Source organism: Glycine max, chromosome 17 (assembly GCF_000004515.6).
Source record: "Glycine max cultivar Williams 82 chromosome 17, Glycine_max_v4.0, whole genome shotgun sequence".
NCBI lineage: Eukaryota > Viridiplantae > Streptophyta > Magnoliopsida > Fabales > Fabaceae > Glycine > Glycine max.
Window position 1 is genome coordinate 5,824,914 of NC_038253.2, and position 72,089 is coordinate 5,897,002.

At 31.9% G+C, this 72,089-nt stretch overlaps 6 protein-coding genes, 1 long non-coding RNA gene, 1 other non-coding gene and 1 pseudogene across 14 annotated transcripts; 6 read left to right on the forward strand and 3 right to left on the reverse strand.

Moving 5' to 3' along the window:
* The first annotated feature begins 264 nt into the window (after positions 1-264).
* LOC100787503 (BTB/POZ domain-containing protein At2g24240) lies at positions 265-3,119 on the forward strand. The gene has a single exon (XM_003549499.5). It carries the CDS (start codon positions 812-814, stop codon positions 2,147-2,149), a length of 1,338 nt encoding a protein of 445 aa, XP_003549547.1. The 5' UTR covers positions 265-811; the 3' UTR covers positions 2,150-3,119.
* Positions 3,120-3,257: 138 nt separating this feature from the next.
* FAD6.2 (delta-12 desaturase, chloroplastic) lies at positions 3,258-4,337 on the reverse strand. Its single transcript, XM_041011035.1, has 4 exons — positions 4,329-4,337; positions 4,044-4,247; positions 3,539-3,682; positions 3,258-3,413 (listed from the first exon to the last, which is right to left on the reverse strand). Exons 1-4 carry the CDS (start codon positions 4,335-4,337, stop codon positions 3,258-3,260), a joined length of 513 nt encoding a protein of 170 aa, XP_040866969.1.
* Positions 4,338-12,002: 7,665 nt separating this feature from the next.
* On the forward strand, positions 12,003-22,855 carry LOC100799319 (formin-like protein 13). 2 transcript variants are annotated; one of them, XM_006600482.4, is made up of 18 exons: positions 12,003-12,331; positions 12,547-13,244; positions 14,142-14,363; positions 14,464-15,971; positions 16,070-16,190; positions 16,748-16,819; positions 18,173-18,271; positions 18,378-18,419; positions 18,627-18,707; positions 18,797-18,847; positions 18,956-19,037; positions 20,045-20,139; positions 20,324-20,395; positions 20,476-20,592; positions 21,492-21,560; positions 21,638-21,704; positions 22,219-22,551; positions 22,641-22,855. In XM_006600482.4, exons 1-17 carry the CDS (start codon positions 12,265-12,267, stop codon positions 22,380-22,382), a joined length of 3,627 nt encoding a protein of 1,208 aa, XP_006600545.1. In that variant the 5' UTR covers positions 12,003-12,264; the 3' UTR covers positions 22,383-22,551; positions 22,641-22,855. The 2 variants fall into 2 exon arrangements, with proteins under 2 accessions (XP_006600545.1, XP_003550689.1); XM_003550641.5 differs by having other exon boundaries at positions 22,644-22,855.
* Positions 22,856-26,971: 4,116 nt separating this feature from the next.
* LOC100799847 (reticulon-like protein B21) lies at positions 26,972-31,119 on the forward strand. Of its 2 annotated transcripts, none has more exons than XM_006600484.4 (9): positions 26,972-28,396; positions 28,490-28,549; positions 28,659-28,761; positions 28,869-28,943; positions 29,050-29,194; positions 29,304-29,373; positions 29,549-29,614; positions 30,457-30,579; positions 30,780-31,119. In XM_006600484.4, exons 1-9 carry the CDS (start codon positions 27,394-27,396, stop codon positions 30,803-30,805), a joined length of 1,671 nt encoding a protein of 556 aa, XP_006600547.1. In that variant the 5' UTR covers positions 26,972-27,393; the 3' UTR covers positions 30,806-31,119. The 2 variants fall into 2 exon arrangements, with proteins under 2 accessions (XP_006600547.1, XP_006600546.1); XM_006600483.4 differs by having other exon boundaries at positions 26,974-28,396; positions 30,755-31,119.
* A 1,768-nt stretch (positions 31,120-32,887) lies between these two features.
* Positions 32,888-37,722, forward strand: LOC100800381 (RNA polymerase II C-terminal domain phosphatase-like 4). 3 transcript variants are annotated; one of them, XM_006600485.3, is made up of 9 exons: positions 32,888-33,036; positions 33,299-33,444; positions 34,177-34,253; positions 34,687-34,805; positions 35,191-35,371; positions 36,332-36,627; positions 36,822-37,007; positions 37,096-37,131; positions 37,261-37,722. In XM_006600485.3, the coding sequence occupies exons 2-9, from the start codon at positions 33,299-33,301 to the stop codon at positions 37,552-37,554; spliced, it is 1,335 nt and encodes a 444-aa protein (XP_006600548.1). In that variant the 5' UTR covers positions 32,888-33,036; the 3' UTR covers positions 37,555-37,722. The 3 variants fall into 3 exon arrangements, with proteins under 3 accessions (XP_006600548.1, XP_003550691.1, XP_006600549.1); XM_003550643.4 differs by having other exon boundaries at positions 32,897-33,036; positions 36,338-36,627; XM_006600486.3 differs by having other exon boundaries at positions 32,897-33,036; positions 33,299-33,439.
* Positions 37,723-49,058: 11,336 nt separating this feature from the next.
* On the forward strand, positions 49,059-51,075 carry LOC100788568 (CBL-interacting serine/threonine-protein kinase 6). The gene has a single exon (XM_006600487.4). It carries the CDS (start codon positions 49,527-49,529, stop codon positions 50,793-50,795), a length of 1,269 nt encoding a protein of 422 aa, XP_006600550.1. The 5' UTR covers positions 49,059-49,526; the 3' UTR covers positions 50,796-51,075.
* A 5,294-nt stretch (positions 51,076-56,369) lies between these two features.
* LOC121173818 (uncharacterized) lies at positions 56,370-63,355 on the reverse strand. Of its 3 annotated transcripts, XR_005889279.1 has the most exons (6): positions 63,140-63,354; positions 62,555-63,027; positions 61,568-61,714; positions 61,386-61,483; positions 60,454-60,653; positions 56,370-57,089 (listed from the first exon to the last, which is right to left on the reverse strand). It is a non-coding gene; the product is annotated as an uncharacterized lncRNA (long non-coding RNA). The 3 variants fall into 3 exon arrangements; XR_005889278.1 differs by having other exon boundaries at positions 61,568-63,027; positions 63,140-63,355; XR_005889280.1 differs by lacking the exon at positions 62,555-63,027 and having other exon boundaries at positions 63,140-63,340.
* On the reverse strand, positions 62,614-62,735 carry MIR156A (microRNA MIR156a). Its single transcript, NR_048594.1, has one exon. It is a non-coding gene; the product is annotated as a microRNA MIR156a (primary transcript).
* Positions 63,356-71,264: 7,909 nt separating the features above from the next.
* LOC100800921 (uncharacterized) overlaps positions 71,265-72,089 on the forward strand; it is a 1,240-nt pseudogene continuing 415 nt past the window's right edge.

Here is a 72,089-nt window from a genome sequence, read left to right on the forward strand (position 1 = left end):
CAAAATAAATATATAAAAGACTAAAACATAAAAATTAGAATATAGAGATTAAATAATTAATTAACTAGATTATTTTTAGAGTTTAATATTTATACAATAAATTCTTTACATAATTAACTAATAAAAAATACTACGATTTTCAAAATAATCATTGTTAAAGTTCTATAAATTAAAATTTCTAATTAGATTGTTCATAAAGTCATTTACGTTTTAAATACATACTATGTTTACTATTATTTTTTTATAAGGAGAGACACAAATATGGGTGGCGCAGCCAATTGAAGAACAAGGAGGGGACAAAGAAAACAGAGAGAGAACAAAAACAAAAGCAGAGTGACTTATAGGGAGAGATCAAACTGAGTCAATTCAGTTTTGAATTCCGACCGTTCCACCCATCTTGATTCCTTTTTCCTTCACCAAATCCCACAGTTTTAAAAAAAATTAAACTTTTTTAAAAGCCGTCTCTTACAAATACAATACAATAACCATCCCCATGTCTTGTTTTCCCACAATCTCATCATTTTTGCGTTGCTTTATCTCTGTACTCTGATCCTATCCTTCCAAAGTTCCATCCTTACTTCCTTCCCCTTTGCTTCAATTCCAATCCTTCCTTCATCCGTAATCATTCACTCACCTCTCTTCACCAAATAAACAAAAGGAACATCCCTATTTATTCGCCACCCATTTTGTGGCAGTTACACCTCTGCTTCTTCGTTCATTCATCCAATTCAATTCAACCCAGAGGCGTTGAATTGAACGAACCCCATCTCCGGGTTTCTTTAAAAGTCACAAACTTCAGAGGAATCAAACCATGGGGGTTCAGAAAGACAGGGTGAAATTCAACGTGGGTGGCAGGGTGATGGAAACGACATCCACAACCCTTGCCAATGCAGGGCGCAATTCAATGTTCGGGGCAATGTTCGACGACAATTGGAACCTCATACCAAACAACGACAACAACAAGAACGAAAGATTCATCGATCGCAACCCGGATTGCTTCGCGATCCTCCTCGATCTGCTCCGAACCGGCGAGCTCCACGTCCCACCCAACATCCCGGAGAAGCTCCTCTACAGGGAGGCCCTCTACTACGGCCTATTGGACCACGTGCGCGCCGCCAAGTGGGGCCCATTCGACGGCAACAGATTAAGGTTGTCGCGGTCCCTGCAGGGCCAGGCACCGGGCGACGGAACCGCCGTCCGGGCGGGCCCGGATGGCGGCTGCTGCGTTGCGCACGGCAGCATGGTTCACGTCTATGACTGGATGTTGGAAGAACACCGTCCTCTGAACCTCGATTACCAGAGGGTCAACGATGTTGGTTGGGTTGACTCCGACAACGTGGTTATCGGAGTCAGCGAGCGCCTCGGGCGAGGTGACGGCGGGATGGGGCTGTTCAGCTCCCACACAGGGGAGCTGAGATACAAGTTTCACGTCTGTCATGACAATCAGGTGAAAAGTTACACTGCTGGAGCTCTGAGTTTCAGTTCGGATTATAAGATATTTTCTAGCTGCAAAGGGAGGAGTAATGAGTATGGTGTTGGGGTTTGGGATCAGGTTACTGGGAAGCAGATTGATTTCTTCTACGAGCCTTTGGGGTGGTCCCTTGGGGATGCTGATAAGCTTCAGTGGATGGAAGGGAGCAATTGTTTGTTGGTGGCTACTATGTTTCCTAGGAAGGACAACTGTTACATTAGTCTTTTGGATTTCAGGGACAAGAAGATGGTGTGGTGTTGGTCTGATGTGGGGGCTCCTTTTGCCGTCGATGAGAAACGGGTCAGGGATGCTATTGCCATGGAAGATAATAACTCCATTTGTGTGGTAAATGAGTTTGAGGATTTGGGGTTCATGGATTTGAGAAGTTCTGCTGCCAATAGCATTAGGTGGAGCTCCAGGAGTAGGTTGATGAAGGGGAAGATGCCTGAGGAACCATGTTATCCTAAACTGGCATTGCATGGGGGACAGCTTTTTTCGTCCATGAATGATTGCATTTCGGTGTTCTGTGGTCCTGAATGGGTTTTGACGTCTAGGCTCAGACGAAGCTATGGTGGTTCAATTTGTGATTTTTCCATTGGAGGGGATAGGCTTTTCGCGCTTCATAGTGAGGAGAATGTGGTTGATATTTGGGAGACTCCAACACCACCAATTATATGATTTTAGTTTTAGTTTCAAGTTAATTTTTCTTTGGTTTGTGCTATGAACCAGACTGCTTCTGGTTTTTTTCTAGATAGTGTTGAGTTTAAAAACTTAGTCTAAAAACTTGTTTATACGAGATTGAGTAGTTTATAGCTTGGCATACATGTAGGTTTACCTGTACAGAGAAAAATGACTTACAGTTGAATGAAAGTAATGAAACAGTGAAGCTACTGATTCTGTGAAAGAGAGACTGTTAAACTCAGAAATTAGCTTACTGATTTATGCATTTATTACTGGAAACATTCTAGTTTTCAGGACAGAATTACTGCACAAGACATAGACAACACAAGGTATTCCTCTTAAAAGGAGTCTCCTCCTTCAAAATATAGCAATTAGTAAAACTATGAAAATAATATAACCACCCCTAGCCCCACACATATAATGCATCGCTGCCATCGCACACTAACTAGCAAACCATTCTATAACTGCCTAGATAACTGCATAAAGACAGACATACTACACAACAAATAATAATTCAGATCCATAGCTACCTAAATAACTACCTAAATAGCTGACCAAATTCACGATTACTACACAAACACTAATAATTCAGGCCTACTGAATCTCAGTTTGCTTCTTATCCTTTCACATAAATTTTCCAAGGTCTATCTCTATCAGAGACTAAGGAGTTTCATGTATACGTTTGTTTGCTTCGTGTAAATAAACCATGGTACAGGAATAACAGGATTTTATCCATAACATGGATGTTACCATTATGTCTCGTACAATGCATTATGCATGTTGTCTTTAGCCTGCATTTTATCCCTTCAGTATTAGTGCCATCTGACTTTGAGTACATGTGGGACAGAGAGTGTGAATGCATATTGGAAAAATAACTATATTGTACAACAGAATGACGCATTATCCCACTATCAATTTTAACAAGCAAATCTTTTCTTCCTTGACCAATCTGCTCAAATATAAATTTACAAGTGTGGATTTGAGGACAAAAAAAACAAGTTTTGCACTTCATATTCAATAGAAATATAAGCTAGTCCCTCTACAGCATACACTCAAGATGCACCTAGAAAAACGAAAATACAAAATAGAAGGAAACACAAACTGCTTACATGTTTGTTTTTGCATGATGCCTGTCATGCTTAAATCGCCAAGGCTCATATGGATAAATCAGGGGCATAAAGGCCAAAGTTCCAACAATGTCCTCTACCAATTTGTTAGACGAAAATGATTTGTGAGCACAATCATGTCCTATAACAAAGAACTGTATGGCAAAAAAGGAAAGAGGATTATAAAACTTAAAACAAAAAAAGTTGGCCTAGATCTTTAAGAAGAAAAGTGTCGTCACTAAGAAATAATGATAAGGAAAAATGTGTGTATTGAACTAACCCCAGTTATTGCAGTCCCTGTCCATGCCCAAACCAGAGGAAGAAGATACCAGGGAGCTTTGGAAATCAAGAAGATCCCCAGTGCACAAGAAGTGACAGATATCAAAACAGATTTCCATGCTTTCACATCATCAATCTCAAAGACCTTCAAAAAAAAAATCCAAAAGGAAAAATATGCATGATGATCAATGATTATGCATAAATAAAAACTGTATACATGCATTGGCGCTTTAAATTTCTCATAATGTGCAGGGAATATTACTGTCATCATTGATGTTTTATTATAAACTTATATGCCATAATGATATTAGGAACATTTTGTCAACACTTTATGCAAGCAAACAAAAACTAAAGAATGTTATTTTAAGCACGCAAAAGTATTTGATAGTAAAACATAGAGTATCTAAGAGGTGACTCTGCATACTTCAATTTAACAGAAACGTCCTGTTCAGTGATGATGCTATAAAACATGACACCGACGTAAAGAATAATTAAAAATAAAGCACCTCCTTAGGAAGGGAATTGATGACATCCTTTAAAGTAACATCATCAGGAAGCGACTCTCCAATTTGCCTGAAACCGTAGTCTTCAGCTAGTTGTTTTCTATACTCCGCACTTTCCACCGGAGCTGGTTGTACTGGAATTGCCACGGCACGTATGACAGTAACCTTATTCCTAGTAACGAAATTCCTTTGACGCCTGAACCCTTTCTGGATAAGCCCATTACTGTTTAGGCTAAATATTCCTGTGGCAGCAGAATGACAAATAATTATTTAAAATTCATCCATTACCCGCACCATTTATGTTCATGCCTATTAAAAGTTAAGCATGACGGCACCATTACTATATATGTTCAGGCCAACATAACGACATTGATCAGTGATGCCACCAGGTAATCGTAGCTAGTTTTTTTTTTTTTTTCTTAACACGTCATTGAAAAAAGAAGAATTATAGAAAGCAAAACTCTCGTTCAAGTATTTAAAGTGTCTAAATATTTAACGCAACTATATAGTAGGACTCGAACATAATTGTTCTTAATATGTTGTGATAGAGGACCATTTCCAATCTCTTGAGCTTAATTGCGATAAGGAAGTAAAAGAAAAACAGCAAATTGAGGTAATGCAAAAATAACGTGCATATATACCCGGGGAGTACTGGGCAGCAATGTGTCTCGGAAGAACTGGGTTCTGCAAAATGAAAGCATAGTAAAACTAAAACTTGCTTGAAAGTTGAAAGGCGCTTAGGAATTGAGAAGGAAGAAAGGAAGAAAACCTTGAATAGGAGTAATGAATAAGTGAGCAGAAATTAAATTAAGCGGCTTTGGGCTCTAAAGGATAGAATTGAAAGAGATCAGATAACGCCTTTTTTCTCCCTTTCAGAAAAGCCTCTAAATGTGGACTGGCTTTAAGAGACACTTTTGGCGCCCTGAGTAATACTACAATCATTTCCATCTTTTTCTTTTACCACAACATTAGTGTGAAACTACGGAATATCCAAACCAAATTTAGATGACTAATATTTGCCAAAAATTTCCTTAAACTTTGCTTAGAGGTTTGAGCCCAATATTACTTGTTTGTACCAACTTATTCGTCCTATCATTTTCTCTTCTAGTTATTAACTAGTCAATATTTAAATATATAATAAAGAGTTTAATTTCCATTTATTATCAATTTAAAAAATTTACGCTAATAATCAATAAAAAATAATTCTCAATATAAATTTTTAATTAATTATTATAAAAATTAATAATTTTATTGCATGTGGTAATTTATGAATGGATATGAGTATAAACAATATTTATAATATTGTTACTTCAGTTTAATTAAATTTATATAATAAAATATGAATTATTAATTTTAACAGTTAACTTTTAATTTACAGTTATGTATTGTTCTTTATCTTTTTTATTGGTTAAAACTATATTTGTATTAATAAAAAGCATCCAATGGAGAATTAAAATCGAATAATAATAAAAACATTTATATTGTTTGAAATATGGTAGGCTACATTAAACATAAAAGACTATTTTTTACAATATAGAAAATTTTATAGTATCTTTTAACTGATGATAAAGTGTGTTTGTAACATTTTTCTTTATAATGTATAGCATGTTTGGATACACACTGAAACCATGGTGGAAGGTTAAAATTGTAGTGAAGGGCCAAAAAATTAAAATCAATTATGAGTTGCTTCACGGTCATTGTAGTTTTGACCATGATTGTAATTCACCACATCATCACTCTAAACTCGCACATATAGTGGGAGGGATAATGACAATTATAATAATAAGTAAAAAGATTACCTGCACCATATTATACTCAAAATCGATTGTCAACTTGATTCTGGTACTATGTCAATTAATCATGGGCTGATTTAGTAAAAAAAAATTGACAAGAACAACTAATATATAAAATCCGTGAATTATTATTATTATTATTAAAGTGAATAACAATGATGATAATGACAATAATAATCATGAGAGTATTAGTAATGATGTGTTGGGATTAATGATAATCGGTTGTGATAATGGCCATGATAATCATTAGGGTAATAATTATATTGATTGTCATGACAATATGATTATACAAATATGATGATTATCTTAGATAATGTTAATAGTAAAGATAATAATGATCAATTATAATGATGGTAGAGATAATAATATAAAAAAATGTTTTATAAAGTTATCTTATAAAATATCTCTCTCTATATATTTATGTCTCACTCTATCTCTCTCTATATATATTAATCTTATAATACTGATTTTTAAAAAATCCTGTAAGTCAATTTCAGCTGCTAAAATTACCCTCAGGGATAAATAGTCAATTACAACAAATAATTGACTCGATAGAAAATGCCATGAGTTTTAAAAAGTGCTATCAATTGATAAATATAACAAGATCATTACTTTTTGAGGGTTTTTTTTACCTATTACTTAATTAGAAGGTACTAAAATCAATAATGTAACGAATATCTTTTTTTATAATAAAATTACTTTCAACTTTTAATATGACCTTAAATAATATTTCTCTCGTATATGATAAGTATATAAAATATTTAAGAATTAGACAGAGATAAGAACATAATTTAAGATAACCATTAATATTGTTTTAAATTTTTAAGTAGATATGTAAATAAAAACACTTTTTTTATCAATAAATAGATTAAAAGAAAGAAAATGAGAAATATCAATGAAATTTAAAACCTTTTACTCCACTTCTTGCTTATAAATCCTCTAGTTTTTATCTGTAGTTTTTAATTAAATAGATATCGTTTGCCACGTTTATAAATGTGCGATGCTCCACGTTTTTATTGGCTTCCCTGATGCAAATCAAATTATAGGGGATAAGTATAACGCAGCGCGTTGACTTGAAAGTTGAAAGGTGATGACTAGTTTATGCGTGTACATGTTTCACATGGCCATGGGTGCTGCACTTGTGTTGGAGACTTAGAGTTTCAAAATATTTATTTACGGTTTTAATTTCAACAATGACAATTGGAATTTTTTTAGTACTTAACTTAGATTTCTCCCTTTAAAATAATAACATGAGTTTAATTTTTATATTATCAATCAATAAAAAAATATTTTAGATATGAATTTTAAAATAACTATTAAGAAAATTGCATTTATAAAGTTTTTTTAAATGACACTTACACAATTAATAATTTTTCAAACACACTTATTTTCTTGAGATAACATCAAAGATAATTCTTTAAAATTATGTTATTCTCTTTCCATTCATATATATATATATATATATATATATATATATATATGACCCAAATATTGTTAAAATGAAAGGCGTATGAACGATCATATCCCATTATATGTTTTGATGATAACAAAAACTATTAAAGAAAAATTATCCTCACCATATAAGCTCAAGTCAACCACTTTAAATTTATGTCATATTCTTTGATATTTTAAAAATTTTGTTGTATTGTTTCAAATTTAAATATTTTGTTTTGTTGTTGGTAATTTTAAAATATTTTATAATTTAGATATTTTACTTCAATTCAACTTGTTATACTTTTTTATCTTCTTTTGCTAATTTAATTTTCTAACTATAACAAAATAAAATTAAAATTTTTAAATAAAATATATTTTTTCATTGTTGGAGGTTCGAATGTTATCTTAAATCTACTAGGTTAGGATGCTGGTGTTATTTGACAACACATGATATAAATTGTATTATGCGCACGCGGATAAGTTCATTTTATTACCGAGGATAAGGAGAATGAGAACAAAAAATATGATCACTTAAAAATATATACATTTTTCTTTGAAAAAATATATTTATTAAGTAACAAAATTAATAAAAATATGATGTAAGAAAGATTAAAATGGCTATTTTTTAAATATTTTTTCATATGATAGTTATAAATAGGAAAATATTTAACTAAATTTAAATACAATATAAATCATATGAAATTATATTTTTTTTTATAAATATTTAACTAAATTATATTTATATTCAGTATTTAAATATATGTATTTTTTCTTAAACACTATCCTACATAAATTATATTTTTATAAATTAACATATATAAATAAAAAAATTAAATTTTTTTAAAAAAACTGCAAAAAATAGAAAAAATGAAAAGAAATAAAAAATAAAAAACCAAATAATAATAAAAAACTCAGTTCATTTTCTGAATCGAGTATTTTTTTTTTCGTTTTTTAAAATGAGTGTTTTTTTTAAAACCTAGTTTAGGAATCGATTTCTCGCAAACTAATTTTTAATTTAGGCAAAAAAAAACATATTTTAGAAATTTGGAGGGATTGATTTGTGGCTTGAATAATATTTTGTATTATTTGGATAAATATTTAATTTATTTATATTATTTAGGTGGAAAAATCTCAAGGTGACATTTCACACACAAATTTTTAGTCCTCGGAACAAGATTCATCCGTTGACACAAATTTCTTGAAAAAAATCTCAAGGTGACATTTCACACCCAAAAACATTGATAAGGGTCTAACAAGAAAAATTAATGTGCTCTAAAATTGTCGGTGGTATGGATAGCCATAGAACTATAGAAGTTTTAATCACACGTAGGTGTGTTAGTGAAGATTGTTGGTCAATTCTTGTACGAATCCCCAATTATAACAAACTCAGATTTCCCCACTTTCAAAAAATACTTAATTATCACGTTGGATTGTTTGGTGGTCCAAATTAGTGTCTTACAGGACTCTATAATGCCTTAACCGAACGAACCCATTTATGTAACTTTCTCCGCATTTTCTGACAGCACAATATATACCAGTTTCCCCTCCTCCCCTCTTTCCTTTATTTATTAATTAATTTATTTTATTTTTTTTAACTTTAACCCTTGATAAAGCTTCAAGAAGAAGAAATAGTTCTAACCATAGTAAATTTAGAATCCCGTTTCCCATTTTGCTCACAAATTCAGCTAAATAACTCTTACCTGTTGAGAATTTCAAAAAGGAAATTTGAAATGCCTAAAATTTAAATTGTTTTGATTTTAATTTCTCTGATTTTTCAAATGTTTTGTTTGGATAAATTAATTCAAATTTTTTCAATTTTAAATTCTTTATTTGAATAGGACAATTTAATTTTCTTCATATACAAAATTTTAATTTTATATTTATTAGATGAAATTTTAATATTAAATTTTATAGAAAACAAATACAATCTAATTTTGAAATATTAATAAAAAAATATTTTTCAATTTTTAATAATTTAAAAATATAAAATTTTGATAATTTTAACTAGGGTTGTTTTGCCTTACCACAATCAATGATGTTTTTAAACCAACATCGAAGTTGGCTAAAAAATAGTCCTGACCAATGTTGGATAAAAAATCCTACCCAACATCGGCTATAAAATAGCCTTGACTTATGTTGGCTAAAAAATAGATTTGACCGATGTCGATCGAAAAAACTATAGTGGATGTCGACTGTAAGAACCTAGTCGATGTCGAATAAAAATAGTCATACCCGATGTCGGTCAAAAATACCTCGCTAATGTTAGCAGAAAAAATCCTACCCAACATCAACCAAAAAACCTAGTTAATGTGATTAAGAAATAGCTCTAGTTGATGTCAGCCAGAAAACCCTAGTCGATGTCGGCAAAAAAAAACCTAACTGATGTCGACTAAGAAAATCTAGTTGACATAAACCAAAACACCTTAGCTAACATCGGTTGAAAAATAACACTAGTCGATATTGGCTAAAAAAATAGTTTTGGATGATGTTAGCTGGAAAAACCTAGTTGACGTCGGCTGAAAAATCCTAACAAGTGTCTACTCAAAAGTTAGACATGACTGATGCCAATAGAAAAAATCTAGCCAACGTCGGCTAAAAAAATCATTGGTCAACATCAATTGAAAAAACCTGGATGACAACGGTAAAAAAAAACCTTAGCCGACGTCAACAAAAAATTCCCATGACTGACGTCAGTGAGAAAATAACCCTAACCAACATCATCTAAAAAAAATCTTAGCCGATATCAACAAAAAATAGCTTTAGTTGACATCATACAAAAAAATTTTGACCGAAAAAACATTGGCCACTATTAGTGAAAAATAACTTATGTCGATGTTGGCTGTAAAAACTTTGGTCACTCATAGTTGCGAGTGTTGAGCGAAAAAGAGTCGCGAACAAGAACGTGTGCATCTCTAGAAAAAAAAATCAAATTCTATATTTTTTGAGAGAATTTGAAATCTTACTATTTTAATCAATCAAAATAATTAATAAAAATACAAAAAATTAATTTTTTTAAAAATATTCTACCAAAACAAACTATTTTATCATGAATAATTTTAAATTCTTGAAAAGAATGAATTCCCCTACTGAATTGTTACATCCAAATACACTATTACAGTCTTATATTCTCAATTCTCCCGTTTTAGGACACTTTAGTTTATTATTATTATTATTTGCATTTAAAAGTAAGAGTATAACTAAAAAAAAAAGTAAGAGTAGAACAGTTGCTCAAGAGAGAAGTGGTGCTTACCCTTCCTTTAGATGCAGGGAAAGAAAACACGATGAAGAATAGAAATAAAATGCATTCGGTTGATATTTTAATTTTGCTTATCAATTAATGACGCATTACTTATAATTAATAACCGTGCCCTTTTTTTTTAATCAGCAAAAATCAATTAATATTAATTGGTACAAGGAGTACCATAACCCATATACAAAATTTGTGAAGCCACCCACCCAACTGTCCGCTTCTCTGGTTAATTAATATTTTGCTCTAGATAGAGTGAACAAATATTTGGTAACGAGTGATATAAATGTATATTTCTAAAAGATAGAGTGTTGACCAATTAGGTAACTCTACTCCCCTCTATTATCTATCCCAGACATTTCCCGTTCTTTTAATTGCCCAAGTTATGATGTAACTTGTATTTTAAGGCCACTTACTAAAAATAATAAAAATATCAAATAAAAAATAATATTAATAACTTGAAAATACATATATGTTTTTATTTAATATTTCTTTTTAAAATCTCAAACAAGTATCGTATTGTTACTCGATAGTATTTCTTAAAAATACGAATGTTTATTTATTTTTCAATATATTACAACATTATTTTAGAGTATATTATTATTATTATTATTATATGTGTACATTTTCTATTTCAATTGCTAACTTGTCATATTTTTTCCGGAACGGAATTTTGTTAGGAATATGATTAATTAATGTTTGTTGAGCAAATTAGTTAGAAATTAAGTTAAAAAAAAAGTACAAATAAAATTTAGAGGGCCAAAATAGATCATGAGTTAAAATGACTGGAGAATCCGAGGGAATAAGAACGGAAGTGGTTTTTCTTCCATGCACCTAGTATCTTTATAATAAAAGGTGGGTTGAAATGCAAACCAATAGATCTTATGAAATAAATCTGAGTTTTTTGTATAATAAAATGAGAATAAATATGCATTCATAATATAAAGATTTTTAATATTAATATTTAATTTTACAAACCATTCTATATAGTAAATTTATTATTATTTATAATAACCACTTAATGCAAATTTAAATATTTTTATACTAAATGCGGGTACTTTTTTTTTTAAAAGAAGAAAATAAATGTGGATTCCTATTACTAACTCATAAAAGAAATGCAACAAATTTTAAAAGTTATAAAAAGGTAATATATAGTATAATAATGGAATCAAGAATTTGTTTTTTTATGTTATAGTCTTGGTCTTGGGTCGAGACAAAAAAAACGAAACCCCACGTGACAGTGGTAACAACTAACAAACACTTATCTTGCAATGATGGAAACACGTGTTTCTCAATCGTACGGAACTCGACATAAGACTGTTACATACCAGGAAAAATTCCGAAAATGGAAAATCACAGTGATTAAAATTACCCGCCATGGATATCCACGATACACGTGTCCCGCGAAATGGCGTCCACGTCACTGTTATTCAGCTACGAAAAAGAAAAAAATAAACAAGGGACCCATGACCCATCTCATCTTCCCCACACACTTTTCCTTTTCTTTTCACTGAGAAACAAAAAAAGAGAGAAACAGAAGCAACGATAAATCCAAACTCTCTTTTCGTTCATTCTAGCATTTTTCCTCGAAATCGCTGCTTCGCGATTTTTCTCTTTTCCGCCGTGAAGCTCAAGGCAAATCGTTACTCACGTTGCGTTAACCTTCGCCGAATGAGAATTTGTGGTTCTCAAATCCATCGCGTTCGATAGGCTTCCTGAAGCCTGAATCTGAAGCTTCGCGGTCGTGGCAATGCTCCGCAAATTGTTCTTCCGCAAGCCTCCTGATGGACTCCTCGAGATCTGCGAGAGAGTTTACGGTACTTTCTCTCTTTTTCTCTCGTTCTCAATTTGCGAATAATGATTCAAGGAACATTAGGTATCTGTTTGATTGCTTGGAAATGCGGCAATGACACGTGAATTGAATTTGAAAGGGATTTTGTTCAATTTGAAATGAATTTAACTTATTATTGTTAGGACTTAGGAGTTAGAGATTGTTGTTGGAATTAACAAGTAGCGTTAACCGTGAATGTAGTTTTTGATTGCTGCTTCACCACGGATGCTTGGAATGAAGAGAATTACAGAGTGTACATGGATGGGATAGTTGGTCAACTAAGGGAGAACTTGCCTGATGCTTCGATTCTGATTTTCAATTTTCGGGAGGAGGATACGAAGAGTCAGATGGCGAATATCATGTCTGAGTATGACATTACTATCATGGACTATCCTCGGCACTACGAGGGTGTTCCCGTGCTCAAAATGGAGCTCATTCACCACTTTTTGAGGTCTGGTGAAAGCTGGCTCTCGCTTAGCCAGCATAATGTGTTGCTGATGCATTGTGAACGTGGTGGTTGGCCTGTTTTGGCTTTCATGTTGGCTGCATTGTTGATTTATAGAAAGGTTTATACTGGGGAGCAGAGGACTCTGGATATGGTTTACAGGCAGGCTCCGCACGAGCTTTTGCATTTGTTGTCCCCGTTGAATCCGATCCCTTCCCAACTGAGGTATCTTCTGTATGTTTCCAGGAGGAATGTGGCCCTAGATTGGCCTCCCCTGGACAGGGCACTCATGTTGGACTGCATCATTATCAGATTCTTCCCAAACTTTGAGGGGGAAGGTGGTTGTCATCCCATTTTTAGAATATATGGACAGGATCCCTTTAGTGCTGATAAAAATCCAAAAATGTTGTACTCAACGCCAAAGAGAAGCAAAAATGTCCGGGCCTATAAGCAGGTATGTGTATTTACCTCGCTGTAAAATGGATTGCTCTGAGTTCTCGAGCCTCTTCTTTTAGGATTTTCAGTTTTGTTGTTGATGTTTTTTTGGAGCCTGTACTTTATACAAGGCATGCACTTATTGCATTTAGCATGAAAACCATTATCCTGACATTTTGGCAGGCAAGATAATTGCTTTTAGGAGATAAAAGGCTATGGTGTTACTGTTATTTTGCTCAAAATTGTTGAAATCTCTCAGTAGCTATGTGCTTGAGATAACTTGCAACCTCATAAATTTTGGCAAACAGGCTATTAGATGTAATAGGAGAAAAATCTCTATTTTTATTTTCGTCCTTCAATGCTGGTTCCATTTAAGGCCATTTTGACTTGTAGAATACTTTATATTAATTGTCATGTGCATTTTCAGATTGTTTAAACTTTAAATAGTTATAAACCATTCAATTGCAGCTCAAACTTGTGTTTCTTGTTATTGAGTCAAGCTTGAATAATTATATTTTGGCAGCTTGAACCTTGTAGTGATACTGATGAACCAGCATGTGGTTATTTATTTCTCCTTGACAAATACGGGAGCTTCATTTTAGATGAGTTTTAATTTTGATCCAAGAGGCTGCACTTGGCACCAATATCCCAAAAAATGCTTAACAAAAGAAAGGGGAAATAAGTTTGTATAATATAATCTATATTCGGCATATAGGAGATCCCAACCAAATTTCAATACACCTTATGCATTTAGGCCTTACAATATATCCCAGCAGCTGAAATCAGATTGAGCCCATGCTCTTTAAATTTTAATACATGTTTTTGTATGATGAAATGTTTTCTGTTCTAAAAGATGCATCTGGAATCTGATCTAATTTGTTTAATTATTAAGCACTTTCTTGCTATTGTATTGCAGGGAGAGTGTGAACTTATCAAAATCGATATCAATTGCCATATTCAAGGTGATGTTGTCATTGAGAGCATTAACTTGAATGGTAACATGGATCGTGAAAAGATGATGTTCCGAGTCATGTTCAACACAGCTTTTGTTAGATCTAATATTTTGATGCTTAACCGGGATGAAATTGACATTTTATGGGATGCTAAAGATCACTTTCCAAAAGATTTTAGAGCCGAGGTACAAGTTGTTTTCAACTATAATAGTATAATAATAATTTTTTTTTATTGTATATTCCTAAAATTTAATTTATTTATTTTTGGTTTATGTTTGTATTAAGATCCTTTTCTCAGAGATGGATGCTGCTGCAGCAGTTATTGCGGATGGTACCTCATGCTTTGAGAAGGAAGGACTTCCAATTGAAGCATTTGCCAAGGTTCAAGAGATCTTTAGCCATGTAGACTGGATGAACCCCAAGGATGATGCTGCACTAAATGTGCTCCAACAGATGCGTGCTTCAGCTATGAATGACAGGTTGGATACAGTTTCTGATCAGTATGTGGAAAATGGCACTTTATTGCATGAAAAAAGTCCTAGAACGCCTCAGGGGAATTTGAGTGAAGCAAGACAGGGTTTATCCTCTACCAAGAGATCACCAGATAATGACAAGAGTAGAAAAGATGATAAGACCAACAAGGTTGAGGGTATTCCCCAACAACCTAATACATCTAACATCATGTATCAAGAGACAGCCAGATCTTCAGAAAGAACCATGGAATCCAATAAATGTCCAACAGGACCAACAAATCTTGACATAAAACTGCAGGCACCTCATCCTGCCTTATCTTCTTCTGTTGATACTGCTTTTCCCCCTAGAACACCTCCTTTGCGGCCTCGATCCACTAGTGCTAAAGAAGTTCATGATTCTCCTCGCCAAACAGAATCGCCCCCTTCTTATCTTTTGCCTTTGCAATCAAAACACCAATCACAAGACAGAAGTTCTAACCCTACTCCTGGGACCCAATTGTCATCTACTGTTCATAGTAAGTCACCAGAAGACACCATTTCTCATCCTTCATCTTCAGCAATTACTTCACCTCAGCTATCTCCTTCACTTTCTTCCAAAAATGTGAATGAGATTCCTCCTATTAGAACAAGACTAGAGTCTTCCCCTTCACAACCTCCAACTCCACCACCTCCTCCTACCCCTCCACTAAAGGATCATAGACTAGTTCGAGCTAAACCACCTCCACCACCACCTCCTCCTCCTAAGAAAGAAGTACATGTTAAAGCCGGACCCCTTCCTTCTCCTCTATCTCCTATGAATGTGGAGTCACAGGTTAGAGGTGGACCCTCTCCTCCCCCTCCCCCTCTTCCAAAAGAGGAGCGACCTGTTACATTTAATGCTCCTCCACCTCCACCACCTCCTTGTCTCTCGGGGAAAGTTGCAGGTTCTACTATAGCACCTCCACCACCACCACCACCAGCACCTCCACCACCACTTTCCAGAGCATCACTTCCCTCAGATCACATTAATTCTTCGTTGCAAGAGTCTGCACCTCCTCCTGCAGCACCTGCTCCTCCACCTCCTCCTGGGGCACCTGCTGTTCCACCTCCTCCTGGTAAAGGAGGTCTAAAATCAGGCAGTCCGTTTCCATTGTCTCTTTCTGTGAGTGGTGATGGGAATAATGTGTCCGGACCAACTAGCTCAAAGGGACGAATTCTATCACGTACGATCAACTCAAAGAATAACACCAAAAAGTTGAAGCCATTGCATTGGTTGAAACTATCTAGAGCAGTGCAAGGAAGTTTGTGGGCAGAGACACAGAAATCTGGCGAAGCTTCCAAGTAATGTTGATTGGCTATGGTGTTTCATTTCTTATGACAAATTATCCTTCTATTATTCTAATGTCTTACCTGCCTCTCCTTTTATTATTTTAATGTAGGGCCCCAGAGATTGATCTTTCAGAGCTTGAGAATCTCTTCTCAGCAGCAGTCCCTTCAGGTCCTGCCAAAAAGTCAAATGTCCAAAGCTCAGCTGGCCCTAAATCTGATAAAGTGCAACTGGTAATTTAGATTCAGTTTGCTGTAGTACTAAGACTGGTTACGGATATTTGCATAATCTGCTTGTTTATAATTGAATGTGATTGGGAAATGCAAGAGAACTAATTACTAGGAAAATGCAAGAAATGTGATAGTTCCTGGTAATTATAACCCGGGGTATCATTTTATGTTGGTTCTATATAACCATAAAGTTGTAAATTGTGCATCTGTTAGCTTTTCATTGATGGAAAATTTTAGAGCTGACAAAATGAAGTATCAAAATTAATGTTCACAAAATTACTTTGGAAAATTTTAGAATGATACTGTTATATAACCAACCCATCTTAAAACCAGTAGTGTTTGTGGTAGTTTTTTTTCCCTTTCACATATTATAGAACTATAAGAGTTCACTTGTATAGTGCAATGTGGGAGATGATTAGTGTTTATCTGTGTGGTGTAGATCCTAAAATAGATTCTGTTTATCATTTTTCTCGTTGACATATATTTGGTGGCCGTGACACTATTACTGGCCATGACATGATTACCATCCTTTTGATTGATACTATTATCACTCCTTGCAGATTGAGCATAGGCGAGCATATAATTGTGAAATCATGCTTTCAAAAGTGAAAGTGCCATTGCATGATTTAATGGTAAGATTGATATTACATTTATGGTCTCTAATAATGTAGTAAAGAAAACCAAGTACTATCATTAAATAATATGGAGTCTTAGTTAATAAGAAAACTATGATTTGATTGACAATTGAATGATAGCTTTGTTCTTTTGATTCAGAGTCTATCTAGAATTTATTAGTGATTTGTTTTCATTGGAAACTATGAATGCTGACATCACTTCTATAATAGAACTAAAGAAGATGCTACACTTGTCCTCCTTCTCACCCTGTTCTTGTTTTCCATTAGTGTTTTTAATTATTTTTTTTACCTAAATAGTTTTACCTCTTTATTGGAAATTGGTGGTAGAAAATTTCTATCTTGTGGTTCAGTTCTCTTCAACATAAATTAAAACCAGAATATTTCTACGTAATTCCTTTCTTTCAAACTTGTACTCCTATAGAAACTGAGGGCTTGTTGGTTTTTGTGTGTGCGTATTTTTAAAGAAATGTTTTTCATTAAAAGAAAATTTTAAAATATTATAATGATTATGCAAGTTTTACAGGAAAAAAGCAAAGAGCAAAAACCTAAAATAATTGTTCTAGTGTTTTTGTTAGAAGTTAAAAATAGTAAATTTTGAAAAAAATAAATAATAAAGAAACCTGTATCATAGAATCTCTTTTTTTAAGCTTACACTAAACGAGGCTTGAAATTAGTAAATTAACTGGAATTGTTATTTTATTGTGGGAAAAATGTATGAATAATTGTTCTATGCTGTAATTTTGGAAGATATAAATGCTATTGAGGATCACAGTTTCTTGGTGTTGGATTGGAGACTAAACTGAAGAAGTGTCCATGGTTTTATATGAAATATCTGTAGAATTTTTAACAATTTTGCTTAAATTATTTTTCTGTGTTTTAAAATTCAGTCAGTACATGCACTCATGGTAGATATGATCAGTACTATCTATCTATTTATTATGCCAAGATAAAGGTTGCACAAAAAAACCTTTATCATTAGGACTTTTTTTTTGTAAGGATAAAAGGTTGAGTTGGGTTGAATTAATCTTTTCAACAATATTATTTATTTATTTTGTACACCGTTTAAAGATTGTTATTTTAGAAATGCTTATCATATCTGTATAACCCTATTATGAAATGAAGTTACAATAATGTGCCTAAAGTTAATGTTTCTAAACAAGGGTGCAAAGTTATATAGTGTTCAGTTATTGTCCATTAACATTTCTGTTTAGGTGTGTTGTAAGAATGAATGAATAATGCCTATTGTCCATTAACACTTTCTTAAGTCTTGTTCATGTCATGGGATCATCTTGTTGAATAAGTGCTGTGAGTTTTTATTCATTAATATTGGCTTGTTTGAAATATTCACAGAGCTCAGTGTTAGCACTGGAGGAGTCAGCACTCGACACTGATCAGGTTGAGAACCTCATAAAGTTTTGTCCTACAAAAGAGGAGATGGAATTACTTAAGGTTGGTAGATTGATTATGGTGAATAGTTATGCTGAGTTTAATTTATAATAAGTCTCCTCTATATTTTACAAAATTTCATAACACTTAACACCATTATTCTGAACAGGGTTATAATGGGGAAAAGGAGAAGTTGGGAAGATGCGAACAGGTAGGTATATATATAGGGTTTCATGATTTTTTGCTTAGTGCTTATATTTTAGATCACTTCTGTTAGAGTGCAAGATGTATGCATATTTAAATTTTAGCATTGCTTACACAGTTTTACGTGTAATTGCTATCTTTGATGGTGGAGACTGCATTTCTACCTTCTTTTGGCATGAATCTGAATTATATTTTCATAAATTCTTCATTACAGTTCTTAATGGAATTGATGAAAGTACCACGGGTGGAATCCAAGCTCAGAGTTTTTTCGTTCAGGATTCAATTCAACTCTCAGGTTGAAATATTGGTATTTTCATGCATCTTTACTAAAAAAAATGGATTTAAATCGATTTCTAGTTTGACCCTGTTAATATTTTTATGTAGGTTTCTGACCTTAGAAATAGCCTGAGTGTTGTGAATTCTGCTTCAGAAGAGGCATGATATCTTCCTTTTTACGGAAACATCTTTTTGCAACATAGTTTCTTTCTCTTTTTTCATGAGAAATAACATTTTGGATGTTGAGATTTTGTTTCCTCTATTCAGATCAGGAATTCTGTCAAATTAAAGAGAATTATGCAAACAATACTTTCTTTAGGAAATGCTTTGAACCAAGGAACTGCCAAGGGTATGTTTAAACAAATATATATAGTAGATAGATGCAACATGAACCATTCAAGTTCGTAACACAAACAAAAGTATCATAAATTTTAGAAAATATCTGTAATTTATGGCCTTTGTGCATGCTACACCTTCATTAGAGAGGCTTTGTTTTTGTTTTTCTGATAGTGTGATATTGTATGTGTAAATACAACTGTTTTGTTTTCTTTCCCTTTTGTATTTTACTTTGTTTGTTGTCCCCCCCACCCACCGGGTTGTGATAGTAAACTGTTGTGCAATTTTTATTTTTTTTTCCTCTTGGAGGGCAAGTCAGGTCCTTTGTTTAGTAGTCAATTTCAAAAAAATAAAAAATCATTAGTGATTTGCACCCTTTCCTTCCTTGATATTGTTTTTCCCTTACTTCAGATATAAATTATTTCTGTAATAATCCTCCATATTAGTCACATTTTAATATGGAAAACATCGTGTTCACCTATGTTGTTACTACATCAACTAATAATCTCACCTGTGCTCACCAATTAAGACCAGTTTAGCAAAAACTAAACTAAATTAGATGAATGCCTTTCTTCTGCCCCAGACCTAATCAATATACCGATGCTAAAATTTAGGTTTTGGTGTTTTGTCTCTCCTTGGATTTAAGTGTCCCCCTGAAACTTTACTTATGGTTAGGGGGATAGAATATAGATATTCTATTTTTTTTGTGATTCTAATAAAAACAAAATAAATCAAGGGGATTGAAAAGTGGGTTGTTATGTAGTGATTTAAATTTTTTTAAATGTTTACAGCTTTTCATTAAAAAAATGTAGCTAGATATATGATGAATGAGTTTCATTGGAACCATGGTCTTTTTTCTAAACATATATGCTGAAAACTAAATAACTCACATTTGCATCATTATTTTATTGTTGTTTTTGCTTCTGACTTATCATTATTCATTTCCTATTCACCAAAAAAAATCATTATTCATTTCCTTTTATCAATCTCTTATGTTTATATTCTCCAATCATCTTTTAGGTTCTGCTATTGGATTCAGATTGGATAGCCTTCTTAAACTCACAGAGACACGTGCACGGGACAAGAAGATGACTCTTATGCATTATCTTTGTAAGGTACATGTTGCTATTTATTCCTTTTTTTTTAAAAAAAAAAGAAGTGATTGCGTTTCTTCTGTGCTATGGAGTCACTTTGATATTAAGTTGGGGAAAAATTGAGCTTTTTCATCTTCTGATATTAATAAGGCGATTATGATTTTTCTTCTTTAATGCATTAATATGATACTGTGCGTCCAAATAGGTGCTAGATGACCAACTACCGGACGTTTTAGACTTCTCCAAGGATGTTGCTAACCTAGAGCCAGCAGCAAAGGTTCTGGACTTCTCAAAGGCTCTTCAGTTCATTATGTTGATAGGCATTGTACTGACACTGACTTAAATAATTTGATCCAGATGCAATTGAAGTTTTTGGCTGAGGAGATGCAAGCTATAAACAAAGGATTAGAAAAAGTGGTACAGGAACTATCAACCTCTGAAAATGATGGGCCTATATCAGAAACTTTCTGCAAGGTATAAGCGTCATGCCTTAAACACTATTGTCTTTTCTTTTCTTAAATTGCCCTTGTTTATTTTCATTGCTTCAAGTTTCATATATATATATATATATATATATAAGGAAGGATAGAGTTACTCTTCATCCTCAGCATTCATTTTCTTGGACTCTAATAGATAAGATTAGTGACTTATTATAACCAAAAGATTCCAAGAAAATGAATGGTGAGGATGGGGTGTAACTCTAAAAGAGTTACTCTTGGTATAAGTTGATCCCTCCTCTCTCTCTCTCTCTCTCTCTCTCTCTCTCTCTCTATATATATATATATATATATATATATATAATACATGTTAATTAAAGTCAACTGAGTTTGCAATTATGTCTGTGAAAGAAGACCATTTTCTTTAAATCCCCATTCTGTGGAGGCAGACATTTTGAGGCTTGTCTGCAAGATAGTAAAAATGGAAATTTTCCTAGTATAAAAAAAGGAGTGGGTTAGTGGAAATCGTAAATCATGAGATCATAACACAAAAGGAGATTGTGGCTTCAGATGACAGATAGGTTATTGGGCTTTATTGGGTAAACGGGTTTAAACTCAACTCGTGAAGATCACACGATTTTTCCATTTTTATGAGTAAGATCGTGATCTTACCCGATCCCGCCAAAATGGGTTCTATCATAGTAATTGGGATCGTAGAGGCAGTGAAAAATTATAAGATTGTGTTGTGTGACCTTATGATCAAGATAGCAATTATGATCATTATGCTTGACTGTGATTGGTCTAATGTGAGAGTTTGCAAGTTCCGACTTTAGCAGAACGTGGGAAAGATTAAAATTGTGAATTACTTTTCTGCTTGCTAAAAGCTGTAATAAATTATATGCATTGTGAATCTTTAACTTCTTTTTTTTGCCATAGAAATTGAAAAAATTCCTCGGTTCTGCTGAAGCTGATGTCCGTTCTCTGGCTTCACTATATTCCAGCGTGGTAGGCTTTCTACCATATATTAGATCTTTTAAAACCATATAAAGGCTAAGCTTTACTAGTAGAGCGTATGTTTACAGGGTAGGAACGTGGATCAATTGATTCTCTATTTTGGTGAAGATCCAGCTCGTTGCCCATTTGAGCAAGGTGTGTGACCATTTGAACTTCAAATATCTCTTTCTTGATAGTTGATTTAAGTGAGCACCCTTTATTTGGCTTATGATAATTATATTTTTATCTTTCTACTTTAGTAAAATTATATACTCTGGTCCTTTTTACAAGAAACAAGTGATGGTGTAAAATATACTATCACTTGTTTTTTTATAAAAAATAATACCTTCCACAAAGTAAGAGCATGGATTCTTCACTTGGCTACATATATGTGAGAGTTAATATTTTTTATGAACAATCTTTATTTTTAGCTTCTCAACTATCAATTGGATACTTCATTCTGAAACCAAAAACTGACAATTTCATGGTATCCAAATTCTTGTAAGTCTATTGTGGAAGTGGTATGTGGTATGCAGGGCTATCTCTGATTCCTTTATATCATAAGTGCCACCCCCCCCGGTTTTCCAGTCCCATTGTGTACTAATATATTGGTGCCTCTACTTGTACTTCTATACTACTAATTCTTGTAATTACTTTGAATTTTCTGCAGTTGTGTCAACTTTGCTCAACTTTACTAGGATGTTCAACAAAGCCCATGAAGAAAACCGCAAGCAGCTAGAGCTTGAAATGAAGAAGACAGCAGAAAGTGAGAAAAAGAAATGTGAATCAGAAAGAATTTTACCTACAGCTATCCGGACTGGCAATGTCAAATAGATGCTACTAGCTTTGAGAATCAGTATATACTCTAACGTGAATAGGATTTGACTGGACAAAAACGGGTCTGGTGTATGGTGTTTTTGAAGAGCATGTATAGTTACACAAGTAGTAGTAGCTGACATTGATAACCAAAACGAAGAGAACTGCAATACACTGCAAAGTTTAGGTAACCTTTTGAACCCATAGCTTGCTGTACATCCTTTTCTGATTGACATTCTCCTTCAATACAGTAATTATTCTATTTAATAATTGTAGCAGAAATGGTGTAGTTTGCACGAGTTGTGTTATTTACCAGCCAACCTGTATATATCTTCCTCTTCCCTCTCCGCTCAGCAACTGTATGATTGTAAGTATTTTCAGGAAACCTGGGCATTCGTTATTAATTTTTTCTCTCTCCCTCAGGCTTGATTCTCTCTGTTAGCAACACTGATTTCACATCTGTAATGCAATGCTTGATTTCTTCTTGTATAGCTTATATATGATTTTTTTCCCCCTAGCAAAATATCTTCTTAGGTGCCCCAAAAATAAGGGAAATTTCTTGCTCGGTATTATTGAATGTGTACTACCCCAGCTATAACACTAAAATATTGCTAAAGTTGGAGATACTTATGGCTCACATAATCAAGGTGACATACATTTAATAGTACCAAACAAGAGTCTAAAGCAAACCAAGAATTTCAGTTGAAATAGGCCTTTGTTGCCGTTTCTACTTACATTTATTGAAATGATAACTGAATATTATTTAGAGGCGCAATTCAAATATTGTAACATTTGTTGAAATGCAGGTAGTTTGTAGTTGAGTTTGAGCAAAAAATAATGCTAGAAGGAAAAAAATCAACCCCTGGGTGTGTTGGATATTTTATGAGTATTTCGAAATATTAAGAGCCAATAAGTCTTGCATTGCTTAAATGAGAGAAAACATCAAATAATTTTATTTTAATTCTGAAATTTGTTTTATCTAAACAATTTTGCGAGATAAGTTTTTTATTTTGTTCAACCCTTATTTTTTGATATTCTGACTTGATTACAGCTCGACAGCTGGTTTTACTTGATCAAATCCTTTCTGGCTGATCGCTACTTCCTTTTTATAAAAACACTTTTCTTTCTCCTTAAGCATTCTTTGTTTTCTTGTTCTTCATCCAACTACTTCATCTATCGCTCTAGAGACTGTGTTGACAAAGAACTATTAGTCATTTGGGGTCATCTTAGAAGAGTTTGCTATATCTTGAGGAATTTTCACAATCTAAAAATAATATTGTAAGCCAAATAAATCCTTGAAAATAATGTCATCACATGTCTCTGATTATTTGCTTCGTATTTTCTCCCAAATTTTGCAAGGCGTCAAATAATTTTATTAACAAAATAAAATGGTTTGGAACTTTGTTATTATTGTTAGAGTCGTGAAGTCTATCATTTCTATATATTTATTCAAGCCAGAGAAAAACAGCTGAAAAACATTTTGCTTCTGAAAAGTTGGATTGTCCCATCTCCATCCCTATATTATAGGCAGTGAAAGCAAGTGTTACTACTTATTACCAAAGCACCAATAAGGGGGTTCGGAATTTAGCAGTTTCGTGTATATTTGTTTTTTTATAAAAAAAAGAACTTATAGTTCTTGAAAATATGTTAAAAATTTCTTATTATTTGTGTTTTGTTTATACTAATCCTTAAAAATTATTAAACGATGTGTATTTAATCTTTATTGAAGCATTAGAAATATATTATTTTTGTTGAATGTAGGAATTAATGAATAAGATTTAAATATAAATTAAAATAAAAATATATAATTAGAAGTGTTATAAAGTTAACTGCATGTGTTTTTTTGCACTTTTTTTATCAGTATTTTTTTGTACTTAAAAAATAAATTACTACGACAAATGTAAACGAATTTTGTTAACGGGTGTCTTTATCATTAATACTCTTACAAAAAGAATGTTATTTTAATTAATATTTAATCAAAACTTTTATCTTTTATACATCACGTTTATTTTTAGTTCATTTCTTACCAAAATTAAATCCACACATATATATATATATATATATATATATATATATATAATTATTTTCATTTTAATGTCTCCGTGCATAAAAAATGATTTGTTTTTGCTCAATGCATATTGAATTTTGGTTCTTATAAATTCTCGATTTTGTTTTTTTATTTATAATGTCGGAGAACTAATTAAGAGTAATTTCATGTATGAAGATGAATTTAACAATTTGTTTAATATGAACAATATCGAAAATGAATTATACATATAAGAATAAAAAAGAATTAAAAGTTTTAACTTAGGTTACTGCATTGGGTAGATAGGCACGTGCAAATTGTAATTCGGATGGTGGTAACTTTGAGGGTGAGGTCACAGCAGCAAACGACAAGTAATGTGTGTCGTTCAAGTGACGTGCCTTAAACAGTACTCATATGGGTTCGGAATGTGGGCAATGGGCATGGGGACTTCTCCCAAGCAAAATTAAAAATTAGAGACTAAGAACAAACATCATTCTTTGTAAAAAAAATAAAAATAATTATAACTGTTTCGTTTTGTAATTAAAAATAAAGACATTCAAACAATTTCTGATTATTTTCATAAATATGAATCTTTGTATGCTTAATTTTCATAATTATATATTTTTCTTGTCTAGGACAATCTCATCATCTCATGTGCTAGTTAATCTACACGCTTATAACTGCCTTTCAAGCTAACGGAACACTACTCGAGGCAACATTCTCAAAATATCTTTTGAACTATATATATATCCTTCTCCTACTTACTGAATAATAAATAATAATTAAGAGAAGAAAGAAAGAGAGGTAGGCTACTTGATCTAATCGCAGTATCTACGAAATCGAAATCATAACCATAATAAAGAAAAAGGGATACAGAGCCAAAGAAGCAATGCGATACGCTACCAAATTCTGTCGGGGAGTATTGCCGTAGATGTATATGCAAATGCAACTTTCACTTTGATGCAAAATGGATTCCTAAATTATCATATGATTTGGCCTCATCTCGCATGCCAAGGACCCTAACCCAACCAAAAAGAATTCATGTGGGGTTTTGTGCCAAACTTCCCACATGCAATAGCTTTCTCGTACGCGATATTTCCTCTTCTCATTGTGTTATTTTCTCATAGGGTTCTTAATGAAATATAAAAGCCTGGGTTAATTTCTGATGGAAATATTAGTTTAGACTTTAGAGCTTTCAAACAAATGTTCATGTATAAATTGTGATATCTGATTGATGGCTATATATGCAACTGCTTTGCCCACTATAAGACGAAATTCATCAACATTATTGCACCACATCACAAAATGTTAAAATAGCAATCAATTTGATACCAACATATTTTCTGAACACACAAATTAAATGATCAAAAGCTGTCCTTTTTAATTTTGCAATGCATACATAAAAAAAAGTTAGTGAAAAATAAAGATAATAATATAGTACATACAATGTCACGCACATGATCAATTATTTTGTGTTTAAATAATGACACTGAATTAAAAATTGTTTGGAAGTCGAAAACACGTTGAAATTGGTCCTAAAATACAGGTCAATTGCTTGCTAATGAGTGTGTGGGTATAGTATAAAATTGTTTTTGGCAGTGTAAATACACGTTAGCCTTCACCGACAGAGAAAACGACGGATAATTATTTACAGCATCTCTACAACTCTTTGATATTTTTGACTTATGAAGCTAAGATTCTTCATCGTTTACACTAGATTAATAAACAACATACATGTCCGATCTATGTATTCCTTCTTAGTCTTGTTCAATTTTATCACCCAAGATCGTGCTCTAATAATTAATAAACTACAACAAATGATTAGAAAAAGACCAGAGAAGTTAATGAATAATTTATATGAATCACGTTCTTGGTTTAGTAATGGTTATGGGATTCACATTTTCTGCAGCTTCAAAGTAAATTTAAAACTGAAAGCTGGCCACAAGCAGAGATCAAAACACTTTGCCATACACGCGGCAAATTGGTATCCAGAGATGGTATCGCTTACATCTACATAACACCGTACCAATAAAACTCACAAGATCTTGAAGATCAACAATCTTTTTCTCTCCTAATAAGTGGTACCCACGTCATCCATTCCAAGCTTGCAGAGAAATTTGTCAAAACCTACATGCAAAAAACATACCACAAATGACCAAGCAAACATCATTATTAACCAAACAGACACGTATCATATGCATATATTACTATTACAATTCCCATCCTTGAACTTTAGAAAGTGTAGCTTTTGCAAAAATTAGGGGTGCTTTTGATTTTCTGTCACGAAGCTAGTCTCGTACCACATTACCACCACCATACATTGTATTTTCTCTATGCCTTGTCTTGTCTGGTACATTCAATGAAATATGGACACTTATTAACGGTACATTTTTTTTTCATGCCTCTCTCACCTGAATTATTGTATAGTTGAAAGCTACTACTTATTTATAAATTATAGTGACACACACAACTGCAATTTTCAATTTAAAAATAAAGAATAAATAAAACTCTGCCAAATATCATGTAAAAATTAGGTGAGATCATATAATAATTTGTCCTCAGCACGCACGCTTGGGAAGAATTGGAGTATTGGACTATATAGCTAGAGGTTCTTCAATTGCATGTGAGGGTGAGACCAATGACTTTAACTTCCTCGATAGAAGTGATGTGAGACCTAAGGAATCTATGCATAAAAGGGTTCCTCTTCCTTAACACCATAATCATTCAACCCCACTCAGTTTACCTTCACTTTTCCCTTTCCTCACAAAACAGAACTCCACAAAGAGAAAAAAAAAAGAGACCAACTATTGTCTCTTACTCCACACACAATCCCTTGATTTTCTCTCTCTCTATGACCTTGCTTTACAAGGAGATCCCAATGTAGATCCCCACCAACCGCCATTTCTTCAGCTGAAAGCCTCTTATCCGTCAAACACTCATGTCCCATTACAGTACTGACTGTTAGGCAGATAGTGGAAAAAGAAAAAAAAAGATATAATTGAGATGGATGTGAGTAGGAGAAGACTTGGAGTTAGATGCAGTGTGGTTGCAGGGTCAGTGTGGGAGAGCAGAATGAAGAGTGATGAAGTTGGTGGTGGAGTTAAGGTCTTCACTGGAGAACAAAGTGCTGAAGAAGGAGGCAATGGTGGCACCTGCAGATTGAAGAGAAGCCAAATTGGGAGTGTGGTTGCCACTGGAAAGAGAAAAACTTGGAAATCAGAAGGGTTAGAAAACAACCATATTCAAATAGCCATAGGAAAATCAGAACCCCAGAAGAATGGTGGTAATAGTAGTAGTAGTCAGCAATGCAAGGATCTCAACATATCTTCTGATTCAATCAAGAAGAGCCCAATTCAGGCCAGGAAGAAAAGGTCTGGGGTGGGTGAATCTTTTGAAAAGAATGCTGGGAAGCTCAGAAAGAACAAATCAGATTTAATTAAGAATGTCGGTGATGGAGATGCGGGAAATGCAATTCAGCCTAGGAAGGGCAAATCAGAGTTGGATCATGTTTTGGATGAATCAAGGAATGATGGATTGGCTGGTGGGTCTGCAAGAGTTGTAATTCTCAATGGGAAGAATGATTGTGATGAAAATTGCAAGGATTTTGGTGTGTGCCTAGAGAAGGTCATTTCTAGCAATTCAGGTAATGTTGGCATGATCAAGTGTTCACCAGTGCATGTTGATGATGATGATGAAGATGATGTGGTAGAGGAAGAGGTGGATGATGAGGAGATTGATATTGAGATGGAGAAGGGGAGCTTTGATGTTAAGGAAATCAGTGTACCAGAATCCAAGGTTGTGAATGAGACAGAAAGGAAGGAGGTTGTGAATGTAGCAGCAAAACAGAAGATTGTGAATGAACCAGAACCTAAAAAGGTTGTGAGTACCAACAGACAATTTCATCAAAAAAATGAAAGGCCAGTGTCTGTTCCTATATCTGTGAAGCCATCTCTTCCAATTAGAAAGCTTTCCACAATTCACCAAAATTTCTCCAAGGCTGATTCAAGTAAGGTCCTTTTAATTTCATTGTACTTTTCTCTTTCAATCTGATTTTTGGGATTTGTGCTTTTATCAAGGCTAATTGGTCTTTACTATTCAGTTCCAAAGGCAGAAGAGTACTGTAGTTTTCCACAGAGCCAGAACAAACTGCAGAGTTTAGGTGATTTATCTACATTTCAGATTCATGCAAGAGTCAAATTTGTCGGCAAAATTTAATACAAATTTCTAGTATTTATTCTTTAATATTCTTTACACATGTCACTCTTCAGTTGATTTAATCATGTGGAGAGATATCTCTAGATCAGCATTTATCTTCGGGATTGGAACATTCGCCATAGTTTTATCTTCTTATGCAAAAGATATCAATCTGAGGTTAGAAATCTCCACACTACAGAGAGTTCAATTCATTTTGTACATACACTTTGCCACTTAAAAGAGAACCCAGAATTGACACACTTCTTTATCCTTTGTTTGTGCAGTCTTATTTCTGTAATGTCCTATATTGGCCTTGTCTATCTAGCTGTTATCTTCCTCTATAGATCACTAATATGCAGGTAATAATAACCCTAGCACATTGGTGAAAAATAAATGACAAAAATACATTACTGGATGATGAATAATATACTCTATGATTTTTTTGTTTGGAATCAAACAAACCAGGGGGGTCATAGATGTAGAGGACACAAACTATGTACTACGAGAAGAAGAAGCAATTTGGGTGCTAAAATTGATCCTTCCTTACTTGAATGAGTTCCTGTCAAAACTTAGAGCCATGTTTTCTGGAGATCCTGGTACCACAATTAAGGTATTTTTCATTGCTCACTGATAACATGGTTTTTTATTTTTCTTTCTTTTTCTCCCTTCATATCATTAAAACATGAGAATAAACTTTGGCAATGGTTTATGAATTGTAGTTGGCAGTTTTGCTCTTTGTTCTTGCCAGATGTGGCAGCTACATAACCATTTGGAAGATGGCCAAATTCGGTGAGTTTCTAATGCCTAGGCTTATTCCATTCACACACAAAATATGCCCAACCGATTTGCATGTTAATGCAGAGTTTCTTACTCTTTGCACCACTTGCTATGCAAGTGAAAACTCCCTCAATTTTTTCTTATTGTGGTTTTTTCAGTTACTAAACTTGTTCTCTCACTGCCTCAGGCTTCTTTGGAGTTTTTACCGTGCCAAAAATCTGCTCCTCGTATTCTGCACAGTTAACTGCATTCGGTAAAAATCCTAAATTAAATTAAGCATAGTTTTGATTTAGCATCATTTAACTCTTCCTTTAGAACACAAGTATGTGACAAAAACATAGTACAGTTGTAGTAAGTAGCTGCTGCAAGGGCGCCAAGTAGGTCTAGGTAGGGGTAATATTTGACGCTCTATTGTCAAATGCAAACGTTGCAGAATTTTCGAGGGCCCACAATAATTTGATCCTGCATGTATTTATGGTCATGGAAACGGCTCTTTGTACCCTTGATTTTTATCACTGATCTACTATAATGGATTTGGTGGGTCCTGTAAAGAAAAAAGGATTAATATATGTATAGGGGTTCAATTATTTTATACTTTCCTCTAGTGAAAATAATTGAACTCTAAACCTGCTTTAAGATTTTGCTTTATTGCATATTTAAAAATGTGGATGATGGGAACTGAAAATTTTAATGCATCACATGAATGAGCATCTTTGCTTTTATTCCTCAACAGTTTTGGGGCCATTCCTTACAAGTATTAGACTTATCTTCAGATAGTTGATACTTGGGAACACAATTATGAGATAACAATGCTTATCACATCATATACATACTTGGTGGTCCCCACCCCCAAAGTCTAAACCCTGTCAAAGTACTTTGATGAGTTGATCTCGGATTGTTCACTGGGTCCAAAAATAAGCTTCCACTAGCTTCAGGGATATATAAATCACTAAGCTCAAAATTCAATTTTGCAGTTAGTGCCATGACTTTTGTGTTTTACAAACTACCACGATCTTATAATTATTATTCCAATCTAATAGTTTGAGTTTTCTTAATGTGATTAATGATGACTTATTTTCTTTTAATCATATGAAGCAAACTTTTGGATTCGTCGATTCCGGGATGCTTGGGATTCTTGCTCTCACAAAAAGGCTGTGGCTCTTGGCATTTTTGGCCTTGTTTGGAATTTGTCATCAGTGGTTGCTCGCATTTGGTCAGGTAAAAGAGCATAGTGAAGATTCATATGTTTTTGTCAATTAATAGCATTAGATTTAGCTTCAACATTTTTTAGATCTAGATATAGTGACGCCACTACATAAAAAAAATTAAACGTAGTTTTGTGCCTTACACATACACTCACATAACTACATACTAATGAATTGTATAACTGCAGTGTTTGTGCTATTTGTGGCCTTCAGATATTATCAACAACATTATTTGGTGAGAGAGGAATTGGTGGAAAATGAAGCAGGATGTGATGAAACATGGCAAGAACCTGCTGGAGTTAAAGTTGGAATGCAGAGACAACAGTCCACACACAAAATCTTTGAAACTCAGAAAGTAAAGAAAGTATTCTAAAGAGCGCTAAATTATTTTGTTAGTTCCACGTAGATTTTCTCCATTGTATAAAATTGTTGTCATTGTAAAGGTCATTTTTAGTGTTTTTCTTAATAGAGCATGGTTCATGAGGAAAAAGAAATAATCACTTGGACATTTATGGCTTGTTATTAGAATTTGTTAATTCTTTCTATTTCAAAATTATGGTTGCATGGTGCTGACATGTTTCAAAGAGTAACATTAACTCAATTTTTAAAATTATGGGACATAATTGAACACTAAATGAACTGGAAGTTATTTTTTGGGTGGAATACTAAATGAATTGAATTAGTAAGCTAGTCATTAGATTAGTGGAGTTAGGAAATAATTTTATTTATTGTTTTGTAATTGGGTTTTAAAACCCAAATCAGTGTGGTCCAATTAGTTGTTGGGCCAAATTCTCTTAAAAACCCAAATCAGGCAACCGAAACACTTTCCTCTATAAATAAACCTTCTTGCTACCTCTCTTCTTTTGAAATCGCAAACCCTCTCTCTGTAAACTTTTCGCGTGCGAGTTGCTCTTGGTTTTTGGGAGGAAATGTGGCATCATGGTGGTAACTTTTAAATAATTTTGTATTGCTTGCTTTCTTGATTTTGAGTGCTGCAATGCAAATTCTGATTTTCTTGCGGAGCAGTAATGTAATCCACTGCTTGTTTGTGTAAATTGTTATATGGTTTATATGAATTATTGATTCCTCTGTCCGAGGTAATGAATTGGATCTTAGGAAGCTTGTTTCAACGTATCGTAAAGGATTCCCTAATCCTAAATGCCAATGTTCTTGTCTCTGTTTGAGTGCTATTAGACTCCAATTAGTATACGCACAATTTCTTGAATTGTGGGTGTTGAAAGATTTTCTTACGAACGAAGAGAGTGGAATGGAGTATATGGGCACATCGTTTTTTCTTGATTAGGAGCCAACCCATTAGCCTCGGCATTCCTTCAGTGCAATTTCTGATTTCTGAATAACATGCACCAATTCACTCATCGTCTTATCCAATACATGTTAACATGCAGTTTCATTTGAAAACTAAATTAATCTAATAAGATATTATTAGATTATCTTGAAAAATTAAAATTTGTTAACTAATACAATCAAATCTTGTTTATATATTTAAAAATTGAACTAATTTAATCAAATCTAATAAGATATTATGTAATTAACTTATAAATTAAAAATTTATCTTTTTGAATTATTAATATATATTTTGAGTGTCAAAATATAAGTTGAACAATTTACATAATATAAGTTATTTTTAGAGTGTCAAAATCGAATAAATAAGTGCAAATAATAAAACTAATTAAGTTGAATTTCTTTAAGTCAACAAAAAATATATTTTTCTTAATAAGTTTTATATTAGTCATATTTAAAGATTGTTTATATAAATTAACAAAATTAAAATTTATAATTTCTTTCAATCTAATTCTAAATTTAACCGCACTCCATAGATTATTTTTCTACCAAAATATTTTTAAATTCATAAAAATACACAATTAAATTAATTAAAATAATTATAACCATTTCATACAGATTCAATTGATTACTATTTTAAATGATTTGAATATTATCATCATTCCAATAATCAATATCATTTTTCACCTAAAAATGATTGATTTATGTTGTTATATAGAGACTATAAATAATCAAATAAACTATAAACTAATTTTGAAAAATGAAGACAGAAAAAGTATATAGAGACTTTTCCACAGGTTGGAAAAACAACAAGAATGAAATTATAATCTATAACAAAATGTAATAATTATTATGATTAGAATATAAAAATTGTTAAAAAAAATGTATGAAAGAAAGGGTGCAATCGAACCATCCGTAGTTGTGGGGTGTAGCCCAATTCATTAAAGCCCACTAGTTTAGGCCCAAGTTAAGTTTACCGGTTCCTTCCAATATACCCTTTAACCTTAAATCCTAGTCGTACGGTAACGTTGTTCGTTGTTACTACTTGTTTATGTTGGGGTTCTCTCTCCACTACCCGTCTTCGGACACATGATTTTCAAATTGCATACAAATTTACCCTAACGCTCCATCTTATTCATCCATTTGCTTTCAATTCACACTTAAACAGGTACCTTCAAAGTTGAATCCCCAGGGATTATTGCATTCACATACTTGATTTTTTGTTACTACGTCACTCGTGCTATTTTTTAACTGGACGAGAGTTAGGGCAACTTTATGAGTTGTTTTCTATGTAATACTCCCTTGTGTTCGAGACATTGTTATATCTTGTTTTATTTTCCGATTAATGGTTGTGATTTATGTTGTCATCCATTTTTTTTTATTATGGATTTTGGTTTTTAATCTGGTTTTGTTGCATGGTTACGATGCAGATGAGTGTTGTTACCGATTCTCCCGTGCATTCGTCCAGCAGTGATGACTTTATTGCATTTCTTGATGCTGAACTCGATGCAAGTTCACCGGACTCGTCCCCGGATAAAGAAGTTGTAAAACAAGATGATGAACTTCAGAGTGTAAGGTGCTCTTCTTCATTACTTGTTTTGTTTCATATTTTATATCTCGTGTGAGTTAAGCAGATGTTGTCAATTGTTATTTCAAAAATTGCAAATATGTTGAAGTTTATAAAGGTTTGAATGTGACATATTCATATATATAACGTCAATTTAAATTTCCCAATGGCATCCATCCTGCTATCCACTATCTCACTATAGCGGTTTCGGGGTCAGCTGATTCACATGCCGCTTTCCACGATTGATAACTATGATTATAGTTTAGGTAGCTTGTTTCTGAAAAATCATAAAATATCATAATGAGAGGTTTTAATTAAATCAGGGCATTGCTTATATGATCGCTAGAGGTACACTGAAATAATAGTCTGCGTATGGGACATTGGGATCTATACTTCATTCTTCTTTCCCTCTGTGAGCTATGTTATTGAGTGTATATTACTACTAGTTATGCCTTTCTAAAAACTGACAATAAAGTGTGCTTTGTCTGTGACCTTGTTTTGCTTTGAAAATCTTCAGCATTGCATGAAAACTATTTTTTGCTGGTGGTCTGTGGAATTGTGAACCAATTTGCATAAACCCCAAGAGAGGGAGACTGATATTTTAGGGTTCATGCTTTTGGTGCATTTATGTTGCAGTTGTCATTCTATTCTGAGAGATAATGCTATGAGTTTGTTTTTTTTACTTCTTGTTTTTGGTCAAATTTCACTGTGTTATATACTATAATTTATGAATGTAAGCAGAACTAAAAGACGTAAATTTGAAAGCATTGAGGAAACTGAGGGATCTACTTCAGAAGGAATCGTCAAACGGAGTTTAGGTAATTTTGATTGTTATAGTTCTTTATTTCATCATCTTTGCATGGAATTTATTTATTCATACACTGTTTCTCTTTTAGAGCAAGAAAACCAATTTTCAACAGTGTGTGTGCCTGGTGTGATAATGTTTCTTAGTTTTATCTATGTATATAGCTCTCTTGAACTATTTCACTTGTTGAACCTAAGCTTGTATAGTTTGCATTGCCATCTGTAACTTGCTTTACTCAAAACAAATTTCTCCCCTTTACCAAGAAACATTATTAATTGTTTTTTACTTATAGAGTAATGATACATAAACAACAATAGCTAGACTTTTAACTTGTAATGACTCAGATTCTGCACAATATTTTCTCATGTTTGTGCAACTATTAATATGGTTCTTATACAACTTTATAATTTTGCCTTGAAAGTGCTGTAAATTTTTTGTTGTTGCAGAGGCATCCTCAGAGGTAGATGTATGTTGTACACATCCCGGATCGTTTGGAAATATGTGTATACGTTGTGGGCAAAAGTTGGATGGGGAATCTGGTGTTACATTTGGGTACATACATAAGGTATAAATTGTTGTATATAAGTATTAAGTATACAGTTGAATTATTGGATTATATGCACCACCAGAGTTGTTGGTCATGGGTTCGAATCCGGAAACAGCCTCTTTGCATATGCAAGGGTAAGGCTGCGTACAACATCCCTCCCCCATACCTTCGCATAGCGAAGAGCCTCCGGGCAATGGGGTACGAAGTTTTTTATGCACCACCAGAGTTTGATGATGTTGGTTTTATAAACACTAACATATCCCCTAATCTTTAATATAAAAATCCTATATCCATTTTCATGATTTGGTTAACATGATGGTCAGCTTGGTAGACATGACCAATATCTACTTAATTTAGCCAAATAATAGTTTCTTAAACATGATAGAAAACATTGTATTTGCAGGGATTGAGACTTCATGATGAGGAAATTTCTAGATTGCGCAATACTGACATGAAGAGTTTGTTAGGTCGTAAAAAGCTCTACTTAGTTCTTGACCTAGATCACACACTGCTAAATTCCACTCACCTTGCTCAATTGACTTCTGAAGAGTTGCATTTACTTAACCAAACAGATTCTCTTACAAGTATGTGTAAACCAATGTGCTTTTGCTTATAGTAATTGGTATTCTAAATCAGCAGTTTTGTTTGAGACATAAAGTGTTTTCTCTGGTCTATGTTGTTTTTATTACATCATTAATATCAATCAACTAGTCTATTGCATGAATGCTTGATATCTGCTATAATTCTACTGTGTTGTGATTTGATAGTCTGTCGCTGAAATGTTTGCATTATATACCTTTTGAAATTGGTTCTTTATTTAATTAAGATACTGTAATAAAAGTGTAGCAGGGGAATGAACTAGTCAATTCTGTCTATTCTTTCACTTGAGGTTGTTGAATACATTTTAAACTTTCCAACATGCAATATACACATGTCCTTAATACTGTTTGAAATTTTTTGGCTGAATAAAGATTAAAGAATGATTCATTCATGTTACTTTGGTTGCTAAAAGACAAAGATACCGTTGTTTTTTAGCAATTACAACAATCCAACAACCATGCTTAATGTAACACGAACATCATTATATGTCATACAAAGAATCTAATCATGCTGTCCTAAAAATAGCATCTCTTATATAAGTGAGATTTCTTTGAATACATTGACATGCTAACGTGTTTCTTTCATTTTTGGTAAAGTTAAGGTTTTCACTTGTTTCAAGAATAAGTGAGGGATAGAATATTATTTTATTGAACTAAAGGATTGATTCAACACAATATTCAGCTCTGTTACAATGAAATATATAGGCAGAGGCAAAGCTAACTTGATGTGACAGGTGTAACTGTCATGGAGACTAACCTATCTGATATAACAGACCGACAGCTGCACAACAGTAACAGCCGTCATAGAGACTAACTGAAAAAGAAAACTCACATTACTCACTTGTTTAGTTCAGTTCAGTGTGTGTGTTTTTCTGATAACTCTTCCTTGATTTCACCTTTGATGTTCTGGGTTTTTATTGGGTTCTTAACTGATTTATAATGAAGTGATAGATGTCTCCAAAGGCAGCCTCTTCAAATTGGAGCATATGAATATGATGACAAAGTTGAGGCCCTTTGTCCGCCCATTTCTAAAAGAAGCAAGTGAAATGTTTGAGATGTACATATATACTATGGGTGATCGGCCTTATGCATTAGAGATGGCTAAGCTACTTGATCCTCAGGGAGAATACTTCAATGCTAAGGTCATTTCTCGAGATGATGGGACTCAAAAGCATCAAAAGGGTCTTGATGTTGTCTTAGGACAAGAAAGTGCAGTCATAATTCTTGACGATACAGAACACGTGAGAGCATTTACTTTGCAATGTTGCTTTCTATAATTTATAAAGGAGATGAGGAAATATAGCTCCACTCATTTTCAGTTGGTGGTGTCTATTGAATTGTGTTTATTTTAGGAAATAAAACAATTCCGTTTTCTTTTGGAGATTTGTGAACTAAAAATGATCTCCTTTTAATGGCATGTATGAAAATGTTGCAGGCATGGATGAAGCATAAAGATAATCTGATACTAATGGAAAGATACCATTTTTTTGGTTCGAGTTGTCGGCAGTTTGGTTTCAATTGCAAATCCCTAGCCGAACTTAAGAGTGATGAAGATGAAACTGATGGAGCACTTGCAAAAATTCTCAAAGTGCTCAAGCAAGTCCATTGCATGTTCTTTGATGTATGTCACTCCTCATCATGTCTTCCTTATTAAATATTTTTTATTTCTGATATAATACTAATATTGTGTGGTGGGGAACCCTTTGTAGAAACAAGAAGATTTTGATGATCAAGATGTGAGGCAGGTAGTTAATTTTTTCATATTTATTTGTTCATTGCTCTAGCTATATTTCAGTGGAAATATTTAGTTAATGTTGGAATCCTAATGTGAGATTCTTCTAATGATGTCCTTACAATCAATTCATTTTTTCAAGGTATTGTCATCGGTTCGAAGGGAAGTCTTAAGCGGATGTGTGATCATTTTCAGTCGTATTGTTCATGGTGCAATACCATCTCTGCGGAAGATGGCAGAACAGATGGGAGCTACTTGTTTGACTGAAATTGACCCGTCTGTTACACACGTAGTTGCTACTGATGCTGGAACTGAGAAGTGCCGGTGGGCAGTGAAAGAAAAGAAGTTTGTGGTTCATCCCCTATGGATAGAGGCTGCAAATTATTTTTGGCAAAAGCAGCCTGAGGAGAACTTCAGTCTAAAAAAAAAACAGTAGTATCTTTTCTTATAGTATCAAACAGTGCAGTGTTCATAATAGTTTGCTTACTATAGTGGCCCAAGTATATGAAAGGATATCTAATACCTAACCAACAACCTTCTGATTGTGAAACGTGGACAGTCAACTTACCATTTGAGTAGAAAACAATACCACTTTTATGTCTAATTTAACTCGTTTGCTTTTGGACTATTTCTTTTGTTTCATGTTTACAATGAAGTTTTGATAAGGAGAGGGAAATTCAAGTTTTGGAACCATTGCTGCTTATTAGTAACTAGCTCCTAAAACTAGGTGTTGTGAAGAACATTCTTTTTATTTGAGCTCCTTAGGTTAAAACAAGACAATGATAAAATATTTGGCTGGGCAGTAGAGCTGTCAAAATGGGCCTGGCCTGATTGGTTGGGGTTTTTCTTTGGACACCATGTAAATTGTTGTTACACTCAGTATAACATTGGAAATTCCAGTTTTGCCTTTCCATAAAGAGGCTTATAGATTGGTAATCCGTATATTAATTAACTGAATTAATAGGTTAATTATGCTATAAAATAATTAATGTCGTTATATATAACATTAAAATCTTTAATGTATATTTAATGCACATGTAAATTTATATAAATAATTTTGTAACAATTATTTTTTATCTAATAATTAATTTGTTTACATATATAAATTTATATATGTAAAAAAATACATTAAATCAAAATTAACTGTAATAAGATCAAAAAATATATTAGTAGATTTATGTTAATAATATAACTTTTTACATATATAAATTTTATTAAATTTATGATTTTTATTTACAGAAGAACAAAACTGGAATTTCACATGCTATGCTGGTGTACCAGCAATTTGCATGTGCCCAAAGAAAAACTCGATTGGTTGGCTTAGTCAGCCCGCAAATAGGGCCAGTCTGGGCTCTAAGACAGAAGTGGGCCTTTTTGGCCCGGCTTGCATATACATGCATCATCATACATATGAATTACACATTCTGAAACTTGTGGTTTTTATGAGTGTGAAACCCATCATTGTTTACATTTGCTAGATTTAGTTTAAAATCTGTTTTGTAAATTGAACTTATTTCTATTCAATTCTCGTAAGATTTTCATGATTGTGATAAATAGGGAGTGGAGGATTTTAGGCTGTTACTTTTGTTCACGTCCTTCTAAATTTGATCCCCAACAGTTAAAAAATTGCAGTTTAATCTGTTTAATAAAAAAATTATAAATTCAATTTACCAACTATGAATTGACCGGAAACATTTTCTATAGCCGCAGAAAATGGCAACGAAGTCGGAGCTCGAAGAATTCTTCTCTGCCACAGAGAAAGAAATTCAAAATGCTTCTCAGACAAGATAATACTGATACATTTTCATTTCAAACGTGAAATTAAAACTGAAATTTAAACCGCATTTATTAAATTCAATCTTAAAAGAATAAATACTAAATTCAAACATTTTTAAAAAATGTGTCAAAAATCAAATCATTTTTTTTTTACTTTCATTTTTTAGATTTAGAATCATTATTATTTTATTTTTGGACTAATTTGGCCCGACATATGGTCAAATTAGACCTAAAAAAAGATACAGCTTGCAAGAATATGGACGACTCCGAAGTGTCACAAAGTCTCTTTTATGGGAATTACTTGAATCAAATTTCACTTTGGCCACTTTGATTGAATTTCATCCTACCTTCCCTGCAATAAGGATTAAAATTTGGAAGTGAGATGTATATCTTTTAGAGAGAAAAATAGAGTATATACTTTAACAAGCTCATATTTTTCATCTATGTACATATGATTTATCATGGTTTAAACCATCGATCTCTTCCATTTTTTCAATTTCAACTGTTATAACTCTGTCTTTTTATCATAAAGTGATTTTCTTATTTCACCTCAGCCAAATGTAACCCCCCAAAAAAAAGTAAAGGAAAATTTTCTTTTTTTTGTAGAAATATCAAGTAAAGATGGTTGGGTTCTGTGCTTCCCATTATGTTCCCTATTTGCAAAAGAAGTAGCATGCATCTATTTGAGGCGAAAAGCTGAATGAACAATATTCAACCTCCTTTGCCTTACTATATATGTCTATGCCTCACACTCATACAAGTTTCAGTCTAGACGAGTGTTTCAGACTCAGTTTTTGAAAACTGGATTAGACCAATTGGTTTAACTGGTTGAACTTGAAACCGATTAAGTGTCTGTTTGGTCAGGTGTTGCGAGTGTGATTTTCGGACAGTCAAGAAGCTGTCCATTGTAGCTTACATGTTATTGATCAATTAGGCATGATTTCTCTTCATTCATAAGGTGTGTTCAAATACACTCTTAAGTCATTGATTCAAACAAGTACCAAACCAGTGTGAACCAATTTTAAAAAAAAGAATAATTTCTCTCTTTCTTTATAAATAAATAAATAAAAGCTGGTATATATGAGATGTACAAACCAACTGTTATTATTCAACTATGCATTATGAAATTTTATATTATTTTTAAACATGTAATATATTTTTATGTTAATTATATAATATTAAAATATATATTTAATTATTACTGGCTCAACTTTAATTTCATCTCTAGTTGAGCCACTTGAATCACTCATTTTGGTCTTCAAACCATTGATTTCTGTCCTTTTTTATAATATTGGATGAACTGGTGCTCTCCATATGGGAAATTCCATCGTACATATAATTTTTTAAAAAATCTTCAGACAATATGCATAATAATTAAAACAAAATTTCCCCTCCATACATGTGCAATGTGCCTGAACAAATCTAAACATGCACATGTGAGATTCTCAAGCTGCAGTCCTAACCATTCTTTACATAGAAAAATGAACCTAATTAAACTTTGCATTACTACTACTCAAATGTACCAATTTATTAAGGGTATCCATGGAAAAGGGTAGATACCAATGCTAGTAAGCATATGACCGACAGAGTTTAACCACAGAAGTTCTGTGCTTCTGTTTATGTACACTTATTTGAAATTTTCATTGTGCTAATTATAAAAACCTTGATGACTCACTCATTCAACATGCCCACCTGAATATGACAATTAGACCTGGAATCCTACGTCGACATCAATCAATTGATGCCATCTATCAGGTGGAAAGTGCTAATGGTACTTATTATGCGATATGTTATGAGGGTTTTTTTTATTTAGAAGAAGAAGAAGATTTTATGTGGGGGTTAAGAACTCTAATAATTGTACCATTTGATGATGAGCTTATGTTTGAGGATTTTGTAATTGTCTTTTTGATGTTTTGTATGTAAATTTTGTCAATTTAATAGTGGCGTTGATCATTTATACAGTTGAGAAATTGATATTTGAGCCGAGTCTTAAAGTAAATTAATAACCATAAACCATGTATGCAGATGATAATTTTAAGCTTTTTAGGATTGGTTCAGTTTTCTTTTGATTTCAAATATATTTTGGAAAATACTGGATAGTACGAAACGAATTGCACGAAGCTTATGTAGTAATTATTTTAGGCCTGATTTCCATCGACCTTTCCTTCTTTTCTATTCTTTAATTAAACATTCTTATTTATCTCAAATTCACAATAACTAGGAGAGACAAAGAGAATAAATTATTATTAAAAGGTTAAAATGAAAGTCTAATTTTATTCACTAAACATGTAACTGGGCTTCCTCATGGGTCTTCTCCTATTAAACCTGGATTGTGGGCTAAGCGAGATTATGCGCTAAGTGCTTAGCCTGAACTTGACCATTAAACAAGAATGCGCTAACTTTCAAATCCTCCTTTTTTTTCAGATTTTTTTTTCAATTTCCTCTAAAGTGCTTGAAATCTAATTTTCTTCTTTTAACTTTTGCTAACATAAAATTATAAAGATATTAATTTTTTCGTTATTTCATTAAAATTGATAATAAGGTGAAGAAATTATTATCATTATTAGTCAAAATTGACTATCAAATTAACTCAAATTTCAGTTATCAATTATCTATATTAAATATATTGAAGTATGAATTATGCAAATTATCTTGAATAAAATCTCGTTCTAGACTTCTAGTCCTTAAAATTGTAACTACAGAACACTTCTAGTCATTTTTTTGTTTATTCATTATTCATAGTCATTTTTTTCATTCCTTTAAATTAAACGGGCCTTTAAGTTAAATTAAGTTTAAAAAATTAGTTCATATATAATTTGACTTTAGTTAATAAAAAAATCTAACATTAACCATTAATATTTTGCTGATAAAAAATGTTTATTCTCCACTCCACTTATTTCTTCCTTTTTGGCGGATACAGTTATTTGAGCATCGACCTTTTTTTCTGTATAATTTTTGTTGCTCACTACTTGGTGTACAATACCATATGTCAAACGGTCTTATTCACATGTCCAGTTAGTGTGTATAAATTAAATTAGTATATATGAGCATGATCTCTTCTATTCTTTTTATTGGTTGGGTCCACTATTTATCTTTGCAAATTATGGTAGGTATCTTTCAAGCTTAAATTCGTGGTAGGTACATATGGCCAAAATCAAGATAGCACTGCTCAAGATGGTGACTGGACTAGGCAATGCATGTGTGGTATAAAATGTTGGGAAAGGACACTCTCAACGACTGATTAGTGATTACTTAATTAACAAAAAAGAAAACACCATACTATGAATATGAAGAACTATGGAGACAAGCAAAGATGTCACTGAATTTATCATTTCACATGATGGCATGTCGTAGATTGGTGCCCACCCCAGTTTGTAACTTGAGATCCCATCATATGCAAAACAATTATTCGAGAAAATTTTGGTTACTAGCTATTAATTATTAGTATTTATCAGATCTCTGATCATATAATTACAAGAGAAACGTACAGCTCTACTATCTTAGAGATAATTAAAACAAATTAAGCTGTGATTTTCTCTGTAGAAACCGTTGGCATGGTTGTTGGTTGTTGGCTGTGGTGGTCCGCAATAGTAATACATATGATTTGGACTATGAAAACACCAAAACTATATATCCCAATAGCAATTTGTAAATTAGAGGGGAGAAAAACAAAAGTAAATAAATGTAATAATAAGTCATCAACTCATAATGTTGCAACCAATAAATTAGTTCTTGATGAGAGAAAGTGAGAAAACATTGCAGGGAGGTTGAGAAAAAAATGAGAAAGTGTTTGACGAAAGAAATTTGAACATAGGATTGATATGTAATTAATCGAACAACAATGACAGGCGACATCTACATCTGTCTTCGTTATTATAATAATAAATAAAAGAACATAAAATATAAATAATTAAAAAAATAGAATACCAATATATTTAGAATCAAATACACTATCGGAAGAGAAATAGAAATATATTTGTCCACCATATGACATACTTCCCCCACCTTATCCACCGTCAATCTGAGTGAATAACAATACTAATCAACCCATGTTAATTATAAGAAACTATGTTTGACTAACTAGTATACCAACGGAGGTTGGACCTAGTGGAAAGAATTCAAAGAAATTAATCTTTCATGACATAATGAATTAAAATTGAAGAGATATTTAAATATAATAGATATGTGGAAAACCAAAGAAATTATGCGGACTAGTCACCTACAGTACTTAGACATGTTAATGAATCCATTTCTTTAACGTAAAGAGAAACATAAAGTTAACCAAATTTTCCAACTCTATTTATTAGTTCCTTAATTTCTTTCTGAGTAATAAAGAAGAAACCGATGGTTGGGATTTGACTGCCTGGGCGGTGGCTGAGTATTTCTTGATGGGAGAACATTATAATCTTCATAAAAACTTCAGAACACTTTAGGATTCATCTCAATTTAAAGCAAAAGCAATTTACCAATAATAGATATTGAAAAATACTGAGTAGAAATTAATATAAACGTAGCAGCAAAAACAACTTATCAATAGATTGGAAAATAGTGAAACAGAACGAATTTTAAAACGTGATTGCAATCTCATGCATGTAACATTATTTATTGCTTACTAATCCACGATGTATAGATACTACTACTTACTAGCAAGCTTACGAATTGATTAGTGATTCAAACATTTGTTTATGTGCATCTGCTCAAATATTAATATTACAAATAATTTTAATTTGCAAACCTGTTTAGTTACAAGGCACTGAAGCGAATAGAATAATAATAGGATAATACTGCAATAATACATATGAGAGAAACTGAAAAAAGATAGTTGTATCTGAAAAAGAACCTACACTCAAACCTCATAGAAAAGTCCTTCGTAAAAACTTTAAACACGCGTTTTGTTTTTTTTTTTTGGACGACTGTCATTAGTGTGTGTTTAAATCTGCTTCAAGTTTTCAAATCACGTTAAATTGTTACAGCAGGACAATCGTTAAATTGTTCAAATCACCACTAATTTTAGTCCTTTGAAGATTTTTTTATTTATTTTAGTTTTTACTGTCAAAGTTATAAAGTGATAATGTAATAATTATGTGTAAATTTTTTCATAAACTTTAATTTTAAGTATTCATATGTTCAAAAATAGTTGATCTATTCTAAGATTTAGAACACCTAAATAATAAAGCAACATGCTCATAAACTGTGCATACTTCTTAATTGAGACATCCTTTAGAGTAATCAATCACCTTGATCTTGCAAAACCACTTGATATTTCCTCTTTTACGAATATATTATTTAACGGAGTAATGAGTCGTCGAAGAAAACATAAACTGAGAATCATATCATTTTTTAATAGACATGTAACTTAATATCCAATCATCATGAATACTAGATCCATTATGGGTTACACACAAAAACACAATTATCTTTTGGATTGACCCAGTAAATATATAACCACATGATGATTTTCAAAGCCCAAAATTAAATCATTTAATCAAATTGGGCTCCAGAGTCCCAGGAAACAATATATTAGGTCGTCATTCATTCAGCCCATATTTTAATAAAACAAAATACACTAAATCAATAGAAGAACAAATAAAAACACATATTACAAAAAAAAAATATTTAACTACAAAAATTCTTATTAGATTCATTCATAATGTGATAAGTTAATAAACTCTTAACGTTATTATTACGTTAATTAACGTTTCTTGTTTAACTACAAAGATTAAAATAAAAAACAACCTATTTTACATAGTGACTAAAAAATCATTTAGATCTCGTGTAATTTTACTTTTACACGTGCAATTATATTATTTTATTTGTAGAAAAAAAAAGTAAATTAAACTTTTCTTCCCTAATAAATATGAATATTATACTAATCTCCCCTGCAACATCCAAATATACAGTAGTTCATTTAATTTCACCCACCATCCGCACCACAGGGTAATGTTGCATGCATGATGAGTCATGTCGGCATATAGGTCGCATCTCTTAACGAATAAATTCTTACTGTACGTATAAATCGGTGCCTGCGCTCAACAATTTTAAAATAAACAGTAAAAGGTAACATATTTGAGTACACTATGAAATTTAGTTTGCTTAGAAATTTGTTTTTTTCTTTTTTAAAAATGAATCTAAACAGCATTCTACAAAAATATGATCTTCCTTGTTTATTTTACGTCAATTGTATGCATTAAGTATTTAAATTAATGAAATATTGATATCCTATCATCTAATAAATATTTATTTTGTATTTAAATAATTTTAAATAATTAATTGTTTAATTAACCAACCAATATAAAAATAACGAGCCTGCGAGAAGAAAATAATGCATGTCCTGAATTCTGACTCATGAAGCCACTTGCAGACTTACGCCAAACTTGCACGTTCTCTCCTTTCTATTTCTCAGCACTCAGCAAGGGTATGTTTGGGTGAATGTGAAAAAAATGATTTTGAAACGAATTAATTTTACACAATTTATTTTAATTAAAATTAAATTTAAAATGATATGACTTATATTAAAGAGTTTAATTTAATTGATTAAAAGAGATATGTGAATATTTTAAAAGTTATTTTAACTTAAAATTACAACTATGAATCTAGAATCAATTTTATATTATTTTCGAATAAGAAATTGATTTTCAATTTTGAATTAATTCTTTCACGTTAAATTAAATACACAGTAATTGAGTTTGAAATTTACTGTCACTCCCACATTTGTTAATTAGTTACTAACTGGAGAATATAGTTATTTGTGATTTCCCCCCCTCTAAACTCAGTTTTATGATATGTTTGATAATTTTAAAAAGTATGTTTGTACATTAAATTTTTACTTAAAAATTCACTTTTTTTAGAAATTAAATTAGACTTATTTATGTAAATTTAGTTTGTAAAGTAGAGTTTAATACAAATTAAGTCTACAAAGTTTAATTCAAATATGAACTATAGTTGCTGGAATATAAAAGGAAAACGGTGTGTGGAACGATGATTGAAATACTTGGATAAAATGATTCATTTATACTATTGATTGACAACTAAAATAATAGACACAAACTCAACAAGTGTGACTCATTTAGCAAAGTAGGAGATGACTTAATTTTGATTTCTGTAAAATATGTTTCTAGAAATAAACGATAAATTTTAATTAAGGGTGACTAAGTTTTTGATTGAAAATTAATATAATTAAATAAAAAACAAATCTCGTTAAGATAACTTGAAATTCCATAAAAAAGTTAATTATCCTAATTATGGTGATAACAACTTAATTTATTTTGATAAATGGTGAGATAAATATTAAAAACTCATAAATATTCTATTAAAATATTAATATAATTATCTTTTAATTGTTAATTTGATATACGGCTTAAAAATTCATACTAAACTCTATTAAAACTTTTTTTTGGTACAGAATTAAAACACAATATAATTACCTTTTTATTTGTTTTAAGAAAGAAAACGAAAGCTGTAAAAAAAGAAAGAAAATAGTAAAATTAAAAATTAAAAAAGTATTAATTATGCATTCCATTTCCCCTTTTTCATTAGGTTATTGAGAGAATTAAAAATATCTTACAATAATAACTATTCTTTTATCTACCTATTATGAGGTAAGTAATCTCTTGTTTACTAAAAAGAAAAAGGCTCTGGAGTCTGGTGCATCATAGAGATGGCCAGATTTTTATTTTTTATTTTTTGTGAACAGATAGATGGAGCCAATGATATATAAATATAGTGATGTGTAAACTAAACAATTAATTATAGTTAATACGCACATGTATACAACAGTATTTGGATACTACTAATATTAAAAAAATCTATTATTACTACCATTATTATTATTATTATTTTTAATTGGTTTATCTTAAAATAAATAAATGTGTCTGTGTCTAGTCTAGTCTGTGTGGGTAGGTGGGTGTCATACATGAAACAACAATAAAACTTACTGTTACTTATATTTATAAATTAATTGAGGAATAATAATGTTGTTTTCTTTCTATCATCTTTTGTTGGCAAATATTCTACGCAAATACAATGAAAAAAAGGAACAATTATACAGTGGAATTTCGATCATGTATTGACAAAATTAAAAACATTAATAAATAAAAAGCAATCATACCTACAGACCAACTAAAAGTTATTTTATATATCCTGCAGTCGGGAAAGTTGACTATTGGATAAATGAATTTTTTCTTAGTAATTTTTGAGACGATAATTGAAGTTAACCTTTTTTTAAACATTAGTTTTTAGTTTTTTATTTTTTTTTATTTTTAAAATATTTATTCAAATTTCTTATCTTTTTTTAAACATATTATTTATCACATTTTATATTTTCAACTATTTCTATAACTAATTTTATACAACACTTATATTTTAATAAATTAACTTTAAAACTTCAAATTATCAATTTTAACTTTCACTTATATCTTCTTAGTTTTTAGTTATCTTTTCAGTTGTTTTTTTTTTAACATAACCAAAGTATAAATACAAAAACATAGGATTGAAATTGAATTATAAAATATTTACTATTTTTTAGCATGAAAATATATATTATAATATTTCCATAATTCATAATTATATTTAAAATCTAAATTAAATTTTGATAATTTTTTATTTAAAATATTTTCACAAATTTAATTTTTATATAAATCTAAGCTATCATTCGCTACAATTATACAAGTAATAAAAGTAATTGAACCACATTTCTGTGTCGAACTACAAAATACATAAATAGAAAAATTACTTATAACTAATTAATTTTTTATTGAATGTTAGTCACGATAGTTATTATTTAAATACTTGGGAGTTAAGTCAATAAAAGTAATTGAACCACATTTCAGTCTTGCTAGCCAATGCCATTAAAATATTAATTAAGAATTTAAAAGGATAAAATATTTATTATAAAAAATATAATTCTGCACATCCCAACAAAAACATTTTTTTCTTTTATTAATATCATAATAACATTGATTAACCTTTGTCATTATATAATTTCACAATATATTATTTATCTCTTTAATTAATTACTCCCATTAAAAATACTCCATTGGAAAAAATATTAATGCTTCATTATTTTTTAAAGCAACAATTAATTTATATTTTTTTGTTGTTTTTAAAATGTCACATAAAGTGAAACAAATTAAATAATATATAATTTAAGTCTTAAAAATATGATTGCCTTAAATTTAATAGTTTTATTAATTAATGATGTTATTTGCTTCAAATCTATATTAAGGTCAGTCAGCTTAAACATAAATATGCTTATTCATTTATTTTATTGTGTATAAAAATATGTCAAATAATAACTGAATATTAATTATGTTAAGATTTCTGTAAAACAAAATCTTTTATATATATATATATATATATATATATATATATATATATATATTATAGGTTGAAAAATAAGTATTTAAAATAATGTTTTTTTAATAATCAGATATGATATACTTCTCAAAAAAATAAACAGAAAATAATTTGTTTTAAGAAAAAAAAAGTTTAAATAGACCCACTAAAAAAGAAAAAAATTACTGATTTTATTAAAATAAGTACTTTTTTAAAAAAATGAGTTTAAACAAACTCATTCATTATTCCTTATTTCGATTTACTAATTTTTGTATGCTGTAATGATGCTAATGTTAACTATGTTAATTTAATTATTTTATTTAATTATGATAATTAGGATATTTAATTATTTGATTATAAATTTTTTTTATTTGAGATCTAATCGTACTTAAAACTCATGTTTGTCTAAAAAAATTATTTATTTTTATTTAGAAATAATAATTTCCTGACACGCGGGACCAAAATCATATTGATTGTTTTGGATGCAGATAATTATATTCGTAATGGTGAGCTCTTCCGTGACTATCACAAATTAAATTAAAAACTGACCATCGAAGTCCTAACTTGTTAGTTACAGCCACACTCATACCCTACAAGGATTTTTGTCTCATATGTGCCTTCCCAACATTTCTGTCGCATGCATGATGCAATTAAGGCATGGTTTAATACCAGAAAAAAATTAATTAATTAATAAAGGCAGTGTTTCATTTTATGTACTTGCTGCATTAATAATTATAAAAACAAATGCCTTTTTTTCATTTTTTATTATTATTTAACATACCGAAAAATACATATCAACTAAAAAATTAAAAACAAATCAAAACACTTTCAAGTTTCCCTTTATACACACTATTTGTGATTTTGTGTTGCATGTAATTAAGGTATTTATTTAATTTAGATACATTCATTCATAAACAATAAATATCAGTAATAAAAAAACACAGAAGACTCAACCTGGCGTTTTGCACAGAACCGATAATGAGTGTATATACTATGGATCCAAAACAACGTTCCCGTGTGAGAGAGTCGGCAATCCAGGATGGTCCATACACGTGTCCATTTCATCCACCGTCAGATTGATTAAATCGGCGCTATAAAAGGAAAAGGAAGGAAACCTTGTGCCGCTAAGAGTTGAGGAATGCAGAGAAATGAGAATTGGGCATTGGCTCAGTCCTTCTGAGGCAGGTGGCGCTGCCAAACGCAGAACCTCCGGCAGAAATTGCCACCGCAAACACGTGGAAGACGGGTAGTAGTACTCCATCTCCCATTCTCTCATATTCCCTTTACTAATTAAAGATCATGAACAGCGAGAGACAGTCGACGACGACGACGTTGCTGCACGGCAAGTACGAGCTAGGTCGTGTGCTGGGGCACGGAAGCTTCGCCAAGGTCTACCACGCGCGGAACCTGAAGACGGGGCAGCACGTGGCTATGAAGGTCGTTGGAAAAGAAAAGGTGATCAAGGTCGGAATGATGGAGCAGGTCAAGAGGGAGATCTCGGTCATGAAGATGGTCAAGCACCCAAACATCGTCGAGCTCCACGAAGTCATGGCCAGTAAGTCCAAGATCTACATCTCCATCGAACTCGTCCGCGGCGGAGAGCTCTTCAACAAGGTCTCCAAGGGACGCTTGAAGGAGGACCTGGCCAGACTCTACTTCCAGCAGTTAATCTCTGCCGTCGATTTCTGCCACAGCCGCGGCGTCTACCACCGTGACCTCAAGCCGGAGAATCTCCTCCTGGACGAACACGGCAACCTCAAGGTCTCCGACTTCGGACTCACCGCCTTCTCCGACCACCTTAAAGAGGACGGGCTGTTACACACCACGTGCGGCACGCCTGCGTACGTGTCACCGGAAGTTATTGCAAAGAAAGGCTATGACGGTGCCAAGGCTGATATATGGTCATGCGGAGTAATCCTCTACGTTCTCCTAGCTGGGTTTTTACCCTTTCAGGATGATAATTTGGTTGCCATGTATAAAAAAATCCATAGAGGGGACTTCAAGTGCCCACCGTGGTTCTCTCTCGATGCGAGAAAGCTTGTTACGAAACTGCTTGATCCGAATCCGAATACGAGGATTAGTATTTCTAAAGTGATGGAGTCTTCTTGGTTTAAGAAACAGGTGCCGAGGAAGGTGGAGGAGGTGGTTGAGAAGGTCGATTTGGAGGAGAAGATTGAGAATCAGGAGACGATGAATGCTTTCCACATAATCTCCTTGTCGGAGGGGTTCAATTTGTCGCCGTTGTTCGAGGAGAAGAGGAAGGAGGAGATGAGGTTCGCCACCGCGGGGACGCCGAGCAGCGTCATTTCGCGCCTGGAGGAGGTGGCCAAGGCGGGGAAGTTTGACGTGAAGAGTAGCGAGACGAAAGTGAGGCTTCAGGGACAGGAGCGTGGGAGGAAGGGGAAGCTAGCGATTGCGGCGGATATCTACGCCGTGACGCCGTCGTTTATGGTGGTGGAGGTCAAGAAGGACAATGGGGATACGTTGGAGTATAACCAGTTCTGCAGCAAACAACTTCGTCCTGCGCTTAAGGATATCTTCTGGAATTCTGCACCTGCCAGTGCTTGAATGGTATATTATATATATGATGTCTGATTATTGTTTTACAACACCATTTGTCGACCTTGTTATTTTATTTTATTTTTGTTTAGGAACTTTGAGTTTTGTTGATAAGATCTGTTTGTGTTTTGTTGTTTAAATTGTTAGTTTGGTACTTGGGGACTGGTTAGTGGGTACTTACTCTCTCTGTCGCCCAGAATTGTTGTTAAGAGATGCACACGTTGTGGATGATTCTGTCATGTTTGTGTTTCAATTATGAGTGTGTAATTTGGAGTGCTTGTGGGGCTTACTGCGACTTTGTTCAAAGTTACTTTTTACCTTTTTCTTTTCTTTATTTTATTCCTTCTAGATTATGTCCTCTGTGTTCACGGGTCACGCCTGTACCTAATACACTAGGAATTCGACTTTTTGTGGCGTTTCGTTTTTGTTGAGAACCCCGTGCATGTGATTGAGGAATTTACCTTTGGGTATTTGGTTGCATCACCATCCCACCCTTTGAACTTTGAAGAATTAGTTGACATCGATGGTAGTTTCGTTTGGTTTGCGCCAAAAAGGTTTCTCAAAGAGGAGCTTATAAACTTTAAAGGATAAATCATCGACTTAATCATTAATAATATATATATATATATATACATATATTTTATAGGTAAGAATCAAACAAAAATCGTTTTAATTATTAAAGATATGTTAATGTTATAATTGAAGTCGCATTTTTTTTAATTTTAGATTAATAGCCATGGGGTTGCGTTAAATTGTGCCTTGTCATGGGTTTGTGACTAGTAACGACCTTTACTTACATCCAGACAAACACAAGTAGATTTTTGCCTCAAACCATCATCATTAAGTATCCAACAATAATATATAAACATCCTTTAATTTTAAAAATTTTATTAATATTTTTTATTTTTCTTTATCTTTTTTAACTATATATATTTGTAAATTTATATTAATTTATTTAAGTAAATTATACTGACATTCTTTATACATTACACCGACTTTCTTGATTGTTCAATAAACATTATATCATGTATTCCTTTAAGGAAGTTTCTTGGTGGTGTTCCAGAACTAGAACTGAGTAAGCGGATACTGAGTTTTAAAACACAACCAATGGAGTTACTCTTTCAGCCTTATAGAGAAATCGAAATGAAGTAGTTTTCTCCTACAGTCATCAAACAACTCAACATATTTATCATATGATAGCTAAAAAGGCGATGCATATTGTTCTGGCTGAAAGAATGTTTAAATGTCTAAATGGTCAATGCAGGGTCCAAAATGATATATGATCGACTTATCAGTTGGTCACCTCCACTAGTGAGCAGATTCAAAGTTGAATTGTGATGGGCCATGAAATGATTGTGGTGTTGTTATCTTCTCCTTCTCGAATAACCTTGGCATCTGCACCATCACAAATGCATAATTATGGGCAATTGCGATTGGTCTCAATATTGAGTGAACATATGGAGGTGAAAATACTTGTCAAAAAACCTGATTAAGAATACTGCATTCCAAACCAGTAGGAATAAAAAAAATACTCAATTAAAACCTACAAAGGTAACTATACTATATTTAGAGATAATTAAGTCTTTGCGAATTGTTTTTATAGTGATATATGAAAAAACCCAATTAAAAAACAAATAGAAATTAATTCAAACACTCAATTGAAAAAAAAAATAGTAAATTCATATATCACTATGAAAGAACTATGTATATAGTTCTTGGTGAAAAAAAAAATAGTTAATTTCTATTTATAGTGATATATGAAAAACCCAATTAAAAAACAAATAGTAAAACCTACAAAGGTAACTATACTATATTTAGAGATATATTCATATTGCTTTAAATTAACCTGCGTACCAATAACTGGACAAAGTAAATTCATTTTTAAATATCTTAACAATTAAAATTATTGAAAATAAAATATTAAATAAAACAATATTTATTATTTGAATTAAAAAACTGTTTAAATTTAAAATATCAATATTCTTCTTAAAATGAATTTATCATTTTTCAAATATTTTATTTCAATAAAACACTTCGTTCTAGTAACCTTTTCCATACACAATGAAATGATTGATCCTTCACACCAAAATGAATTGCTTTCAATTGTTTTATAAACGAAAATAACAGTAGTCTTTTTCACAGCTCTCCTCTCTTGCTTCCTTATTTGAAATGGAAATTTCACTATATACATAGTTCTTTCAATTCAGGCATCATTTCAAAAGATTGAAGACTTCAAACTGTAACTTTCTCTGTTTCAACCGAACAGGTATGATTCCTTGTGTCTTTGAGTGCTCTCTTGTTTTTTTTCCCTTTACTATTAAGCATCTTTTTTTCGCAGGTGACGGTCTCCTAAGACCACCAATATCAAGAAAGTTTTGCATCTATATATAGAGTATGGTAAATTGATATTGCTATCACATTTCATAATTAAATATAGCTAGTTCAACCAAAAAAATATATAGCTAGCAATCCTCTAAAGTATGGTTGCACAGTTGTACCCCTTATGTAAAACAACATGGAAGATCGTATATAAAGCAACAGAATAGAGAGGAAAAAATCCATTTAATTAAGAATACGCCCAGAAGTGTATTTTCCCACTTTCTACAAGAGCACTGGATTATCACTACTAGAAGTAGAAGGTGTCGAACGCATCCTTGTTATGCCTTGGTATTGCAATTCAGAATATTCATAATGGTCAAGGGAATTTGATGTGGATGCATATCTTTTGGAAGGCTAACCAAGTTGCAAACTTAACATGGCTTGACAATGGATTCCCGAATGAGCTTTAACAAGGTTCTCATGTCGGCAGCCGAAGTGGAATTCATATCCTTGTGGGTCCTGGGATCTGAATCTGTTCCTTAATTACCAACTAGGCCAACCTTCATTAGTTATCATCATATGTTAGTGTTACTTTCATTTTGTTGGTTATCATCTGTTACTTTTTCATCTTGCTGAACTGACTTATGAAGTATCTTAATAGAACAAAACTATATCGCGTCTTAATAACCATTCATTGTACGGTTATTAAAACTACTCCAATTTTGGTACAAAAACAAAATACAACACCTAAGTATTATCTATCTTAACAAGGGATTGAAATAACCTATTTCAGTATTTCTTTGGTATGCCCCTTCGCCATCTCTTAATAAGACATGAATTAGGAAAGCGATAGGTGGCTTATGAAGGATAAGGCTATTAACATATTTATTACATTGAAATCAAGTCTGAAATATCGTCGACTAATTTGGCTCAATTTTCAATGGTTTTGACAACGGGGAACGATAATCGTAATGAACCCAATGATGGTATAAATCTGAGGTCTCCATTATCTGAGCAAATCAGAAAATACTGTAATGATCAAGAGGGAAGATAAACACAACCATCACAATTTATTCAGTAATTTGACTCCCAGTTTCCACCACTTGTGTCCAAAGCATGCATATGTGTGTGCTTGTCTGAGTACCTGTGGTAAATTCCCTTTCTATCGAACGTCACATATAGGTGAGCAAGACCCACCCCTTGTCTCGTTAGTCCAATCTATTCTAAGGTTATTTTAGATGGATTTGAATTTTTAAATTAGACCGTATATATTTTTAGAACAAGTTTGAGTTTTGTTTTGAATCTAGTTTGCATCCGTCTTTACATTTTAAATCGACTATATTAACATCTTTGTCATGTATTTCATATCATCCAAATTGATATATCAGAATTTGTTTTAAACAATCTATTGATATATTTACATAGATGATATGAGAAGCAAATTGACAATTTGTTTGATTAGTATTTAGCACAAATAATAATGACAAAGGTTAAAATTGCTTATTAAAACCAAACAAAACATAAATAAATAAATAAATAAAATATATGCTTATAAATTTTAGATGTGATCATGTGATTTTATTTCATAAAAATTTCTATAAAAAAAACGCTGAATAACCTATGCAAGACATTTTTGGTTCTGTAGAATGTTTAGATGGATTCTCTTACAATGTGGTATGTATCTCTGTTTCACAATTTTTATGTTATTCTTTTGACATTAACACTTCTCTAGCGCCAAAAATTGGGTTTCGGGATTTCTTTAGGTCTACCCTGCTGCAAAGTTCCGAATCACCTTTCGAGGACTTATTTAATTCACAATTTTAGAATAGTCTTGTGGTAGAAGGAAGAAAAAAACTCCATAGCATGTTTCATACACCACATGAAACTCTGCTGCTGCATTATTGCATTAAAATTAATTACCATGCGACTGTATCAAGAAAGTTGATCCGATTTTTCTCTTTCTAATTTCAATATTGCGTATGCCTACTTGCATACATATTGTGACAAAAATATACATCAATCATTAATCAGTAAGTCATATAATAGTCAGGGATTGGAACGTGGAGTTACCAAGCACTTTGACACGGTTTAACACTAATTACCCCCGATCTGAGAGTTAATCTCTAAAATAAGTCGTATAGTGGTTTCTAACTTTGTAGTCCTATGCAGGTGCCTTTTTGATGTAAGGGTAGTATTGCTTTTCATTTTCGGGACACGGGCTTTGTATTGTAAGTTGTTGATGAAGTCTGTGCCACTTTTATCATCCTGTCATGTGAACTCTTTTTTAGCAGATGAGGCACAACTTGTGCTTTGTTTGTTTCTTTGTTTTTCTTTAACAAAATTTATTTTGCTTAGCAAACAAAAATCTCTAAAATAAGTAGTATTAGTCAACATAAATCTGAAAAGCTATTATATAGGACATGTTATAATAATACGAGGATTGTTGTTAATTAAGCATGTGCAATTAGACTAAGCATTTTATTCTTTTGCCTCTAGATAATATATGGAGAAGGTTTGGATTGAAGTTGAAGATTCTCTTGAGGAGAGTAATAATGCTTCACACCCAAAACGAATGATTTCAATCCCTATTGTGAAGTGCATGCTGAGTTTTGGCAATACATAAAAGGGTTATAAGCCACAATACAAGCAACTGAGCAAGTTATAATGATTAATTTTTACTATTTGCCTAGAATCATATTAGACGCATGCATGATTAATTAAATTTCTGTTCCTCCATTTGTCATTGCTTAACTGGATTGATTAGGGTATCCTACCTAACTGTCACGGCTATATATTAATGATAAAATTTTAAAAAGCAAATTAACATTTATCACACAGATCTAGGGCCGTAAAATTAAATTAATTAGTGGTTCCCAATGCGCATGCTTGATATAAAGTTGCCACAGCAAGTTGGTTCATGACATAATTAGAGATGATTTGATGGGTGTTAACACTGGTGAATATTACCTCTGGTTTGTCAAAATGATGAAGTATAACGAAATAGGCTGTATAAAAAAATGGGTAACTACAATAAAAATAAAAAATAAAAAAAACTATTATCACCTTAAGAACAATAAAGGATCCGATTAAACCAATCTTAACGAAATATTTATATATTTTGTTGTAAGAAAAGACCATCCAAGCGATCATTTTGAAAAATAAAAAATATTTTATAATATCTAGGTCTGGTTCAGGTATCATCCGGAGGAGATACGCACATCTTCAAATGAGTAAACTCCCAATAAGATCAAGAATGTAGAATGATTTTGACCCCTATTTTTACTCCATAGTCTCACAAGGTCAAATATAACATCAGTACATCACTAGTTCGACCAGTCTTTTTTTTTTCACAAACACTTTCAGTTCCATGTATACAAAACTACAACTCTGATAGCAGTTTCATGACTTGATCATCCTGTCAGTCTGTTATCAAAACGATGTGTATGTCTCCAACCACACCAGCTTGTGGCATGTCTTCTAGGGACGAGGGATGACAAGTTCGTTCATCAATCTTACTTCAACATCTCTAGCTGAGATCTCCCTTATCCAATCATATATTCAAGTTAAGATCATTACTTATAATAACTAAGCAATCAGTCATCATCAGAGACTTCACAAACTTGAGTTGCTACAAAGTATGAACCATGATTTCATATTCTTTATTTTGAGCACAGCCTCTTACTATATTGACATTGAAAATATTGCAAGCCTCCAAACTTGATAGTGTGCTATTATAGGGCTTAATGGCATTGTGTAAGGACTTGAAGGATCCTAGCCAAAACTGCAAACTGTTATATAGTGACATTTGTGCAACTCAGTCCTCATTTTTTAGATGTACGAGAGCTGAGAACTTCACGAAGTATTGACTGTCATAATGCATGTGATCAGTTGAAATAGAAGCGTTTGAGTATGCATCTTCTGTATTCATATTTTCCCCACCACTAGGTATGATGCTTAACATGTAATCAATCTTCCATTAAGTTTCTGCAGCAAAACACTTAAATGTCAAATTTCTTCATTTTGATGGTGTACGTTTGTGTATGAATCAATGTCATTTTTTTTACAAAAGTTAATGCTAATTATATGCTAAAATATGGCCACATGTCCAGTATGCAAACATGTTAGAATACCTGGATTCAGCTATGTTTAACACAATTCCCACATAACATTCAAAATAGTTCAACCACAAACTAGAATACCAATAACAGTTTTAAAGTATTATTAATTTGCAACTGTAATTGTGGCAGCAACATTTTTTGATCTGTGTGAAGACCACAACTGTGGTAGCATTTGTCAACGCCATAGATGATACAACTGATAAATTGAAACCACAAACATGCGTGTGCACACACAATGTCTCACCTACAAATAAAGAATGTTATGTATATTCTGAGTGTTTAAGAGATTCTCCAAAGCGAAAATCAATGATGAAGCAATAAAAATCATATGTATGAAAATGTTTGTCAAAAAATTTAAATTCTATTACATATCTAGCATAACACATTGTAGTTTACAGAAACTTAATGGAAAAAATATATCAGCAAACAAGACTACAAAGAATAACAGTACTATTCGATACGACATAACTGCAAAGCATGTCTTGAAATAGGGTATATTTTAACATATTAAGTGCGTGGAATTTGTTCATCAAAAAGAAATTCAAGCTTGATCATGTTTTTTTGTTTGGAAATTAAATTAAAACAAGTAAACTGTAATCCTGATAAAATTGCTTATGTAACCACAAAAGAGTATACATCATTAGGTTCAAATTCATAAAAACAAACCCCTTATATGACTTCTGAGTCAAATAATAATTAAATTACTCAAAATTTGTTGTATAAGGATCAACACAATTTACATTGAAATGTGATAAATAAAAGTTAATGTTTTCACCTCATTCCCAGTCAAATCCAGTTGATATATTTTTAGAATTGTTTTTATCTCGTAGTATTTTGGTTTATTTTATTTCTATTTTATAAATGCGAACTACGTATTCTTTAATTAGTAGCAATTTATACACAATTAAGAAATTGTCTGAAAGGGCTCATTTGAACAAGTTTAGCAAAGAAGCCTTTTACTCTTCCATTTTAGATATAAAAACCAATTGGTAAGTCTTGACCTTTATTTAAAGTTTTTGAAACAAATGATTCCTTTGAATATATAACATCAAAGCCAACTGTGTGGCAATGAGAAATCAACCCTTTCTACATACTTTCTCTCATCTAATTTAAATTTCAAAACAAAATAGTGGTCAGCATGCATAATCTTGACTAAAACCCAAGTCCCAAGTCCCAAGCCCATAAGGTTTTCGACAGGGTAAATTACAAATATATTTTATGCCTATAAGCTTTGACATAATAGCTTAAACTTCTAGATATATATGCCTAGATCATTCACATTTAATTCCTTCCTTTAATGCCTGAAAAACAAAGAAAACCTGAGGGGGTTCAATTATGCATAGGGAATTGAAGGGTTAGAATTGGATCTTATAGTGCCCTTCAATATACATTCGCCTTAAAACAATTACTCAGTTAATTGTGCAAATTCAAATGATTCAAAAATATTTATTCTGTCCTTTTAAAGACTAAAAAAAAATCAACATAGTGAAAAAAATTAAATTATGAAAAATTAATTTTAATTTGACAAGTTAAAAATTGCTCCTACAAATTGGTGGATATAAGAAAAAAAGATAAAACAAACTAATCACAAAAAAAATTTTGGATTAAAATTACACAAACTCTATACTTAGTATTTAGCCCAAAATTCTTGTGATCCTCTTGGGATGTTGAAACACATACAAAACAACATTGTATAGCAGAAAGGGTGGTTTAAATATAGTTTGGCTATTCTGATCAGGGACTTTTTCATTTTCTTTTTCCCTTGTCAAATTCACTTTTCTGTTCTTTTTTCCTTCTCTTTTGTTTTTAGAAATGCATGTATACTTATTTTATCTTCTACAAACTACTTTATTATTTGTTTCTTTTGGTTTGAACACTCCTAAGAACAGAAAAAGAATGACATTCGTGTTTCTTAATTCTCATTTTTTTTGTTTTTTTTTTTCAACCTTCAGAAAAGAAGGGATATATATAGTCAAAATTGAATGTTCATTGTTATATATTATTTAATTAGACCCACTTATTAATTAGTGTTCTTATTTTCCTTTTTTTTGTCTGACTTAGTAATGCACACAGAAATCATGACAATCTTCTTTTATGTATATATTCTTATACCTGTCATTTCTGATTTATATAATGTTTGAACTTATATATGATGAATTAAAGGACCCAAATTCAACTAAGATTAAAAAAATACAAATTTAATGCAACTGCTACAAGCCAAGCTTAGGATTCAAAGATATTGATAGAAAATAAGATGCAAAGCTATAATCCAACTAAAATAGGATATAGTTTACAAATAACTGAACCCTAATTCAATACATACATCATAAACTAATGTCAAAATTGTAAAATTGAATCTCCTCAATTTGTATATCATTACAGAAACACTTTATGTTAATAATGATAGTTTAAAACTTACAGTGAGTGGTCTCCTTATTTTTATGACAGGTATTGTAATGCATACAAGCAAAACTTGGAAATTTTGCAAAACAGCATACTCACCACCAAAAATGGTCATGAATCAGCCAAATAAATAGAACCACATTTATTAAGGTAAAATTGGCCATGTTTATTTTATTGATATTTTTCTTATTGTGATTGATCATTTGGGAGTGTGCATGAGTTAAGAATGGAATAGAACATAATTAAATGCATATCCATTCCAATCTACTCATCATTAATAAGATCTCCTTGATCATAGTAAGGTTGGGCAAAGTAAAATGTATGTTTAGATTCTAGGTAATACAAAATGTGTGTTTATGTGTGTATGCACTCATGCGTGTACCAGAGAGAAATCAAATTCAAACAATTGTTAGAAGAAATTATATCCAAGACAGAAGAAGTTAAAGACCTGAAGGTAAAGATTATTGATATACTAGTTTTTATCTTAAGATTGGTTTCTTTATACATATGTTTCAATAAGTTCAATATATATATACACGCATCAGACAGGCATCACAACCTGCTCAGAAGAAGTTCAATATATGCTTAGAGATAATGGTATATTTCAATAAGTTCAATATATATATACACGCATCAGACAGGCTCTAACAAATAATTATAATAAAATAAAACTATTTGAGCAAGCCAATTGGTAGAATAAAATGGTTGGACAAACTTCGTAATTATGGCACACAATGCAAGCAGTTTGCACAGTATGGCAAGCTAGTTCAGTAAAACTAGTAACCACAGTTCACTACCATCAGTATAAGCTTTTAAGTGACACGTACTGTTTTTTACTTCCCAGATCTCCATATCAATCGCTGGCAGTACATACAGGCATCACAACCTGCTCAGTGGTATCGTCAGCATCATCAGAGGTACCTAAACACTACCACTATTACATTGGCAGGTACTTGTTTCACCTCTCTACACCACCATCCTATGTATGCTACAGTTGGCGTTCCATTTTGTTTCCCTTGCAATTAACCTAAAGAAAAGAGATTAATTATAAGGGTTTCAAATTGAACTTTGATTAATAAATAATTTAATCGTTTTTTGTTTATTTCATCTTTTCCCCAACCTTAGAAGATCATAAAGCATCAACATTTACACCTCCATTATAATTTTGATTTCTGATACAATGAAAGAACAGAATTCCCTCATACTGCCATTGCCTAGTCTTTAGTGGGCTAATAAACAACACAACAAATATAAAGAATTCTAAAAAAGAAACTTGGGACTCGGAACATAATTTACCCATCAAATTCAAAGCAAGCATAAATTTTATTCTGCCTAGCTAACTATCTATAGACTGCTTCATTTCTTGGTTACTGATTTTCAAGTTCATGCATGACAACTAGTTAATAAATCAGCAAAATCACTTTTAAACCAAAAGCCTTCTGTTGCAAGACCGTTCAAAGTGACTACTTATCTAGTATTTCAGGCAAAAAATGAAACCAAAATATAATTAATTCAATTTCAAGTCAGAAATCAGCATGAATTGAAGATATCATCTTAATTAGTTTCCCTCTCAGGTTTGCATTTTTCAGTGTTACAACATGATATTGCAACAAAAACAAAACAATATTCATATTTTTTCATGTAATGAATGGTGATTTTTCTACATATGTTATGCACGTGTGCCATAGATATATTTAGCAGTTAGCACTAAGATGCTACACTTAAAATAAAACTCATACCATACAAAATGGTTAATTACCTGAGTGATTATAGTAGTGCTTCAAGATCTTCAGTGAGCAGTTATTCGTAACATCGACAAAGTTCTGTGCTGATGGAATCTATGTTACAAATTAAGCACTGAAAAAGAAAATGTTCTCTCAACTAAAAATTAAAGGAAATAAAGTTAAAGAAAAAACTCTGAATCGAAAAGCATGTAATAACCTGTATAAGAAAGGTTGTTGCTTGAATTCCCTTTAATCACGGTAGCAAACAAACGCTTATATAGCTGCCCAAAGGGAAAGACCAAATCTTGCCATATCTAGCTGCTTAATCAACTCTCCCAAGATTTTCCTTTACCTCAAATGAAGGCTACAAACATAATGGCATTCAAGGAGACAGATCCAAGATATATATGAAACATCTCATTCTGACCCTTCAAATTCAACACTTTAAAAATAAATAAATTTAAAACCCATGACTTGCCCTTTTATGCTGGATTCTCTTAACCTAATGAGTGCGTGGAGCACAATTTGTGGACCAAAAATGAGGGCGAGAAAAGATCTTACACTGTCGACAAGGAGCAGAAGAAGGAGAGAAAGGCAAAGAGAAAAAAACAAGGGTTTAGTGAAACTTCATCCCAAAAGGAGATTTTCCGTTAAAGTATGAATAGTGAGAATTGAGAAAAGAGCGTAAGAAGGGCGTGCCTCGAAGACCTCCATTTGGATTTCGTGTTCAAAACACCATCAAGGAAAGTACTATAAAAAGTCACGCTTTCAGTATCAGAAATAAATGGAAAAGAAATAGTAGAAAAAAACACGAGTAGATAAGGATCAGGTTATAGGGCACTTGAAACAGCAAAAGATCGATAATGATAAGCAAATACTAGTACATGAATTACTACTATACTAATATAGTATTAATAAATAGATAAGTTTGTGCACGCTTACCGCAACCAACCTGAAGAACCAGCAACCTCTCTCTCTCTATATATATATATTTTTAGTCCTCCCATTAGTATTTGTCAAACAATTAAGCACGCTTAACACAAAAGAAGGATCATGCAATACGAGTCGTTTCAAGGGCTATAATTACATAGATCCATTGACTTGCTCGGAGAATGAGACAAGTTTGTACCATAAAGGGGACTTATTTAAAGTGAGTGTGAAAACTTAAAACACAGAGAATGGAATGAAGTTAAAAGAGAGTTACACTGAGGAGGCGCTTCAAGAGTTGTGAAGTTACGAAGAGATGAGAGGAACACACCAAAAGTAAAAAAGAATGGGAAGCTGACAGATAGAGAAGTGAGCACGCACCCGCAATTGTATGCCCTCATACAAATACCACTAGCATGTGCTCACTCTCTTCTGTCAGCCTCTCTCAATCTGGTGTGAAACCTCTCTTGGATTGATATTCAATGTTTTGTTGCATCAATTTCTTGTGAGCCTTTCTTCATCATCAACTGCAAACAATTAACCATCGATCTCTTTTCTGAATTCTGATGAATGAGAGCCAAATGTCTCAACTCTGAAACCTCATAACCTCCCATTTTTGGCAATGTGATGTCCTCCACCTAGTGATCTTCATCTATATATATGCAGCAAAACCATTCACCCCAACAAGATTAGGGTTGTTTAACTTGCTTCCTTGCTTTCTGTCTCTATCCCTCATTTCCTTTTCTACAACTACCAACAAGCAAGCTTTATTTTATTTAGGAAAAAAAATATTTTTAAAGATTTTTTCTTTTCTTTTCTACTCAATTATTTTTTTTTTAAAAAAGAAAGCTTTTTGACTTACTGTGCAGCTCTACAGTGTAATATGCATCTGGGTTTGATTTGATGACTTCCAACCAACACTTAATGCTCTCATAAGATGAGAAAAATGGATCGAAGGTGATAAGTGTTTTCCTTTGGTGCAAATTGGGTGCTTTTTTTTCCCGACTTTGTAAGGTTCCTGTTGTGGAAGAGACAGGAGCTGCAAACAGAACAAAGTAGTACACGGACATAACACGTGATACCCAAATTAAACCAAAACACACTCTACAGTGAAAATAAACGGGCGCACAGAATCTAATATATCGAATGAGAATTTCTTAAATAGATTTTTTAAGTTTTTACATTATTATATCATTATAAGACATTTTATATATAATTTTATTTTAATAATAAGAAATTCTAGTAAATTTAAAAAAATCATATTTTTATATATATTTTTTAATTTTTACTTAATTATGATATTATTGTGTATTAGATAAAAAAAAATTATTACTAAGAAATAATTTCTTACCAAATATATAAATCTTATTTTTAAGAAATTCTTCCTACCACATAGATTTGTTCCAATAGAATACAAATTGTAAAAAAAAAAAAAAAATTATTCACTTAAGAAATCCTTTGAGAAATTCTATTGAAGATGTTCTAAGAACATCTACAATGAAGCACTTCTTCAAAGTTGCTTCGTTATTTTCACTTTTTTCAATACAAGCACCTCTAACCATTAAAGCTCTCCAATGAAGCAACTCTATTTAGGGGCTTCCAAGGTCTCACCAAAAAGCTTACTTCCTTTAAACCTAAATATAAACAATTTTAACTACCAGACATATGGATTAATAATTAATTCAAAAAATCTTCCTAAAAAACTCTTCAAAGTAACGTTTGTAGAATAGGAATAAATGATTCACGTGAAACAAGATTTTATTAAATAAAAGACATAATAGAAATATTATCATTAAATAAGATAAAAATTAATTAGTATTTGCTTATATTTAGGTCTAAAATTATTTTTTTTATTGCTTATATTTAGGTCCGGAGGAAGTACATCATTATATTTTATTATTAACTTATTTATTAATTTATAATTATGTTATTTATTTTTTAATTAAAATTCTTTAGTCTATTATTATTTAAAATATTTTTGGCACAATAAAAAATAAAAATAAAAACAATTAAATTATATTTTATTTAAAATGATAAAAATAACTAACCTCACACAAATAACACAACATCGAGTACACTAATTAAAATAATAACTAATTTGGTTAATTATCGCATCCAAAACGTTTCCAAATATGTTTTACAAGATCTGCTTGAAGTTGATGATGATGTCCCGAATCATTAACTTCATCTCTCCTTCGCAAGTATGGTTGAAGGACCGGATGAGGACCAATATGTATGTCAGTTGTCGATACACCATTAATGGAATGTTTATTAGAGTGGTTAAAATTACCATTATATATGTGTCATTCATCTTTTACAATCATGTTATGCAATAAAATGCATACATATAATATATGCTTGATTGGGTTCATCTCCCAAGCACACGCAAGGTCACATACAATTGTGAGCTAAGATTGAAGCACACCAAATGTGCACTCCACATCCTTTCTTGTTGCTTCTTGATGTTGAGCAAATAATTTTCTTTTATCGCCTTGGGACCTTGTGATGGTGTTCACAAGCGTCATCCATTCTGGATAAATACCATCTACTAGATAGTATCTCATGTTATATTAGATTCCATTCATTGTAAGTTGTACCATAGGGGCTTTTCCCTCCACAACTTCATTAAAAATATAGGAGATTTATTGAGCACGTTGATGTCGTTGTTTGAACCCGCAACCCCAAAATATGTATACCAAATTTATAAGTCTTGTGACACTACGACTTCAAGCACAATCTATAATGCGTGGGATCATGAATTATTTTCTCTTTGTTTCTTATTATTTTCATTCATGTATTTATCTTTTTCTCATTTTCCCCTATTTTTCTTAAATCAAATATCTCAATTATTGTGTTTAGATTCTTTGGAAAAAGAAGAAGCAAATATCTCAATTATTGTGTTTAAACTGGGAAATGAAAATTATTTTAAAAGGTTAAAAGATTTGAAGAGATTAGGTTGACAAATATCACCATTTTACTGGTTCGAGTATTTTAGCATATCTTTCTCTTTCTCTATATTTTTCACCTATTTTTACTTATCTAGCTTTTTTTAATTTCTTCTTCATTTTTTTAATTAATTTTTTTTAATTTTCACTTTATTTTTCACTTATTTCCGCTCACTTTTATTTTTCTTTATATGAAACAAAACTTCAAAGAATAATGAGTTTGCATATAGAAGGTAGATGGCGATAGAGTGGGTTGTGTGAGTGGTTAAGTGGTCCTTGACTCCTTGGTGATTTTTGAAGATTATCAATTTTCTGTAATAGAAGTTATTAGTAATATTAAGTTTCTTATGTATAAACAAGCGCACATGTTGCATTTGTTTTAGCATCTTGATATAGACCTTCTTGTATTAGAGATACTTTTGATTTTCTCTAGCTGCGGGGTATGCCCTGTTTATTGTTGTATCATTTTGGGTTTAATATAATTTACATTTTTCCCAAAAAAAAAAAAGATTTGCACACGGAATAAAGTAATATTGTTGACTATATATAATATGATGGTCATAATGGAGGAACGACCCAGTGTCTCCTTTGGGTGAGTGTGTCACAATCACAATACACTACACATGACCCCTTCTCTCTTTGAAATGTTTATTGTCTTCCTCTGAAATATCTTTTCTTCTCTTGATTAAAAAAAATTGAGAAAGAAGGCATAGGGTAAAGGCTGAAATTTTTTTTATCATTGGATTATCAATACAATAATTTGGTCTCTTCATTATTGTCCTTTTGATTAATCATCAGTCACTATATATGTAATTATATGCTTCAATGTATAGGGTCAAAGTTATCAAGTAAGTTGGCTGGATGCAACAAATTAACACCCCAAAGAAAAACAACAAAAATAATTAACACCCCAAAGAAAAACAACAAAAATGAACGCGTTCATTTTTTTTTTGCAGTGGTACATATTTGTGCATAGTGGAACTTCAACTTGAGCTGCAGGTGGCAGGATAGGTTTGTTTCTAACCATGAATTGAATTCCTTTTTTTGTGCATAGTGGTACATATTTGACCTATGTCCAAATTACAAAGTGGTAGCTACTTTTTAGGATGTAATTTTTTTCCTCACTATTTTCGGGTGTAAGGTGACTACCAAATGCGAAATCAACTATGGTCTATATTAATATAAATGCTTGTTTATGCACAAACATACTTTAGCTTTTGCTCACATCCAATCCATAAATGACAAAACATTAAACAGAATCTAAACACTAAGAGTACAAAATAATACAACAAAAAATATCAATATGCTGCCTTTGATGATAGGTTAGCAACTTAAATAAACTTTGTGTAAATTTCTTTCCTTTCTCTTTTTGTTCTTTCTTTACCTTCGTCACCATAGGAACTTCGTCACCATAGGAACGTCAATACGTGTCGTTATCTCTTGTAAACAGACTTTAGCTATAAACATGTCATTATTATTTTTCAAAAGAAAAAATAGTAAGTGTTAAATTGTTTGAGATGTCAATATACTACGTATATATAAGGAGGGTATATATTAAGAAGTAAGAACTCTAACAATAACTATATAGAAAATATTCAAAGAGAATAGTATGAATTAACTTTGGTATTACCAAATTTACAACAACTTACATACATCATTCAACTATTAAGTTAAACTTTCTTGATAAAAATAACTATAAATTTAAATCATTATATCACATTCAAATGGTCAATATAATAAAGTATAAATAAACAAGGTTAAATTATTTTGTTGGTCTCTTATACTTATTTTATGTTGCAATTTGATGGTCCTTTATTTTTCAAAAAGTTACAAAATAATATTTTATTTATTAAAAGTTATAAAATATTTCCTTAAGTAATTTTGTGTGTGTATCTTTACCCAAGTATCAAATAATGTCTTTTCTAGCTAGTTTTACTCGAGTGAACTAAATAGAAGCTTTGTCACATTCGATGCTTGGGGATCATGAGGAGAATTCTCCATGATTTGAAAACACACTACAAAGATAAACTTCTAAACTTAGAGAATTTTCAAGGATTTTATGAAAAGTAAAAATTAAATTTATACACCTTGAATTCCTAGCAAAAGAAACTTAGAACACAGACGAAGACAAAACTGATTACATAAACTCTCACAAGAGTCACCTGCAAGAGTTCCACGACTAGTTTTTACAAAAGGCCTATAAATACATAAGACTTCTCTCTGAAGACTATAAAATTATTGAACAGGTGTCTAGTTAACTTAAATTCTAAAAAACAAAGTAATTACATGCACACATCCAAACATGAGATTTAATTAAGTTTGATAAGTATACATACAACATATTACATCATTATATGTAGAATAAACCTATAATATAATTTTATAATATCATCTATGCATGTACCATAGTGCTCAGGGTGCCAACAACAAGTGACCTAAGTCCAAAGAGTAGATGTTGTGTCTTTACTCCACTCAACTTCAATATGTGTTTGTCCATAGAATATATAAGCCATGCACAACAAGTCTAATCTTTCTAAGTTTTGTTTAAAAAAAAAAAAAATTTAGCTTTGAGTTATCTCTTGTAAATCTCTAGTATTTATCTTCTTGGTTGCACAAGAGTAAGTTTAGGCCATACTCATATCCTTGCGATGAAATACGTAAATACTTTGACATTTCTTGATTTTTGTTTAAAAAAATCCTGTTGCCACCATTATGAAAAAAAAATTATAATTCGTTATTTTTGGTAACATGAATATATCCGCGTAACTCCTCCGTGTTATCATTGGATTGTAGCAGGTCAAAAACATTAAAACAAGGCAGCATTTGTGATGGTATTTTGCTTATTCATTTGTTTGGGTCTTTAAAATTATAATTTTTTTCTTAATTTTTTTATTATTTATGTAAGTTGATCCATCAATCCTCATAAAATAAAATAAAATAGATTTTTTATATATAAAAAGTCAACCTATTCCACCCTTATTTTGCAGCTAGTGGGAAACGGAAGAGTCAACCCACTATACTACTTTACATCAGAGCAATTTCTATCTCATTCAAAATATGGAGTATGAATAGACATTGAACAACCTTTTATGTCAGCAATAAAATGCAACTTACATTACTTTTGGCTTTATTATTAGGAGATGTATAAAATTAGCTGGGTGGCTAAAAAAAAGAAGAAAATAAAGAAAAAGTTATTTGATATTATTTTTAATAAAACTAACAATTAATATTTATTTGATAAAAAAAACTTTTTGCTTTATTATTTGTTTTTCGTTTACAATCACCGACTAGCATTATCCTGTCCACTAATTCATCTCTGGAAGTCCCCGTTAAGTAAACTTATAGAATTATCCATGGCGTCCTAAAAAAATCCCTCACACCCCATTGACAAATTTGCTTCATTGGTCTATTGTGCACCACTTCACTTTGGCCTTCAATTGGGATCCAAGTCATTTTTGATTGCTGCACCAATATGGCAGACATGCCTTCTATGGAAGGAAACAAACCCTTTCTGAGAAATATGCATGTTGAATATTGCTGGAGGGGACTAGAGAGATATCTGAGTACAATGTACTACAAAATAAAATATATATTATAAGCCAATTATTCACAACAATGTACGGCCACGTCCCATCTCTTACATACACCATAAATAATAATAAGAAATTGTATTCGTTAAAGTTTTTATAATAATTTTTTATATTATAAATAGAGTAAAGAGATACAAATATTTAATATGCGACAGAAAGAGATAAAAAATAATGTGATAAAATAAATTATAAATAAAATTTAATTAGAACATATTGTCATTAGGTTATTTGCCTTTGCAAAGATGTCTCCAACTAAACACAGAGTCTAATGTCTTCCAATACCTCCCAACTAACTTTGCTCCATTTACAAAAGTTGTGAATCAAGAGGAGAGAGCTAGCTGATATCACTTATGTCAATTAGATATATTATTATTATTATTATTATTATTATTATTATTATTATTATTATTATTATAATAGACTATGATGAGATTATTATTTATCATATGTAATAATGATTTAAAATCCGTGTTATTTTTAATTAATTTACAATATGAAAAAATTATAGTAAAAAAGTGTGAAAATTAAACTCATAAATTAAAAATATGGAAAAATAATACATGCATTAATAATATAAAAGTTATTTATATTATCATTTAATCACAAATAAATATATAAAAAAAAATTTACTTTTAAAATATATTTTTTACTGAATTTTTAAAATAAATATCTTAAAAGTTCTGCAAATTTTAATTGATTAACAGTGAAAGTTTATTTTTGTAATAACGTTATATATGGAATTAAACTCATTATTTTTATTCATAAGTAATTATGTTTCCTGTAAAAAAAAAGTAATTATGTTCGTATAGTGTATGGTTTTTCATACTAATTTTTTTATGCCCATATAATGATTATGTATTTATGTTCGTACATTGTCCAGATCACGCACACAATATATTATACTTAACGCTAAAATAAGGTGCTATTGCTGTTTCTTAATTCTTTGCATGTCATAGTGCATTGATATATTGTTTATTATGGAATGGCCGGGCCGGATGGGATGGTTCTTCAATGGTTTTATAGCCACATATTAATCACAGTGGATGGAGAGGGCTGAGTGCAAGTTCTACACAAGAATTGAAGAGACAAAAAAGTTATAAACATGTGTGCTATGAAGTCAACCCCCAGTTTTAAATTTTAAAATATATATATATATTATGTAAATAAAACATTAAATAATTTTTTATTATTATAAAATTTGGTAGGATATGATTTATATAAAACAAATTTTCAATCTAACATGAGTTTTGAAAGAAAAAATATCTAATGAAAAATTATCAAATGATATAATAATTGGTATAAGTTTTTCTTTTTAGGAATAGCTGATATAAGTTACACCATGATCATTTGATCCCTTCACATGTATATTTATCAAACGAAGATTTTTGCTGTTGTGAAAAACAAATTATAATTGGGTCACTAAATTATATTCGAATGATGAAGATTAGCAATAAATTTACATGAATTTTTCTAAATAAACATATAGTCAGTAACTTTTTTATCTTGATCATTTATATAATGTGGGGTCTAACAAAATATTCAATGGTATTGGAAATATACAATCTATGTAACTGTAAGTGCCAAATTTGAAAATGGTGCATTAAATGCAAGTTGAATAATCTCCAACTTTCAACTGCATATTTTTATGCATTGGAAAATTGTCATTTTGCCAATTGTAATGGGTGAAATCCCTCTTTATTAAAGGAAGAAAACAAATAGAAAGTGCAATCAATAATTGAGATGCTATCCTCACATTTAGGGAGAAATTGTGAGACAAAAATAGGGAAAGAGTCTTAGAGAGTCTTTTCGAGAGAAAATAGGGAGTAAATTTGTGAGACTTGTATTCATAAATTGAAGGTAGGTTATTGTTGCAGTGGAAGTTTTAAGTGGGTTACGGCCTACGGGTTATGGTATTTTTTATTACTCTAAATGAAAATATTTTCTAAGCTAAAAAGTAAGATTATATATATATATATATATATATATATATATACTAAACTAATATGCAGTTATGATCAACAAACTATACTAAACTAAGCAATTATCCTAAATATTGACCTTAATCAAAATAAAATCCTAAACTAAATAAGCATCCAAAATGTTGACCCTAAACCAAATAATTGACCTAAAGAAAACAAAAAAGATACATAAAAAGTAATGTACAATAGAAACGCGTTTTCTTTGTGTACGAGACACGAAAGCATATATTTCCATTGCATCAAAAACACGAAAAAAAAGGGGCAACTTGCTCACCTAAGGCGATGAAGACTACAAATGGGGAGGCTAGCGATGATGACTACTTGCGACAGTGGCAGCATCCTTCCAGGAACAGTGGAGGCACAAACACATTTATGGGAAGGGGCGAGTGAGAATGAGAGTGATGGAGAGTGTGAGGATACGTGGGGTGGGGTGGGGTGAGGGAGGGGAAAGGGTCAGGGGCAGTTTAGAAAATTTGAATTTGTTTTAAAAAGGGTGGAGTGAACTTAGCATAAAGGGTGTGGAAATAAGAAGATCCCATTAATTTTGGGCTAAAAATTGATTCCTCAGAATGATAAAGCCCATCCCAGCCCAGTTTTTGATTTGTCCATGCATGCTGTAATTGCAACAAAGGTTTGCGTTTCTTCTCTATTCTCTATCGCTTCACAAATTCACATGGCTCTGGAAGCTTACGCAGCAGCAAACCCTGACAAAAATCCACACAGATGTCCTCACCAAAGCTAGAGATTCTTGTTACAATGTCTCTCCCTATTCTCTTTCTAATGCAAATATTTTTTTTGTGTGTGGTTTATGCTTTTTCTCTCTTGTTCATATATTGAATTGTTGATTGGTTTTTGAACAAGGCTCGTGATGCTTTCTATGCCTGCCTGGAGAAGGAATCTGACAAGAAGCCCACAGAGATTGCATCTGTGGGTTTGCTATACCCAGTAGAATGCAAACAGTGCAGGAATGAATATGTCAAACAGTGTCGATCTTCTTGGGTAACATAACATAACCCCTTCTTCAATTTTGATGTTGTGTTGGTAAAAATCAATGCTTTTCTTAGTTGGGTGGGTTAATATTGTTCCAGGTGAAACATTTCGATAGGCAATACTGCCAGAACAAGAGGGTTCAGAGACTTTTGGATGACAAAGGGTCCAGGAGAGGTCCGTTGACGCTCCCACAGCCTTTCACTTTCAAACCCATTGCTTGAATTTTTATCTGTAATTCATGTAGAAAATACTAGTAATAATGGGTCATACTGATTTCCCTGATAGCTTATGCATGATTCTTTGGCTGT

Bases quoted from the DNA above. Each gene is read 5' to 3' on its own strand.
- LOC100788568 (XM_006600487.4), top strand. From the start codon at position 49,527: ATGAACAGCGAGAGACAGTCGACGACGACGACGTTGCTGCACGGCAAG.
- FAD6.2 (XM_041011035.1), bottom strand. The intron at 3,683-4,043 runs GTGCTTTATTTT...TTTTTTTTGAAG, and splicing joins TCAATTCCCTTCCTAAGGAG to GTCTTTGAGATTGATGATGT. The intron at 3,414-3,538 runs GTTAGTTCAATA...TTTGCCATACAG, and splicing joins CAGGGACTGCAATAACTGGG to TTCTTTGTTATAGGACATGA.
- LOC100787503 (XM_003549499.5), top strand. From the start codon at position 812: ATGGGGGTTCAGAAAGACAGGGTGAAATTCAACGTGGGTGGCAGGGTG.
- LOC100799847 (XM_006600483.4), top strand. From the start codon at position 27,394: ATGGATGTGAGTAGGAGAAGACTTGGAGTTAGATGCAGTGTGGTTGCA. The intron at 28,397-28,489 runs GTAAGGTCCTTT...TTTACTATTCAG, and splicing joins TTTCTCCAAGGCTGATTCAA to TTCCAAAGGCAGAAGAGTAC. The intron at 29,195-29,303 runs GTATTTTTCATT...TATGAATTGTAG, and splicing joins ATCCTGGTACCACAATTAAG to TTGGCAGTTTTGCTCTTTGT.
- LOC100799319 (XM_006600482.4), top strand. From the start codon at position 12,265: ATGCTCCGCAAATTGTTCTTCCGCAAGCCTCCTGATGGACTCCTCGAG. The intron at 12,332-12,546 runs GTACTTTCTCTC...CCGTGAATGTAG, and splicing joins GATCTGCGAGAGAGTTTACG to TTTTTGATTGCTGCTTCACC. The intron at 21,705-22,218 runs GTGTGTGACCAT...AATTTTCTGCAG, and splicing joins TCGTTGCCCATTTGAGCAAG to TTGTGTCAACTTTGCTCAAC.
- LOC100800381 (XM_006600485.3), top strand. From the start codon at position 33,299: ATGAGTGTTGTTACCGATTCTCCCGTGCATTCGTCCAGCAGTGATGAC. The intron at 34,806-35,190 runs GTATAAATTGTT...TTGTATTTGCAG, and splicing joins CATTTGGGTACATACATAAG to GGATTGAGACTTCATGATGA. The intron at 37,008-37,095 runs GTATGTCACTCC...AACCCTTTGTAG, and splicing joins TCCATTGCATGTTCTTTGAT to AAACAAGAAGATTTTGATGA.